This window comes from Quercus robur, chromosome 2, assembly GCF_932294415.1.
Source record: "Quercus robur chromosome 2, dhQueRobu3.1, whole genome shotgun sequence".
NCBI classification, from domain to species: Eukaryota; Viridiplantae; Streptophyta; class Magnoliopsida; order Fagales; family Fagaceae; genus Quercus; species Quercus robur.
In genome coordinates, this window is record NC_065535.1 from 65475948 (window position 1) to 65529888 (window position 53941).

General features: G+C 38.7%; 2 protein-coding genes and 1 long non-coding RNA gene across 6 annotated transcripts; all 3 read left to right on the top strand.

Annotated features, from left to right (window-relative positions):
• Positions 1-5795: 5795 nt before the first annotated feature.
• Positions 5796-9240, top strand: LOC126714521 (pentatricopeptide repeat-containing protein At3g26782, mitochondrial). Of its 2 annotated transcripts, XR_007651617.1 has the most exons (3): positions 5796-6975; positions 7152-8380; positions 8683-9240. XR_007651617.1 is itself a non-coding variant. In XM_050414706.1 (2 exons), exons 1-2 carry the CDS (start codon positions 6028-6030, stop codon positions 8193-8195), a joined length of 1992 nt encoding a protein of 663 aa, XP_050270663.1. In that variant the 5' UTR covers positions 5796-6027; the 3' UTR covers positions 8196-9240. The 2 variants fall into 2 exon arrangements, 1 of the variants encoding a protein (XP_050270663.1); XM_050414706.1 differs by having other exon boundaries at positions 7152-9240.
• A 12380-nt stretch (positions 9241-21620) lies between these two features.
• On the top strand, positions 21621-52765 carry LOC126714522 (mitochondrial phosphate carrier protein 3, mitochondrial-like). 3 transcript variants are annotated; one of them, XM_050414709.1, is made up of 6 exons: positions 21621-22119; positions 50462-50823; positions 50909-50952; positions 51822-52036; positions 52122-52246; positions 52334-52765. In XM_050414709.1, exons 1-6 carry the CDS (start codon positions 21805-21807, stop codon positions 52383-52385), a joined length of 1113 nt encoding a protein of 370 aa, XP_050270666.1. In that variant the 5' UTR covers positions 21621-21804; the 3' UTR covers positions 52386-52765. The 3 variants fall into 3 exon arrangements, with proteins under 3 accessions (XP_050270666.1, XP_050270665.1, XP_050270664.1); XM_050414708.1 differs by lacking the exons at positions 50462-50823; positions 50909-50952; positions 51822-52036; positions 52122-52246; positions 52334-52765 and adding exons at positions 23052-23413; positions 23501-23544; positions 24403-24617; positions 24703-24827; positions 24915-25346 and having other exon boundaries at positions 21630-22119; XM_050414707.1 differs by lacking the exon at positions 21621-22119 and adding an exon at positions 47033-47573.
• On the top strand, positions 29005-30166 carry LOC126714523 (uncharacterized). The gene is made up of 2 exons (XR_007651618.1): positions 29005-29369; positions 30042-30166. It is a non-coding gene; the product is annotated as an uncharacterized LOC126714523 (long non-coding RNA).
• Positions 52766-53941: the final 1176 nt, after the last annotated feature.

Genomic DNA, 53941 nt, shown 5'->3' on the forward strand with positions numbered 1-53941 from the left:
GCTTATTTTGTTGAAATTGAAAACTTTTGTTGAAAATACTGTAGATAAAGTTAAAAGTTAGTTGAAATAATATAGTAAAACTCATGAATAGTACCAAAAAGTGCAGTAGGTTAGTATGCATTTGACTCAGCTTAAAAAACCAATTTATTTGACTATTCATCTTATTTTTGTTATTATTTATGAGTACCATTGTACTTTTTGGTACTATTATAGATTTCATTGAACTATTTTAACTAACTTTTAATTTTATCTACAGTACTTTCAGCAAAAAGTTTTCAGTTTCAACAAAATAAGTAAATCCTAAACAGACTAAAGCATGTCTGATGTGAAGAATTTAGGGCATGTTTGGTACATGTGTTTAAACAATAGTTTTCAAATTTTTTGAAAATATGTGTGGATAAAGATGTGTGTAAAAATGCTTAAAATATTATTTAAAAACTGAAAACATATGTTTAAACAAATCTACCGAACAACCCTTATAAGCCATGGCACTGTCTCAGACAGTACTACTCTTGACTGTTAGATTTTAGCCGAGTCCACTTTCAGTCAAGCTGGTAAGATAATCTGAAGGTCAGCTCGGACATGAGTGTTTGGGATTCTCAGGGCTTTAGGATCTTGTTATTTGTTAAGACTCTGGTTTCTAGTTTTTGTTAAGAATCAGAAATTAACAGTAAACATCCATGATCCACCATCCCATTTTAAAGGGTATCTACTATCTTAAACTTGTCAAGTATAATTGCTGAAAACTAAAGTGGACAGAAAAAAAAAAAAAAAAAAAAAAAAAAAAAAAAAAAAAAAAACTGAAGAGGACAAAAAAAGACCCTATTCTTGTCGCTTTGTGGGTACTAGAAGAGCTATCCCAGATTCTTTTAGGTGAAGGTTTTTACAAAAGTGGCCCTGTAAATAGCTAGGTCACATGGGCTAGGGTAGGTGGCTGAAACATGCGGACCCCTTGGAGTAAAATTTCAAATCTAGATCATGTGAAAAAACCACTATTTTGTGCAGCATGATCCCCTGCATTGATTTATTCCTCCTTTCAAGTTTAAGGACACCACTTGTGTAACGTGGACACGTTGAGATTCAGATGTGTCTAAATTTTAACACGTCTAATGCACTAATGCAATTAGACACAAACTTAATCCATTTAAAAATTAAAACATGAAAGATTCAATTTGTCCTACATATAAAACCAGATGATAATCAGGCAAAAGTAAAACTATAGGTTACAATAAATAAAGTATAAAAACTTAAAAGACAGCATAAAATTAAACATGCCACTATCAATCCCGTGACACCCACCAAATAAACAATGGTAGAGACAGAGAACACTACCCCTTATCCCTACCATTTTACCTACATTCTTATCACTAAATCTATCTCCCAATTCAGCTAACTTTCTCAGCTATCCATGGCTACACTCACAAAGTCCTGTGCTGCTTTGTTTATGGTCATCTGCTTTGCTATTTTGCATGCTCCAAGTTCAACTAGTGAGCCTACAATTTCAGCTTCACCGGCTGTTTCACCATATGTAACACCACCCAATATGTCCTCATTTTTCCATTCCCCAAGTGCCCAACCGCCTCTAAGTTCTGCAGCTGCTCCTCATTCGAAGGCAATTACACCAGTGCCAAGCTCAGGCGAGTTTGTGGGAAGGAGCTCCTCCAATTCAGCAAGGTTGGACAATGGCATCACCATTTTTGGTGTTGGACTTGTTTGTTTGTTTGTGACAACACTATTGTCCGTTGCCTGAGCATATAATTTATGTATTTTGAGTGATAAAAAGCTAGCTTGCTTCTTTTTTACTTGTTCTTGCAGTAATTGGGGCTAATTTGGATGGGTTTTACTAGTTATAAATTCAGATATCCAAACATATATAATGTCAATACCGCTCTTCAAATCTGATTTCAGGTCATGTATAGTTTGTATGGAAAAAAATAAAGATTATATGCCTTGGATGGCTATCCCTTTTTTAATCATTATTGGATGGCTAGATCTCTTTATGTCTTTTTTTGTTTATTGATCGAAATACTCCCTTAGGATTGCGTCTGCTGTTGAATTTGGATAGCTATTTTAGGTCCCATTCCATCCAGTTTTGTTGAGGCAATTCTTACTTGTTTATCATCAACTGATCTAGCTCCTGAAATATATATATATATATATATATATATATATATGACAATCTACTAATTAAGCAAAAAGAATTGTATAACATTTTTTATCATTCCTTTTGTTGGAAATATTGCATAAAAATAATTTACTTTTGTGATTATGTAAACAAGAACAACAAACAAATTCTATAAATAAGAATAACAACAAATTGTATAAAAAATGACAGCAAACTGAAAATAAATGGGTAGTTAAATATAGTCACAGAGAATGATCTATTCAAATTTAATTAAGGCTATTGTTTGAAGCTATCCTTAAGACAAATTTCACCATTTGAATCTCTTGAACGTCTATCTCCCAGGATTTCAATAACACACCAAAAAGTCTAGCAATCTCACATACTGGATTTATATAGACTAATCATTGCAAATCTGATCAAAATTGGTGTTTAACATTACCTCCTTAAGATAGAGCCCAGTCGTGCCCAAGCCCAGCCCAAATTGGTGCAAGCGGCACACGTGTGGTAGAAGGCCCATTTGGGGAAGACCTCTCCCTTCTTCTAAAAGAGGCATTATGCTTCTTTGTTAGTTGTTGCCACTAGCCATGTACATGTAGAAAACAAAAAAAAAAACAAAAAAAATGCCTGAACTAATAAATTTGGTGCATTGTTGATTCTAGTTAGACTATATAGCAAAAACATGACTGTCATGAAGGATATTTTGTCCCAAACGAGGGTGGTAAAAGGCTGGCGATCTCCGTGAGAGTGATGATTATATAAGGAGAAAAGTTTCAAGGGATTAGAATGACCTGAATGTCATGAGATTCTTCCAAATCATAGAAGTGTTTACACCATTTCATGAAAAGTCACAACATTAGGAAGAGTTGTGTCTCTCTTAAGTGTTACAACCCTTTACTAAAAACAATGCAACCATATAGTGAAACGAATTAACCATCTTTTCATGGGTGGAATAAAACACTTGAAGATGCACTGTGTTATGATATGATCACCATTATTTACTTATATCTCCCACTTAGAACACACCATAATGCACAAATGGTTTGTTGCACTTGTTGATTACCATGGTTTCAATATTTGCCCCCATGTCAACTCTCGTATATGATAAAACATAGATCAATGTCAATGACTGACCTGCCTATACATGTACAAACTTTGTCATCCCCAAAACTAGCCACATGCTTAGTGTATAGTTTCCAATTCACTATCAAACCATTTGTTGATGATAATTTGACATTTTAGTGTAGAATCCTATCTCCTAAAAGCATGAAATGTATGCACCACCCGGATTCCTTTTTAAAGGGACAACTTTAAAATGAGATCATAGAATAGAATTAACAAAAAAGAGGTTTCTCTTTTAGAAGAGAACAGATGCCCCCAACTAGCAAGGTTGCCTTTAGATCCAAGACTTTCTTCTTCTCTTTTTTTAGCATAATGATTGGGCATCTTTGACATACTTTAGTTTCCCAATTCATTCCCTCTTGCATGTCAATAATATCCGTCGGGTGGTCCAGGCAAAAATTATTTCTAGACAGACTCATTGCAGCTATATTCATCTAACAAATAAGCACGTTGCAGAAAGATCAGGGAACAAGGACACCCAACCAAGCCTACCACCACATCTTATGTAAATTAGCTCCATTTTAATTGAGTGTCCGTTCGGTAAAGAACTTTTTTTTTTTGTCTTAATTTCTTTTCTAACAAAATTAGCTTTTTGTCACACATTTAGTATAAAAACTGTAGGGATGAATGGCCTAGATATAGGTATTGGGCTGTGGGCCGCACCCAAGGACGTCAAATAACCTGAGGACAAACTAGTACAAGTGAAGACAGATAGATATCGGGCCAGGGAAGAGATCAGGTCATGATGAGCGAAAGACATTGCTCGAGGAACAATACGTCCTCAGCCAGTAGGGTGGAGGCCTAGAGGCTAACCACCCATCAAGTACTGGGCAGCAAGCAATCGTGCTTGGAAGGATAAGCATCAAAAAGAGATGAGTCAATAGAGAATTGAGAAATATTTGGGAAGAAAGCGGATACCATCGCATGAATGCTCTGCACCTAACCCTCTAGCCGCATTAATGTGGAGGTGATACCTGAACACTAACTTTCAGCCTTACAGCTACCCACAAAGACTTCAGGAAGGTGTTGATGGGACAAGTATCAAAACTAGCAATTTGATCTACATGTGAAGGGCTGAGATGAAAGAAAGGGAAGGGAGTATAAAAGGGAGAAACCCCATTACAGAGAGAGAGAGATCAGAAAAACTAGAGAGAGAAATCATTGTGTACCCAAGAACTGTAATTTTTGTATAAGTCTAAGAGAGATATATAAGAACAAACCTTTCTCGGACTTGACTGAGGAGAACTTTTCTTGTTCAAACCTGTTTGTTTCATTCTTTCCAATAATAACTAACATATTGTGATCATTATCTACTTAAATCATTGAAAGTTTAGTTTTTAGCCCACTTTCTAACAAATTTATTGTTTTGGGCTCATTGAGCCATTGACCATCCATTTAGGCTATGGAGCAAATCATGTCGTTGCAAAAACTATATATATATTTCATATTTTATGAATAAACTACCCAACAAGCTTTTTTGCTAGGTACCAAAAAAGTGACGAGAAGAAAAATTGTGCTGAAAATAAAAGATGCGAAAATAATTAGGAGCATACAAAATTAAATCCCATATATATATATATATATATAAAGAATGTATAAGATATTTCTTTTGGGACAACAGATCTAGTCACACTCACTACAACATGGTAATATACAAAAACATTATTGCAATAGGAGGGGAAGCCATCTATAAAAGAAATTACCAAGAACTTTGTAACTTAGGTTGTGTTTGTTTTGGCTTCAAATCACTTCTGGAAATGCTTTTCTGTAAATGTGGGTGTTTGGTTGCACATGGAAAATAAATTTTCCGGAAATTATTTTCAGTTGGCCGGGTGTTTTGAAGGCTTTGACCCGGAAATGGTTTGAAGTGAAAATTTTCACTTCAAATCATTTCCGGACTCACGCGCAAAGATAGAGACAGAGACAGAGATCCTTCGACTTTGACTTCGCCGACTTCGCCGATCACAGCCTTCGACTTCGACTTCGCCGATCACGCCTTCGACTTCGCCGATCTACGAATCGACCTACGAAGCCACGAACCGATCTTTAACCCAGAGCCTTCGACCCACGAACCTTCGACTTCACCGGCGACCCAAAGCCTTCGCGCCACGAACCGATCTTCGAACCAAAGCCTTCGACCCAGAGCCACGAACCCACGAACCGATCTCTCTCTCTCTGTGATTTTGATTTTCTGTGTGATTTTGATCGACCCACGAACCCACGAGCCTTTGATCTCTGATTTTTTTGTTATTGTTGTGGTGAGATTTTGGTGGTTTTTCTGTTGTGTGGTGGTGGAAAATAGCATTTTCAAAATGTTACCAAATACATAAAAATATTTTCTAGAACAATTTTCATAATGCAACCAAACACTTGAAAATATTTTTCTTTCCCGAAAATAGTATTTCCGAAAAATAAATATTTTTTGAAAAATATTTTACATGAACCAAACACAGCCTTAAGTGTTACTAAAAGAAAGTTGATTTGAATATCTCTGCTTATTGTTAAAAATAAAAATAAAAATCATTAAACTAGATCTGAAATCCATTTGTCTGATGTCAACGACACAAAATCAACACGATCCAATAACTCCAGTATGTTTGGTCGGAGAAGTCAAAATTGGCTTTAGAAAACGATTTCTTAATGGAAAACGACATTATGTTTTGGTCGTTAATTAGTGATGCAAAATGCAAACTCTCAAACAGTCGCGAAGAATGTGTAAATGAGAAACCGAAATCCCTCCAAAATCCGAAGAACTGAAATTCATTCTTTGATAAAGGGAATGAATGAAGGTTTCGATTCCAAACTCTCGCTCACTTTTAGTCACTACGGTACTGTATTGCAAATTTTACAGACAACACTATTCAACTAACAACAACCTCACAACTTTGTTTAGCAAATACGTAGACAAAACCAATGTCTCTTCGTGGAACTCCGTCATCGCTGACTTGGCTCGGAGCGGTGACTGTGTCGAAGCTCTACGTGCCTTTTCTTGCATGAGAAAGCTCTCTCTTATACCAAACCGTTCCACTTTCCCATGCGCCATCAAATCCTGCTCTGCTTTGTTCGATCTTCGTTCAGGCAAGCAAGCCCACCAGCAAGCTTTGGTGTTTGGCTTAGAATCAGACCTCTTTGTGTCATCGTCTCTCATTGACATGTACTCTAAATGTGGGGAGTTGAGGGACGCAAGAGAACTGTTTGATGAAATTCCTCAGAGAAATGTGGTGTCTTGGACGTCCATGATCACTGGCTATGTCCAAAACGACGATGCCCACGAAGCGTTATCGCTTTTCAAAGAGTTGCTGGTTGAGGAGAGTGAGAATGAGGATGATGGGAAAGGTTTTATTGATTCGGTTGCCATGGTTTCAGTTCTCTCGGCGTGTTCTCGTGTATCTGGGAAGGGAATTACAGAGGGAGTTCATGGGTTTGTGGTAAAGAGGGGACTCGTGGGGGATTTGGGTGTTGGGAATACGTTGATGGATGCATATGCCAAGTCCGGCGAGCTGGGTGTGTCTAGGAAAATTTTTGATGGGATGGCTGAGAAGGATACAGTTTCTTGGAATTCGTTGATTGTCATGTATGCACAAAATGGATTTTCTACAGAAGCTTTGGAGGTTTTCAATGCAATGTTCAAGAATGGTGATCTCAGCTATACTGCCGTGGCTTTGTCGGCTGTGTTGTTGGCCTGTGCAAATTCAGGGGCTCTGCAAATGGGGAATTGTATACATGATCAGGTACTTCACATTATAGTAGTTTTGTTACAGTGATTGTGAAATTATTGCTAGCTTTTCAAATTTTGATTCTACCCCCTCTTTTCCATAAATGGCATGTTTTAATCATTACATATATACATGATTTTTTGTTAAGTGTAGATGTTTAATTTTGACATTAACTCATCTTATTATTTTAGGTTATAAAGATGGGCTTGGAGGAGAATGTGTTTGTGGGTACCTCTCTTATTGACATGTATAGCAAATGTGGGAGAGTTGAAATGGCGAGGAAAGCATTTGATCACATGAAGGAGAAGAATGTGAAGTCATGGACTGCCATGATTGCTGGTTATGGAATGCAAGGCCAAGCCACAGAAGCTTTGGAAGTCTTATATGAGATGATTAAGGTTGGGATCAAACCAAATTATATCACTTTTGTCTCAATTCTAACTGCTTGCAGTCATGCTGGTCTCGTAAAAGAAGGCTGGCATTGGTTTAACTCCATGAATCATGAATTTGGTGTGGAACCTGGGGTGGAGCATTATGCATGCATGGTTGATCTTCTGGGGCATACTGGTCATCTCAGTGAGGCTTATGATTTGATCAAGGGGATGAAGGTGAAGCCTGATTCTGTAGTCTGGGGGTCCCTTCTTGGGGCTTGTAGGATTCACAAAAATGTCGAGCTTGGTGAGATATCTGCTAGAAAGCTGTTTGAATTAGACCCAAGTAATTATGGGTACTATGTCTTGCTTTTAAACATATATGCTGATGCTGGAATGTGGGGAGATGTTGAGAGGATGAGAATACTTATGAAGAACGGTGGAATGGTCAAGCCACCTGGATTCAGTTTGGTTGAACTAAAAGGTAAGGTTCACATATTTTTGGTTGGAGATAGAGAGCATCCAGAACAAGAAAAGATTTACGAGTATTTGGAAAAACTAACCACAAAGCTGCAAGAATTTGGCTATATACCCAATATGACATCGGTTCTTCATGACATTAATGAGGAAGAGAAGGAAATGACTCTTCGAGTTCATAGTGAGAAGCTGGCAGTTGCTTTCGGAATCCTATATTCTGCTCCTGGTACAACAATCCAGGTGATTAAGAATCTTAGGGTTTGTGGAGACTGTCATACTGTAATTAAGTTGATTTCCAAGATAGTTAATCGAGAAATTGTGGTCAGAGATTCAAAGCGATTTCATCACTTTAGGAAGGGTTTGTGTTCATGTGGGGACTATTTGTGATATTTACGAGATTGGAAAGAAAGTTGAGAGTCTTGTGTGCAAGCCCGTATTTGACGTGATCAAGGAATGATTGAAGATGCTAGTTATTTAACTTGGGTGTCAATGAATGGTGTTTTTAAGTGTTAAGTTTGGAGAATGAAGGAGAATACACAACACAGATGTAATCAGAAATTTGCTATAATAAGGTTAGCATTTTCCTAGATGCTTAATCAGAAAGTTGCTATAACAAGGTTGACAAATTCCTTGCTCTTTTCTTTATATGAGCTCATTTCAAAGGGGTTGTTTCATATCTTTACCAATGAGTTTAGGTTTAGGCCAGATTCTATTTATGGCATTGAAGTAATTCACAAATGTAGATTTGCTGTACAAAGCATGATACAGCATGCCTTTTACACATACTACAAGCTACTCTTTTAACAGGAAAGCATCATGAACTATAAAGACCATGATGAGAATAAATAATTCACTTCTCTAATACATTTCACAGAGCCCACAGAGCTTTAGTACAATATCCTCAAGAAAGAAGAAAAGCTATTGGTCTTGTTGCTGATGGTAGAATTGGAAAATTCGGAGGAACTTCCTTGGAAGATCAGGTCAAGGCCTATCAGAATTGATATAGAAGATTGGTTCTCTTTGTGTGGGCCACAACAGTTGCTAGAATGGAGAATAAAAAGGAGTTCTACATAGCAAACCGATAGAATATTTAATAATGCAGAATGGCACTCCAAAGAACTTATTCTGTAATAGTACTCTCAGTCTTGATATTTGAAGTTGGCTGAGCTTCATGTAAGCTTTTGAGCATCTGAGACAACTCTAGAGGACCCTGTTCTTGCCCTGCAAGCCGTCAAGCTATTATTGGATCTCTTTACTAGCTTCTTCTTTTCATTATTTTTCTTTACAAACTCTGCCTGCTGCTGCATATTCTCCTCCATGAGCATTTGAACTTGAAACTTTAATTTGGACCACATGTGCCCCCAATCACGACTATCTATTGGGCAATCTCCAACATTAGCTTGACCTTATTCAAAATCATTCATCTTGTCAAGGAATACTGTGGTCATCATATCCATGTGATTGTTTCTTATTTCAAGTCCTATTTCAAAATTAACGTTGCACCGTTCAATTGGCACCTATTCATCTGCTAACTTGTAAGTCAAAGTAAGCACTACACTACCACATTCGACAGTAAGATCTTCAACAACAATTCATGATGAATCAAAAGCCCTTCTATTTACTACAACTCATTCATTGTTGTTAATGGTGCTTCAAATTTTTTTTGGGCTGAAAGAGGAAAATGGAGACCCTGGAGTAAGGACAGGATGTGATTTTACCCCAACGGATCATAGTTTTTTGTTTAAAAACAGTAAGATCTCTTGAACTCTTCAAGGAACTGTGAGTTTTTGTTTCTTCTTGTAATCAATCATATCTCTGGGAGCTGAAGGGTTGATATCCTCTTCCAAAAGGGTCATCCTGGTCTGCATTTTCTTCTCCAAGTCTGCAAAAACTAATTTTACAAAATTCAGTGAATCAAAAGCTCAGCACCTGCGAAAACATTATGTAAGCTAAATACGGGGAAACAAAAGCTGGAAATAGCTCTCAGCCATCTGTTTTTCTGACTCTGTTTTCTCTTGTTTGGGCTATTGGCTATATAGTTTGTAACATGAACAAATGCGCCGCAATTAATCCAATCTAGCAAAAACACCATTCGAAAGAACACCATACTTGCTTGTTTTTGTAAGGCCCCTTTTTGTTCCCCTGCCATGTGTTGAGTTCTGATTAGGGTATTCTTGGACTCAGGTTTGTTTTAGGGGGTCACGTCAGTGAGGGAAGGAATGAAATGCATCATTTATCTTGCCACGTCAGTGTAACAAAACGAGAGAGTGTGAGACAATTGTCAGTCAGACAAGTTAGAATATCTTTGTTGAAAACATCAGACTGGGCACTTTGAGCTACGAGGATTTCGCAGACCAAAGTTTGTTTAACAGAGAAAATGGAATTACAATTATATTTATGTTGCTAATTTAAAGGAAGATTTAGAAGTTGTTTGGATACAATATAACTCAATTTCCATCACCCACCATTCAAATGTCATGGGACCCATAAAAAAAAAAAAAAAAAAAGTATGTTTGGCTTGGTTTCTTAGTGTTGTTTCCATCACTTAAAATTCAAAAATTTTGAGTGAGAGTAATGGAAACCAGGAACAAAAAAATCATGTTTTTAAAAGTTGAAAACTGAGTTTCAATGGCAGAATAGTAAATATTGTGACTTCATGGGACCTACTTGCAATGAATTGTCAAATCAGTTTAAGTTCTTTGATATTATCGTTGGGATGGCTTCATTTTAGTTCATTTCTTCCCCCAAATTTTTCTCTAACACTTTACCCTTCATTTCCCTCTCTTCGCCTCCTCTCACATTTCGTCTACACTTCATTCCCAGCAGCATTTGAGATGATGAACCAACGCTGCTAAACTTGCTTGAGATGAACACTTCATGATCAAAGACAAACAACCGAGGCATGGTAGAATCTTCAACGGTGTCAGACTGGGCTCTATCATCGTCGGTTTTTCATACCGAGCTCTATTTTCATGATCTTCTCTCAGGTTCAAACATATATCTCTTTCTCCCTCTCCATTTTCCATGTCCATTGTTAGATTTGAGTAGTTTTTTTAATTTCTGTTTTATTATTTTTTGTTGGAATTATACTTTGGATGTTAAAATGGGTTTTCCCTATGGACTGATGTTGATGAGAATCCAAGTTTTTACTAGTAATTACTTGCTCCATGTGAAAATTGAAGGAAAATAAACTCAAATCGGTCCAACTTATATATATGTCCTTACATATCCTTTGTTTGACTCTATAGAATTGAAAAATTTTCAGCAGTTGTTTTCCTCTTTCAATTGACTAAAGTGGACCCTTTTAACTTCTAATGTAGAGGCTTAAGCTTTATTTCCCCTATCTGTTCTCATGCATTTAGCTGCTCTACTTTTGCCATTGCATCAGCTACTCTGGATCAGCTGCTTTGCTTATACACATGCCTTGGGTGTTCGGATAAGGAGATGTAAAGCTATGGGTTTGGATATATGTTAGTTTGCATGCTCCATAAAATTTTATAAAAAAATTTGTGTGCTTATGTTGTAGTTTGTGTGCTTCTGCTATACTGAGACGTGTTAGAAAAACTGCGAAAACTCAAAAGTGCTTGCTTTACATTACTGACAACATAGATTCCATGTAATTACTCTATGTCAGTGTGGTTCTTATAAATGTTTGTCCAAAGATTAACGACTTCATATAACTCCTTTTATAAGCATATGATACTGTTTGGCATATAATTCCTTTTATAAGCATATACGTTGTACAAACTGTTAATTACCACCAAGTATAATCCAATAATGTCTACTATTAATTTTCATTTTCTTAAAATATTATACTATTTGGCAGATTGTTCAAGCTTCTTGATCACATGATTAGCCCCCTACCCTTACCAACTAAGATTTCCAACACTTTATTTCAAGAATTTGCCATGATATAATTACTTCTATATAATCACACCCCCTTTAGCTTGTAGTCTCAGCTAAGGATGCGATGGTTTACACCTCACCATTTTATTCCACAGTATACTAGTAAAGGATCCATGTTGCCCTTTCATAAAACTATTAATCTATATATTAACATATGCAATTGTGTTGGGATATTTGTATTAGATGGCACATGAAACTCAGGATGCTGACGATAAAATGTGGCCTCCCCACATTGAACACATTTTTATTAACATTATGGTGGATGAACAAGTGAAGGGGAATATGGAACATGATATCTTTAAGACTACAACTTGGCAATCAATTATGAAAACCCTAAATAAGCAAACTGGGAAGAAATGAAAATTTTATGTTGGAAATTAATGAAACCATAAAAGTTTGGTTAGGGGATGGTAAATGAACCAAGTTGTTAATGAACTGCTCGAGCTCGGCTCAAGCAAAATTTGTTTATGTTCATTTGTTTAGAAAACAAGTCAAGTTCAAAATTTAGGCTCGATTATTAAACGAGTCAAGCTCAAACATAATAATATGTTCGTAAACATGAGAACTTGATTTAAATATAATATTGTATTTTTATATGTATACTTGTCTAAAAATATATTTAGACTTGAAATTAGATTGTATAAGTTTGTTAATAGGTTCATATGATATTAAATTATTATTTGTAACTTATTGATGATATAAACAATCTATTTGTAGTAAAAATGTATAGAATTGTGAAGAGATAAAACATTTTAGTCATGGTTTCACAATAGGGAAAAAAAAAAAAGTTAATCAAATAGCTTGTGAACAAGCTAAAGCTTCATCGAAAAGGAAATGAGTCAAGCTTGAACATAAAAATTTTGTTTGGTGATAAGCTTGAGCTTGGCTCATATTAAAAAAAATAAAATAAAATAAACAAACTTAAACTTTTAATACTCAACTTGACTTAGCTCGTTTATAGCCATAAGTTGGCCACTTATCCAAACCTTAAGGGTCCGTTTAGTTGGAGGAATGGAAAAGTGGGAGCATAAAAAATAGAGAGGGGATATAAAAGTGGGAATATAGAAGATATTTAGTTTTCTTCTATTTTATTTAGTTGGGAGATGAAAAACTTATTTGTTTGGTTGAAAAGAAAAAATAGGAGGATGGAAAAGTGAAGTTCGTATAAATTTACAAATATGTTCCCATTAAATAAAACAAAAAAGAAATACATTTTTTTTAGCAAAAAAATTGTGTATGTGCAAACAAAAAAGTAACACATTTTTTTAGCAAAAATAATTGTGTATGTGCAAGTGGACAAAAAAAAAGGGGGGAAAAAGCAATTGGACAAAGAAAAAAAAAAGGCATGAACATGATGTGCACTGTGCACATGGGCATTTTGGTCAGCCCAGGTGCACAGTTTTCTCCCCATTTTGGGGAGAAAACTTTCTAGTGGGTCCAAGGAAAAAACACTCGGGCTCCACTACACATTTCCCCTCTCCCCCTCCTAACCAAACACCCTCCATTTTTGGTCTACAAGCCACTCTTTCCATTTTTGGTCTAGTAATGGGTGACTTTGGTTGGGTGTAGAGTGGTGGATATTTGTCCAACAGTTTTATTTTAGGTTAAAATGTAAACTGCATCCCCTAAGTTTGATTGAAATTCATTTAAGTTTTTTAATTTTACTTTCGTTCAATTGACTCCTCTAAGTTTAATTTATTCAATTAAAGCTTTTTTTTTTTTTTTTTGTCTAATTACATTAAAAAAAAAAATTTGAGTTAAGTATGATGTAGGGGTAAAAGGCCCAGAAATGGATATTGGGCCATGGGTCGTGTCTGAGGATATTAAATCGTCCGAGGACAAGTAGACACTAACGGGGGCATACAGGTTAGTAGTTCGTGGAAGAAGTTTGGTCATGAGGGATTCAGAGTGTAGTTCGAGGAGAAATACCTCATTGGCTAAGTAGAGTAAAGGTCAAAGATCCAACCTTTCTACAAGAACAAGGCACCAAACGATCATACTGGTAAGGATAAGCATCAAAAGGGGATAAGACAAAGGAAAGCTGAGAAACATCTAAGAAGAAAGCTACTACCATCGCATTGAATGCTCTGCAGCTAACTCCCTGACCGCATTAATGTGGAGGTGATGCTTGAACAGTAACATTCAGCCTTACAGCTACTCACAAAGACTTCAAGAAGGTGCTGATGGGACAAGTATCAAAGTTAGCAATTTGATCTGCACGTGAAGGGCTGAGATGGAGTAAAGTAGGAGAATATAAAGAAGAAAGACCCCATTACAAGAGGATCATCAGATAATCTGTAGAAAAAGGACTGTACACTCAAGAACGGTAATGTTATTTAGGTCCAAGAGAAATATATAAAAACAACCTTCCTCTGACTTTGCCGAGGAGGATTTTCCTTGCACAAAACTGTTTATTTATAATTCCAGGCAACATTCAGCCTATGGTAATTGTTGTCCAACTCATTGAAGTTCAGTTTCTAACCCACTCTCTACAAATTCATTATTTTGGACTCTTTGGGCCTTTGTTCATTTTACTTGGGCTTTGGGGAGCAAAACGTGCCCTTACATATGCAATTAACTTATGAAAATAAATTTTTAAGAAAAAAAAATCTCACATAAAAAATCTTTAAAATCTTTAAAATTTTTTTATTAATTTTATGATTTTTTTTTCATGTGAGAAAAATATTTTTTTTAATAGCAAAATTTTAACAAAATTAGACAAAATGCCTAAATTCAATAATTTGAAATTTAAAAGACTCAATTGAATTAAAGTAAAGTTTGAGGACTGAAATGAATTTAAATCAAATTTAGAAAATGTAATTTACATTTTAGCATTTTTTATTTTAAATTTATTTTCTATTTATAGTACCATAGTTATATGTGAGTTCTAGTTAGTTTAACTGATAAAATCTCTAATGGTTGAATAAGATATTTGATATTTAATTTCCGTCTATACCAAAAACTGATTGATATATTGGTTTGATGATAAATGCATAAAATTCAAAAACATTGAGGCTTAGGTTGTTTGGCCTTCTTGGGAATAAGAGGAAATAATAAATCTATTATCAGAATTTATTTTTCTTCTTGAACTAGCTAAATGGTCTCGTTTCTCTATAATTAATAAAAATAAAATAAAAAAAAGAAGCTAAATGGTCTCGTAGTCAATTTTATTTTGGTTGTTTTGGTTTTGGTCGCCACTCTTAAATTTGTGTAGTTTTTTTTTTTTTTTTTTTTTTTTTTTCAATAAAGTCTTAAATTACTATTCAATTAAAAAAAATTCTTGAAGTTTCCTTATTTACCGAAAAGGAAAACTATTTTTTAAGGGAAAAAAAGGAAATTTGACAATGGAAGGGCTGAATGCGTAACGTAATTGGGAAGAGCAGGCTAGTCGACTTTCCCAAGATATGTGGAGGGATATTCCATTACCAGTCCACTGGGAAGACCAGGCTCTTTCTATTGTTCTCTTTTTGCCGTCTCCAATAGTCACACAAGACCTTGCCCTCCCAAGACAATTACGATTTCGCCCCGACCCACCAGATTGTCCATATAGGAGTGACAGCTTTACACCTAACTGTTAACATTGCTACTTCCTATTTCCTATTTGGTGCACAACTGTAAAATTAGGTAATGCCATGTGAGTTCCTTCTTATGCCAATTTTTTTTTGAGCTCTCAGTTGGATCTATGTTTCGGATCTTAAATTAAATGCCAACAATAAGATAATCTCACAATGGAATAAAATTATTGTTATGCTCTTTGATACCCCTCTAATCATATTCTCTCTTTTTTATTTGGTATGCTAAAGATTGTATTAACTTTCCAAAGCCTCATCCAGTCTTGGTGAAGCAGAAACCTCATGCTATTCATGAGTTCAAAAATAATTATGATGTAGATGTTTTCGAAGACGCTAACAAAGCTAGTATTGGGGTCGCCGTTCGTAATGATAAGGGTGAGGTCTTGGCTGCTGTGTTCGAAAAAATATCGATGCCTTTGTTTGTGGTTATGGTGGAAATTTTTGTAGCTAAAAGGGCTGTACAATTCACGGTAGAAATTGATATTACCCACTCTATCTTTGAAGGAAATTCAGCGATTGTGTACAAGGTTATCACTCAAGATACAAGCCCTCTCTCGGTCATTGGTCATCTTATTAAAGGCACTAAGTCTATAACTGGTTTGGTTGTTAACAATTCTTTATCTCATACTAGAAGGTGGGGTAATATAGTTGCTTTTGCTTTAGTTAGGAGAACTAGACTTTTTTTTCTTTTGTTAGTTTGGATGTAGTTTGTTCCTCCAAATGTTTTAAATTCCCTTATTTTTTACTTTGCAAGTTCTTAATATGAGCAGTGTTGTCCTTTTTCTTAAAAAAAAAACTCTTCTAGTTACAAGTGCACAAAACTACGCTTAAAAATCTATCAAGAGAAGTTAAAACTTAAAAGACTATTAGATAAAACTAGACATTTGTGTTGTGGTTTTGTGAAATTATCTTGAATTAGGCAAAAATTCTTCTATCTCTCCGTTTTCGATATAGAGGATATGAATTCAAATCTTCCACTCTCACTTGTTATAAAATCAAAAAAAAAAAAAAAAAAAAAAATCTGCTCTTATTATTCCTATTTTTAGGACCTTTCACTTTTCATTTCTTTTTTGATGTACTTTCACTTTTCAATTCTTACAAGCAGTCTAAGTTTAACACCTATCATTGACCATTGGCTAGGCAAGTATAAGTATAACGAAAAATATAAAGTTCATGCTAGAGATTATTCGTCAACTTAATGTAACGTAACCCATTATATAATTAGAGTCGTTAATTCTTCGTCGCAACTTGCAATCAAATTTTACTTTCTAATTCTTATATAAAAAAAAAAAAAAAAATTTACTTTCCAATTCCTCTATAGAAAAAAATATATATATTTCCAATTCTATTATCTAAAAAAAAAAACTTTCAAATTATAATGTTAAAAATAATATTTCTTGCATTATTTTAGTTTACATTATGTACATTATATTTTAAATTAACATGATTATATATTTAGAAAATATAACTGTGGGGACGTAGAACTTGTGACCTTGGCCCACTTTACATTAGGGCCTAAGGCCCGAGCCGAGGAGAGCATCGCTAAGGACATATGAAATTCCAAATTACCTTAAGACACAGCCGAGGAGGATTCCGTCCTCGGCATCCCGTAATACCCTAAAGGAAAAGACGAGCTCAGTACAGGAGCAGGGCAAGTGAAAAGCTGTCAATACTGCAATAAAGAACTCTGCGTCTGACAGGTCCATGCTCTTCACCATGCTCTTTAGCTTTTACAACTACCCCCCAACTACTATAGGTATGGGCCGATGGGACAAGTCTCAACCCTAAAAAGTAGAGCTTACACGTGGACACTAGAAAGAGGGTAAATGCTAGTATAAAAGGGGAAGAGAACCAAGGGAGGAGGGGGGGTCTCCCAGACCAAAAGATCCCAAAGAAGGAGAATAATAAGATCACCAAGCTCCTCGGATAAGGTCTAAAGACCAGAACCACTCAGGTCGCACCGGAAGAAGGCCTTGCTAGACATGCCCAGTTCATCCCCGTGTAAATTGCCATATAAACCACGACCGACCGTAGTCCGATGGTCAAGGCCTAACCTTTCAAGCCCACGCTCTACAAATTTTATTGTTTGAGCCTTTTAACATACGAATCCAATATCATTCTGGGGTCACTACAAATTGTGTCCTTACAATTGGCACCGTCTGTGGGAAGGATTGTGCATTGGCATAGACGCTGGATCGAACTCCTGTCAACCCAGGGCCTGCGAAAGCCCCTCCATTACATCCAGCGGTCTGATTTTGTTGCCCTAGTATAAAGTTCTACTAGGGACTATGCTTCGAAGCACTAGCGACAAGGACAGTTCTAGGGGCTTCTACCATCAGTTTGACGCCCAATGCCTTGGCTGAGGGGCTAATCCTCGGTACTAAAAGAAAAATTACAAGTTTTGGATAGAACCAAGGCCTTATATGGTCCTCGGACTCAAACTTATGGGGAAACCAACTACCTAAAAGAAAAATTACAAGTTTTAGACAGAACCAAGGCCTTGTATGGTCCTCGAACTCAAGCCTATGGGGAAACCAACTACTTGAAAGAAAAATTACAAGTTTTGGACAGAACCAAGACCTTGTATGGTCCTCGGACTCAAGCCTATGAGGAAACCAACTACCTAAATGAAAAATAATAGGTTTTGGACAGAACCAAGGCCTTGTATGGTCCTCGGACTCAAGCCTATGGGGAAACCAACTACCTAAAAGAAAAATAATAAGTTTTGGACAGAACCAAAGCCTTGTATGGTCCTCGGACTCAAGCCTATGGGGAAACCAACTACTTAAAAGAAAAATTACAAGTTTTGGACAGAACCAAAGCCTTGTATGGTCCTCGGACTCAAGCCTATGGGGAAACCAACTACCTAAAAGAAAAATTACAAGTTTTGGACAGAATCAAGGCCTTGTATGGTCCTCGGATTCAAGCCTATGAGGAAACCAACTACCTAAATGAAAAATAATAGGTTTTGGACAGAACCAAGGCCTTGTATGGTCCTCGGACTCAAGCCTATGGGGAAACCAACTACCTAAAAGAAAAATTACAAGTTTTGGACAGAACCAAGACCTTGTATGGTCCTCGGACTCAAGCCTATGGGAAAACCAACTACTTAAAAGAAAAATTGCAAGTTTTGGACAGAACCAAGGCCTTGTATGGTCCTCGGACTCAAGCCTATAAGGAAACCAACTACCTAAATGAAAAATAATAGGTTTTGGACAGAACCAAGGTCTTGTATGGTCCTCGGACTCAAGCCTATGGGCAAACTAACTACCTAAAAGAAAAATTACAAGTTTTGGACAGAACCAAGGCCTTGTATGGCCCTCAGACTCAAGCCTATGGGGAAACCAACTACTTAAAAGAAAAATTGCAAGTTTTGGACAGAACCAAGGCCTTGTATGGTCCTCGGACTCAAGCCTATGGGGAAACCAACTACCTAAATGAAAAATAATAGGTTTTGGACAGAACCAAGGCCTTGTATGGTCCTCAGACTCAAGCCTATGGGGAAACCAACTACCTAAAAGAAAAATTATAAGTTTTGAACACAGCTCGGGCAATGTAAGATCCTCGGACTCTGTCCCATGGAGAGGTTACCCATTAAAAATAGGGTTAAGTCCTAGACCGAATGGAAGTCCCGGTCTATCCTCAAATCTTCAATTCTAAGGGAACTAATGCAAATAAGTGTTTGGGCCCGATATGGCCATACCTCTGTCCTCGGATCAGATGCCAAAAAACGATTAAGGCCAGGTGTTATCAAGAACACGGTCAAAGTCCCCTACTGCTCGGCAAGCCTATCAGATGGTTTATTTTGGGTTACTCATTCTCGAATGACTGCCTTATGCGCACTACAGAGCATTCAGCCGTTATCTCGGTTAGTCTCGTATGTTTAAACTACTGTAGGTTGGTATTATTATGCTTGATAGTCTCAATAAGTTCAAAATAATAGCTTTTTGTTACAAGGTTTTATGCCCTAAGTATTGTTAAAAAAAAAAAAATACACGTATGAAATACATCCATTCACAAAGTAATTACCGCAGGAAAGAAAAAATATTTAGAATGAAACAAAATCATCTTTTATTAAGACAAATAAATAGTACAACGTACAATGAAGGGGCTTAAGTAAACCTATACCAAAAGCTAACTACATAAGCAAAAAGAAAAGATACAAGGAAGAGAAAAATCCTTCAAAACTCTGCCCTGGTAGAGATTATGTATGACAGGATGGCCCCGTAGGTGGAAGAGAAGAAGAAGCAGAGGAAGAAGAAGTAAAAACACCAGGGTGACCCCGGTGATGGGAAAGAAGAAGAAGCGGAGGTAGAAAGAGGCACCAGTGAAGGAAGAGAGGAGGAAGCAAGGATACTTAACCCCCGCATCAGCCCTGACTCCTAACACGAAGGTGCCATATTAGTAGCGCTCGAGATAGAGCGGATGGTGTTGACGACGAGAAATCCCACTGCTATCGCACCAAAAATCTGACGCGACTAGCATCTGCTTCGGATTTTAACTGAAAGAGGTGGAGGCATCGCCCCTACCTTGTGAAAGTGGAGAACTGTCTTGAGTCTCTGTCTCCCCTGTCCTGACCGCGCCATCTTAAGTCTCGGAAGGACCCAGTTCCTCTGGAGTGGGTGTGGTTCCTTCACCCCCACTCGTGCCTCAAACATGTCATTCTTTAAGGTTTTAGCTGCACTGGCAATAAAAATTTTGAGCACAGCTGAGGGATTAGGAGTTTGAAAGGATTGAAGGGTCTATACGTGAAGGGAATGACCTCTTACCCTGCTTCTTATATGGAGGGTAAGTTGGCGGCATTTAATCTACGCAGATTTCCAAGAAGTGCTGCAAACGAGATAGTTTCTACTCAACTCCCAACACCGTTTGAAACCATAAGATTTGTGTGGCCTCGTTAAGGGGACATATTAAAAACGCGCCTCGGGCACTGAAACGGCCAAGATACGGTGTGAGCAAATCTAAAAGGAATGTCTCATAATCCAGCGCACCCCCCAGGCAAGTGAAGAGACACTAACATTAATGAAGGGCAAAACTGGGCAAGCCATACCGTAGGCCCGACATCACCAAAACCCTCCTCCCCAACCAAAAGGTCGGGCAGCAGGATTTTGAGGGGCTATTATGGGGCCGTAGAACTTGTGACCCTGGCCCACTTTACATTAGGGCCCAATGCCTGAGCCGAGGAGAGCATTGCTAAGGACATATGAAAGTCCAAATTACCTTAAGACACAGCCGAGGAGGATTCCGTCCTCGGCATCCCGTAATACCCTAAAGGAAAAGACGAGCTCAGTACAGGAGCAGGGCAAGTGAAAAGCTGCCAATACTGCAATAAAGAACTCTGCGTCTAACAGGTCTATGCTCTTCACCATGCTCTTTAGCTTTTACAACTACCCCCCAACTACTATAGGTATGGGCCGATGGGACAAGTCTCAACCCTAGAAAGTGAAGCTTACACGTGGACACTAGAAAGAGGGTAAATGCTAGTATAAAAGGGGAAGAGAACCAAGGGAGGAGGGGGGGTCTCCCAGACCAAAAGATCCCAAAGAAGGAGAATAATAAGATCACCAAGCTCCTCGGATAAGGTCTAAAGACCGGAACCACTCAGGTCGCACCGGAAGAAGGCCTTAATAGACATGCCTAGTTCATCCCCGTGTAAATTGCCATATAAACCACGACCGACCGTAGTCCGATGGTTAAGACTTAGCCTTTTAAGCCCACGCTCTACAAATTTTATTGTTTGGACCTTTTAACGTACGAACCCAATATCATTCTAGGGTCACTACAAATTGTGTCCTTACAATAACCATTAAATTATTATTTTTTATTTTAACATACATATCAAATTTGCTTGAAATTGAATTTTAATTACTATTAGATAATCTATATTTTTTTATACATAATCTAAGACTACAAAATTTTGAAATTTAACATTTAATTGATGATATAATTATAAGTATTTGATTTTCTTGAAATTTTATGAAATATATAAAAAAGAAAATGTAATTTTATGATAGATTTATAAAAACTCACATGTAAAGAGAATTTTAAAAAAATGTAATCTAATTATCTAACCATGGATTAGTCAAAATTAACATTAAAAAAAAAAAAAAAGATACAAAGGAGAGTATAAATAGTTTTTTTTTTTTTTAATAATTCTAACAAAGGCCACTGTGTGTGGTTACTACTTACTACAGTACAGTCTACAATTGAGCCCTGAAGTGTCAGAATGGTAAATTGGCCCCGGATGGGAAGGTCAAATTTGTCCCACAGACGCATTACACATCTCGTATAACAAACACGTGGGGGGTTGGCGATTTTGGCCAATAAAAACCGAAAAAGTCACACCCACCGCATTGTAAATTGTTAACACATCACAGGAAGCACTTTTGCATTTGGCAAGCGAGAGTCTGGGAGAGATTCTCTCGCTTTCATTTCTAGCTTCCGACCTCGCCTCTCTCTTTCTCTCCCCATTACCACAAAACCCTTTGTCTCTCTCACACACTCTCTCTCTTTCTCCGATGGCTCTCTCTGACAAATCTTCGCGTCAGTCTCTGATCCCAAGCTTCCTCTACTCCTCTTCCTCCACCGTCTCCACCTCGCACAAATCCTTCGCTCTTGACAAGACCATGCTCGGTGCTGCTGCTCCAGCAAGCTCCAACAGCGGCGTCTCGTCTCCGGCCAGGAACTTCGTCGTTCCGGCGCCAAACGAGCCCGGCAAGATCGAGATGTACTCGCCGGCCTTCTACGCCGCCTGTACCGCCGGCGGTATTCTCAGCTGTGGTCTCACTCACACGGCCGTCACTCCTCTCGATCTCGTCAAGTGCAATATGCAGGTCCGATTCTTCTAGATCCCTCGCTCTCTTCCATTTCCAGTTTCTTTTTCTTCGATTTGATTCTACTTTACTTTACATTTCTTTACTCGGATTAGATCTCTGTGTGTATCAGTATTTATCTATGTGTGTTTACATTGAGCTGTTCTTCGTGTTAAAGCTTCTCTTCGTTTTTTTAGATCTGAGATTTCATTTTCAAGTTCTAATTTCTTTGTATAGATCACTACTGAGGTAGGGCTTTACTGATTTGTTGCTGAAATACCTTTATGGAAAATTTTTGATTTCCTTTATGGAAAAAATTTCAGATCTGTGATTAGATTTTCAGTTGAAAATTTCATGCTGTGAATTGTAACTGAGAGTTTGCGATTGGATATTTTGTTTTGTTTTGTTTTGTTTTATTTCTTAATTTAGTCCATATTTTTAGATCCTAAATTAATTATCGAAGATTTTATCTATGTTAATATTGTACTCTGTTATTTATAGTTACCAGGGTTACATTTCAAGACGATTTTCTTTGTGGAATGTATTAATATTCCAATTACTTTGGTTTTTGGTCCTAATAATGAACCTGGATATTTAGTTTCGACTTTGTTCAAATTGTGGTAAGAATAATATGTAGAACATGGTCCATGCTTTATTTGTTTTCTCAAATATCACCTAACATTAATGAAATCCATTGCCAATGACCTTTGGGTGTTGGGTGAGGATGAATTTGGGTTCGAAATTTTGAATCCCCTCAGATGCGAGAGTATGTACAGTTGTACTATCTCATCTCAGCTCCCTGAAATTTCAAAACCTTTCATGTACAGTGTTTATGATGCAGTTCGTTTTTAATATGTTAAATTAGCGTTTATGTTAATCTTTCAACAATCAAGGGTTGGTTGTGTAATATGATATGCACGGGATTCAATTAATGTTGATATTTTTGGTTTCAGATTGACCCTGCAAAGTACAAAAGCATCTCATCTGGTTTTGGAGTGTTGTATAAGGACCAGGGTGTCAGAGGCTTCTTCAGGGGTTGGGTGCCAACCTTGCTTGGTTACAGTGCTCAGGGTGCCTGCAAGTTTGGATTCTATGAATTCTTTAAGAAGTACTACTCTGACCTTGCTGGACCTGAGAATGCAGCCAAGTACAAGACCTTGATCTATCTTGCTGGTTCTGCATCTGCCGAGTTCATTGCTGACATTGCTCTTTGCCCATTTGAGGCAGTGAAGGTCCGGGTTCAAACACAGCCTGGTTTTGCTAGAGGTCTGTCAGATGGGCTTCCCAAATTTGTTAGATCTGAAGGATATGGAGGGTATGCAAATCAATGTGATTCTTTATATATATACATGACCTTTTATGCTGTCGAAGTATTTCTAACTGATTTGTCCAATCATTGCAGGTTGTACAAGGGACTGGTTCCTCTCTGGGGACGTCAGATTCCATGTAAGTTAGGGTAGGGGGAGAATTTGTGTGTTAATACTCTGTTTGTAACAAGCAAAATTCAATCCAGTGGTTTTGGGGCACCAAAAAATCATAAACAAATAAATAAAAGTAACGTAATTTCAAATGCCAGAACATACTAATATTGCACAGCAGGATTAATGGTTTAAGATGAATCTCTGTTGTACCATATGTGTTTTCATTTTTGATATGTAATTAATTTCTTTAAAGAAAATTGCATTATGGCAAATAGTATGTTCATTTTCTGTTTTTTAAGAGGCTGTCAAGATTGTAATCCACATAATAGTCCTGAACTTGTGATTATATTGCAAGTACCCATTGTTGACCTCGATAAACTAAGTTTCACTAGTTCTTATTCTTCAGTTATGAACATATCTTGTAGAAGCAAATGATGTCTATGCTCCCTTCATCCCATGAAATAGTCCACATTTCCATGGTTTTAAAAACTGGAACAGTCAAAGAACCGAAAATAGGTCTGGTTTGAAGCGCCAGTTTTCCCAGTTTTTACTGGGCCAGTTTTGTGTCTGGTTCCCGGTTCACCGGCCAGTTTGATCCGGTTTTTAAAACCATGCATATTTCCCTTTTAAAATGTTTGGATGATGTTCTGTGGCTTCATCTCTTGCGCTTTTTAATTAAATTGTTTACCTATAAAAGAAAAAATCTCTCTCTAAATTTGTTCAGCAGTACTATATCTATTAATTGACTTCAAACTTTGTAACTTTCTCCAGGTATTTGATTAAAGAATATTGCAAGTGCTCAGTTCCCTTTAAGTTATTGTTTATGCCTTCTTACCTTCATAAATTTTCACTCAGTTTTGAAAGATCATGTTCATTCTTGCAGATACAATGATGAAGTTTGCATCTTTTGAGACAATTGTGGAGAATATCTATAAGCATGCCATCCCCACACCGAAGAACGAGTGTAGCAAAACTCTGCAGCTTGGTGTGAGTTTTGCTGGTGGATATGTGGCTGGTGTATTCTGTGCCATTGTGTCTCATCCTGCTGACAATCTTGTCTCCTTCCTCAACAATGCCAAGGGGGCAACTGTTAGTGATGTGAGTGGTTCTCCTTAGCATGGTTCCCATTTGCCTTTCTACTCCTTTACAATCTCTTTGACCCTATGTGTTCTGGTTTGTGCAGGCTGTGAACAAGCTAGGTGTTATGGGTCTCTTTACCCGTGGGCTTCCTCTCCGTATTGTCATGATTGGAACTCTTACTGGAGCTCAGTGGGGAATCTATGATGCCTTCAAAGTTTTCGTGGGATTGTAAGTCCATCTTATAGCTGTTTTGAGTAAATATGAATTTTCATGTTATTTAGTTTAATTGCTAATGGGATTTGGTTTTATCTTCAGGCCAACAACTGGTGGTGTTGCTCCTGCTGCTACTGAGCTTGCAAAGGCATAGAATTTCAGATGATCATCACAAGTTTTTGTCGTTTTGTTGAACGTAGGAAAGACAATTATAGGGTTTCAATAAACAATAGGATTGTTGAAGTTACTTGGTGGATGGCTCTGAAGCCAGTGGGGAGTATTCTTTTGCATTTGGAACTGGCCAATTTTCCTAATTTGGCTTGTGGAAGGATGGTTTTGCTCTTATCCTTCTGATTACTTTTAAAACTATGTAGTTAGATCTATAATGAATTTGCAATATGATGTTAGGATCATGGTTCCCCCATAAGCTCTGGTCAAAGAATAATTGGCAGATGGGGTGATATACTGAGTTCTCTTATTTTACATCTCTTTGAATGCACTTGATATGAGCGGAAACATGTTTTCTTGTCTTTACTCATTTATTCAGTTCATTCTGGTTGATTTTCTCATTTGATTTTTCTTGTTTTTGATGCTTCTTTAATTGTGCACTTGGGATCTGTTGCAAATTCTTTGCAGTTGATGTGCTAGTTGCCCTAACTATGTCTCAAGGTCTTGCACCAGCATTGTTTCCAAAAGATCAGGGTACTTTCACCATTTTGGGTGTGAAAGCTAATAATCTTCTGTTTTAGCAGTGATTATTCAGAACTCATGGTGAGATTGACCATTCATGGTAAAGAAAGAAACTTTGTTCCTGAAGTACTGACATATTTTTGTTGTTTTAGAATTTTTGGGTTTGATTTTCTTGCAGCTCGATGGGAATTTCTGTTACCTCCAAAGATATGGTAGTGAAAATCTGTTTATTTTACAAATAGTCTCCTGGTGAGTCTAGTAGTTAGAATATCAGTGATTTACAATGAACCCTTCATTCCCCTTGATTATTGAATCCACAACCTTAGCTTTTAAAAGAGTTGTCATTCAAGTTTGAACTCATTAGAGCACTCTCACATTTGGCACACCAAACACCAAAAACCATCTCTCATCAGCTCTTCCAAATCTCAAAAAATTTGAGACATAGCTACAGTACTGTCTCAAATATGAGACGGTACGGACAGCCATGCCAAAACACTATTTGGCTTATTTAATTTGTTTTTTTTCTCTCTTCCCATTAGATGTCTCTCTCTATTATTTTAATGTGTAATAAATATTATTTTAATGTATAAAATTATAGTATAGAACATCTGATAAATGGTATGTTATAAAATGATGTGCTAAAATGATAAAGTAGGTTTTTAGTGTGTCAAAATGACATTTTTTATGAGAGAGTTGATGAGAATGCTTCCTAAACAATGTTGATAGATCCAAGAATAAAATTATGTCGGCAAATCAGGGGTTTGTTAAATTAAAAGGCACTAGTACTTTGCATCGAGTTCTAACTTATATGTTTATGTACGATGTGTAATATCTGGTTGATGCATAAGCGTAGAGAATGAATTAGAATTAGTCGAGAACTTCAAACTAATTTTTAAATATATCCCAAAAGTTTGACTCCAATAAATTATATATGATTTCATTACTAATTCTTCCTGACTTTTTTGGCAATAAAAAAAGAGAGCACGGAACGCGGTTTGCGTCAGGGATGATTCAGTTCTAATGGCTGTGGAGAATTTTATTAAATTGAGAGATGATTGGGTTCTATTTTAAATTAAATATTAAAAGAAAGAGTAATAAACAAAGGTCTCAATCCCAATACTAATGCCGGATAAAATTCAAAATCTTAAGATTCGCAAGTGAGTATTACAATTTTTGCCATAATTTGTTTACGTTGTGGGTGGTATTGTAGACTGCACAATTTGCTATGTGAATAAGTTGTAGCAAAAATTGTAATTCTAGCATTTTTCTAAGATTTGCATTTTTCCATTTCCCTGGCACTTCGTAAACAACAAGACAATGAGAGCACCAAAAGGAGAACCGAGAACCACCAAGCTGGCCAAAGAAAAAAATAAGGAAAAAAATAAATAGGACAGTGAAGGAAGAGTCAAAGAAAAGAAGCGGAAAATATTCATAAAAAAATAAGCAAAAAATGGATACGTTGGTCATGGAAGAATTGGGCTCATCCTAAATTTTGATCATACATTGTCGTCTGACTCTCAATAAATAACTACGAGTTTATAATCAATTTATTTTATGGAATTAGATGATGAGTGGCCATAATCTTAATTCTTAAAGATCAAGTGAAAGCTACACGCCCGGGGCAGAAACTCAAATGGCATTCCATTCCAGCATTCCTAGTGGTAGCAGCAGTTGTGGGTTTGATGCAGCTAGTGTATGAGAGTTACCTTATCATAGATTTAGAAAAGAAAAAAAAAATCTGAAATTTTTTTGAAGCCATGAGTCACGACTAGATTTCAAGAACTGAATTTTTCTTCGGAAGCCATGGGAGCTCAACCGAACGCCTCAAGCTCCGGCTGCCTGCCCTGCGCAAATTCTACTTCTTTCAGCTCTCTACCTACATCCACACTGCTCTCCCTAAACCAAATCGAGACCTATCTCACTGGTCTTTACCAAACCTTGCCAAGCTCCAGCACGCATTGTCACAGTCCATACTACATACGAAACAACTAAACGGTCAAGAGATGTGACGGTAATCACCCATCTAGAGTAGTTCTTTAAGCAAAACATTTCAAAGGCAAATGAATGTAGTACATTGCTCCAGGAGAAAAAAAAAAAATACAGTATTACATTAAATAAATGCATTGCATTTTCAAATCATTAATACAGCATTATTGTCAAGCTTTGTAAATGCCAATACTGAAATCTGATAATATAAGTCTCCTAATTCAAATTTCTGAACAAGCCTTCATCACAGCTTTCACCCCCATCTCATCAGACTCACTGGAACTCCCAAAACTGAACTATAATTGAATAATCAAAGAATTCTGTAACTAAATTTAATATACTCTACAGTATCACTGAACACTTGCATTGCTATTGCTGTCTAGAGGAAACCTTGGACTAGGACTTTGAAACAGACGAGGAACTCAGATTCAGCACTGATCATATGAGATTGATTGTGAAGGAGCATATGGATGGGCATCAGCATCACCTGCCAGACCAGCCACCCCTCCTCCGGCTTCATATTCAGTTTTCCAGTATGTGCTGCACACAAACATTAAAGGAAAAATCTCAGGAAATATTAATCAGATTAAACAACTACCACTAAGATATACAAATGAACAAAATTAACTGACTTCCAGGTATCAGTCTCATCCTATGTATTATAGTACAGGTGCATTTGGTGAGATCCCAGGTTCAGGGGGCACATAAAACCATGCACATCATAATTGAGCTGCCACATGTGCTCCCAATTTTTTGAACTTAAAAAGCATAAAGGACTTAACTGTTGGAAGTTCATATAGAAGTTTGGAGAATATGATAAAGTTCTTGCGAAGAGAGTTAAAAGTTTAGAGTCTGTCTTTATCAACAAAAAGCTCCTGAAGACTGAAGTAAAAAATTTTAAACCTCTTCACAGCCTTCATATTTTCCTTGACAATGCAGAGTAATGTACCCTCCTAGGTACAGCCGTACTGGTGTCCATCTCCAATAACATGATCTCATTAGTTAACTAAACAATGGATCTTGAGTTCATCTGCATCTACATCGAGGACAAATGACCCAGGCTAAGAAGACTACGTCAACATTAGTTGATTATTGAGGTTTACTCATTCTATGCCATAAAAGATACACAAAGGCTTATGGACTTGCCTGTTTACACTGTCACACAACCCTTCAAGGATTGAGCGTACTTTCTTCTCACTTTTTACTGACGGAGCTAAAACACATGCCTGAAATCATTTCAACAACCCATGCTCAGTCAAAATGCAAATGCTTGATTGGAAAACCATAAACAAACATAAGATTCAATATACCAAGAAAGACGGCGGCAGACCATATTTCAGAATGCTCTCTGCAAAAACACGTACAGCACAAAAGTGCATCCAGGAACTGACAACCTGCAGGAAGGAAATCTATTCAGTATAAAAGAAATTTAAGAAATATTGCTAAGAGCATCTCCAACAGCTAATGTAAAGCCAAATTTAGACCACCAAACAGCACTGTTCACGCTCCAGCAGCTGCTCCAAATGCACAGTTTCTCTAAATTTTTTTTTGAAGTTGCTACAGTAGTTCTCTTATTTTAGAGAACACTGTAGCAACTCTATTCCCTTATTATATATTAAAAAATTAAACAGTGGCATTTAATTTACAATTCTTTCTCTCTCCCAAACGTTTTTCCTTCTTCTCTATTGTCTGGTTTCTCTTCAGAAAGCTCCCTCTCTTCAAAAACGCCGCTCTCACGAAATCAACCCTCGCCGCTGCTCTCTCTCACAAAAATCTTGCACCGTGTCTTTCTCAAAAGAACTCGCACCGTGCCTTTCAATCGAAGTTCACTCAACCACCTGTGACGAAGAATAGAGTTCTGAAGCTCAACCTTGAATATCGGTAACCCAAAATTTTGATTTAATAGGGTTTTTGTCATTTTTGAATTTATTAGTTTATCATATGAGTTCTGAAGCTCACCCTTTTCTATTGTTCTTCACCACAATCTGGGTTTAGGTTTTGGGTTTTTGGTTCTTTTCTCTCTGTTTGTCTTTCACTCTGTTCTTGATCTTTTCTTTGTTTTTTTCTATTTAATTAATCTTATTAAAGTCAATAAATTAATCTCAACCTTGAATATCGGTACCCAAACCAAGAAAAACAAAAAAACCCAAACAAAAACATTGAGAATCTGAGTATCGGTACCCAAACTTTAATCTTATTATGTCTCTTTTTTTTTTTTTTTTGGTGTGGAAATATTGAGAATCTGAATCCTGGGTTTTTTTGTAGCTGAAATTGTGATGGCAATGATGTTTGATCGATGAATTCATATTGGGTTTTTCATGTTTGTCATTTTTGCTTGGTGGGTTTTTGATATCTATGTGGTTGGAATGGTTTTTGGAAAATGTTTTGTGGGAATTCTTGTTTTTGTTCTTTTTAAAGAGCGTTGTCATAATTTCCATATGATTCTATGAATTTTTGTTTCTGAATGTGATTTTCATTGATAATGCGTGAATGTGTGTTTCTGTGCACAAATTTTAGTCATAATGTATCATTGAGGTGCATTTGTAATTGCAGGTTAGAGTTTCTTATTTTTAAGTTGGAGGTATTGGACCATAAAGCTCGAGAAAGAGCAGGAGTTATTACACCTACTCTCGGTTCACCAATTCCTATACTTCTGCAACTGGATGCTACTATTAAGGTGAATTTTTTTTTTTTTTGATTGTGTATATTCTCACCAATATGAATGTTAGTTGATGCTCTGCATTACTTTGTGCATTAAATGGCTATGATTGGTACCATTTTTTTGGGTCTTGCTAAATGAGGTATTAGTTGCATAGGTATGTGTGTAGGAATATATAGAAAAAGTTCCCATTGCTGCTGTGTGTGTGTGTGTTGCTTGTGCTGCTGCTGTGTGTGTGTGTGTGTGTGTGTGTGTGTGTGTGTTGCTTGTGCTGCTGCTGTGTGTGTGTGTGTTGCTGCTGTGTGTGTGTGTGTGTGTTGTTGCTGCTGCTGTGTGTGTGTGCGCGCTGCTACTGCTGTATGTGTGTGTTGCTGTGTGTGTGCTGCTGTGTGTGTGTCCACAGGGGCTGTGTGTGCGTGAGTGTGTGTGCTGCCCATATACAGGGGCTGTGTGTGTGTGTGTGTGCGCTACCCATATACAGGGGCTGTGTGTGTGTGTGTTGCTACTCTGTGTGTGTGTGTGTGTGTGTCCCTTTAACAGGGGCTGTGTGTGTGTGTGTGTGTTGCTGTTGGAAATTTGAAAAGTATAGCTATTGGGAATGAATAGAGAAAGAATAAAAAAATATTAAAAAAAGAATAAAGAAAGGTTAAAGAAATAATGAAGAAATAATATTTAAATAAGATAGAGAATAGAATAGAGAATCTGTTGGAAAGTAGATTTGAAAAAGTAGGTAGTTAAATGTAAAAGTTATTGTAGATTCTCCAAATAGTACAAAAATTTGGAAAATCTGTTGGAGATGCTTTAAGGACTGTTTTCAAAGACACTAACGAAACTGGTATTGGGTGGTAGTTCGTAATGATAAGGCTAAGAGCATTCTTGTTAAGAATGCTAAATGCTATAAATGCTAAATTTTATCATCAAGTTTATAAAAAGCACCAAAAAGCAAGTTACAACAAATATGAAAGCTCACTGTAGCTCCAATCAAGATGAAAGCTCACTGTAGCTCAAATCTTAAAAAAAAATATTATTATTTTAATGCTTGTGGTGGAAAAGGTGGTTTGTGTAGTTGTTTTTTATTATTTTAATGAATAGTTTATATTATTTTAAACGAAATGGTAAAAAATAGAACCTTTAATGTTGGGTGTATTGTAAAATGAGTTATTAAAATTGATAAAATGACTTTTTGAAATGCTAAATGCTAAAATTTTTAAAAGTTCTGATGGGAATGCTCTAAGGTCTTTGCTACTATGTTTGAAAAAATAGATAAAGTGGAAATTGAGGCTGGGTTTGGATTTAGCTTTTGCGTTTTATGTTTGCGTTTTCAGTAGCTTTTTTTTTTTTTTTTTTTTTTTGAGCCAGTTTTATTGACTTTTCCATGGTGAACCGTGCATCTGTGCACTGTTCACATACCAACAAATTCCACTTTTCAATAACTTTTTCATTAAAAATGGGTCCCACGGCACTATTCGCACATTTAAAAATTATTTTGCTGCAGTGTTTTCAGTTTTTAGTTTTCAGTTTCAGCAAAATAAGTTCTATCCAAACAGACTCTGATAATACTAAGATGAGAGTAATAAATTAAGTGAGAGGGTTTGAAATGATAATAAAGAAGATATATATGCCACAATTGCGAGTTGAGTTGTTAAGAAGAGCAAAGTTATTGCAACTGTAATACCAAAAAAAGTATAACCGTCATCACTATCAAGAATAACTCACAATCACAATATTTTTCTTGATACCATTTTTTAAGGAAAATTGAAATTAGGAATTAGGAATTATTGAATGGGTTGAACGAGTTGCAAATTTAAATGATTAGCAATTTTTATGTTTATGTTTTATAATAGGCTTTTTGTTGAATAATTTGTTCACTTATTTTTTGGTCTTGTCTTGTTTTTGTTTGGTTCATATTTGTTGTTATTTAAGCCTTTAAAAAAAAAGGATTAAGGATTATGTTTGGGGGCAGAATTAATTTTGGAGTTATGTTACGTTCACAACATTTTTACAATAAATCTTAGGTAAAATGCTGTTATTGGTAAGTAAAAAAATAATATCAATATTGGACCTAAATTAGAATTAGTAACAGCTTATGTAACATCCTATAATTTTGATACTAATTTAATTCTTATACGTAAATTAAAAAGGATGCCCACAATTGAATGGATTTAATTCGTTTGGGCCTAAAATACTTAAAGTTTGATAATTAGTATGGTATAAGAGGTTCAAGTGAGGTGGCATAAATAAATATATGAGCCTTGATAAGCTTTTAAAAACTGTAGCCTTTTACCTCTTAAGATACACGTATATATATAAAAGGTTTTCTTTTGTTTTAGTTGCAATACATGGTTGAACAACTTATTTTTTTCTGCTTTGCGGTTGAACGTGAGACTGTAGTAGGTATGGTTTCCTTTAACTCTAAATTTTGGGAGTTGAATATTCAATGGCTAGACTTGTCCCACATTTGCAGGAAAGAACTGAGACTATAGTAGGTGTACGGCACCGAAATCCTAGGCCCACACAGGCCCTGGGCCCAGTCCCATACAGGCCCTAGGCCCAATCCCACACAGGCCCTGGGCCGAGTCCCATACCAGCCTTGGGCAAAGGTCCAGCAGAAAGGTCCAGTTGTCCTGCGCCCTTCTTGGAGCTTCCTTCATGTACGAACAAGCGTAGGGTATTGAATTCCGAGAGGTGATCGGACAAACGTTCCCGGTCAAATATACGAACTGTTCCCGAGAAATTGTGATATTCCTAGGGAACTGAGTTGCCGAACATAGTCGGTCAAGATGAAGCCAAGTTCCAAGATCATAAATGCTGCACCGCCCTTTCACCTAAACATCCACTTCAATCAGATAATATTGGACCTCCAGTAGCACTAACGGTGGCTGTAATCATAATCTCCCCACTAACCTTAGCTATAAATAGAAGAAAGTTGGGAGAAGGAGGGGTTCAGAAAAATTGAGAGAAAACAATCAAGAAGAGAGTATCAACTGAGTGTTACTTTGAGTCTCTCTGCCGAGAACGACCCATTGTAGGAAATCCTTAAGCCCACTACAAATAAATTGTGAGCCCAAGTGACCTAAGGCCCAGAAGTCTTGTACTTGGTTCCTACAATTGGCGCCCACTGTGGGGCTCTCCTACGAAGCTGTGGTTCGAGTGAGACTCAAGCAAGGGAGATGTCTGAGGAGCGTTCAGGGGGGCATGTTCTGAGCAATTCCGTAGGATCTTCTCGGGGATCGACGTGGAGGGAGAGAAGGCAGAAACGGCTGGAGGATAGGGAGCATCCAAAAGGAGAGGAAAGGTCCGGATTGGGAGAAGGATCGGCCCAGACACATTGGACGATTTCAGGCGTCTCAGCACATCGGCAATATGATGATAGAGACCGAGAGTTGGAGCGGTTACATAGATTGGTAATGGACTTGGAGCTGGAAGCAAGGGGTCGGCGCTACGAAAGGAACCACAACCCCCAACCCAGGAGAAACCGTGGCGAGGAGGGTTCCAGCCGATCTGTTACGCAACAATACCGAGACCGATCACGCTCTAAAGAGTCACATCGACACTCACGGGAGACGCGTCGTAGACGGGACCGTTCCCGATCGCATGGATATGATAACCAAGGATTAGAGTCGCCAGAGGAGCGGCGGCACCACAACGTCGCAATGGACGCCATGAGCAGAGCCTTGCGGATGGCAGCCCGGTCTCCATTCTCCGATGAGATTGAACGGGCAACCATGTCGAGCAGATTCACGCGACCACCATTCAATTCCTATGAGGGGAGGACAGACCCCGTGGAGCATGTCAGTCATTACATCCACATGATGTCTTTGCATGCGCACAACGATGCATTGATGTGTAAAGTATTCCCCTCTAGTCTCGGCTCTACCGTACTGAGATGGTTCAATGGGTTGCGGAAAGGTTCTATACACAGCTTCGCCGAGCTGATTCAGGAATTCGGCAGCAGGTTCGTAACATGCAGCCGAGTGCAACAGCCGGTCGACGCATTGCTTTCCATGAAAATGAGGGTCGGGGAAACCCTTCGGAGTTATGCCAGCCGATACTGGGAACTCTACAACGAGATTGGTGGAGGAAACGAGAAAATTGCGGCTAGCACCTTCAGGATGGGGCTCCCCGAAGATTCTGAATTGCGGGAGTCGCTGACAAGAAGACCCCCGGAGGATATGAGGCAACTGATGAGACGCATAGAGGAGTACAAATGCCTGGAGGATGACTGGCTGCAAAGCAGGGGGAAAGCTCCTTTTACGGGGAGATCTCGGCAAAGCATCTTGCCGCCAAAGCCGAAAAGGGACTTCAGAATGCAGGAACCAGAGGTGCAGATCGAAGGGGTTAATGTGGTGTTTAAAGAGCCCGTGCACAAAATCTTGGAACTGATAAGGAACGAGCCATTCTTTAGATGGCCGAACAAAATGGGGGGCGACCCATCTCGGAGGAACCAAAACCTATACTGCACCTATCACAGAGACAAGGGGCACACCACCGAGCAGTGTAGGGTATTAAAAGATCATCTCGGACAGTTAGTGAAGGCAGGGCACCTGAAAGAGTTTGTAGCAGATTCCATTGACCGGGAGCCCGAGCAGGGCGCCCAACAGAAAAGGCACCCCCTTCCACCACCCCTGGGGGTAATCGACGTCATTCATGCCGCACCGAGAAGAGCAGCAGCGGCAAAAAGGGTAATGACAGTGGCTTGCGCGGAGGGAGAATCATCCAAGAAGAAAAAGAAAGTTGGACGGCTGGCCATCTCGTTCGGAGAAGATGATTTGGAAGGGACGATCCAACCTCACGACGACGCTTTGGTGGTGACAGCCCGGATAGGCGGATTCTTGGTGAAGAGGGTGATGATTGATCAAGGTAGCGGGGCAGACGTCATGTACCCGGACCTCTTCGAAGGGCTCGGGTTAAAGGCCCAGGATTTGGCGAAGTATGACACGCCATTAGTCTCGTTTGACGGGAGAGTTGTGATTCCCGAGGGGCAAATCTCTCTCCCAGTGGACATGGAAGGCAAGGAAGTTATAGTTACATTCATAGTAGTCCGATCATTCGCACCTTACACCGCAATCCTGAGGAGGCCGTGGATTCACGCCATGGGGGCTGTTCCGTCCACCCTTCACGTGAAAGTAAAATTTCCTACTGAGTATGGAGTTGCAGAGGTAAGGGGGAATCAACAGGTGGCGAAGCAATGCCTTGTAGCCGCGGTCCGGTGGGAAAAGTAACAACTCGGTCAAGCTGAGCACGCCGAGAAAGAGACCGCATAGCAATTACAGAAACCCCGGGAAACTGGGGCGGACGTTGCCGAGGAGGTGCTGAAGGTAAGAATTCTCCCAGATAGTGACAAATATTTCCAGATAGGTACAAGCATGAATGACTGGGAAAGGGTAGAGATGTTGTTGTTCCTGCTGCAGAACATAGATGTCTTCGCATGGAACCCGTATGAAGTGCCCGGCGTAGACCCCGAGTTCATTGTTCACAAACTCAACGTGGACCCATCATTTCCCCCGAAGAAGCAGAAGCCGAGAAGAGCATCAAAGGAACACGTCGATGCAGTAAACCTGGAGGTCCAGCGACTGAAGGAAGCCGGGGTCATAAAAGAAATATTCTTCCCGAGATGGCTAGCAAACACTGTCGTAGTGAAGAAGAAGAGCGGTAAATAGAGAGTTTGTGTGGACTTCACAGATTTGAACAGAGCGTGTCCCAAGGACCCATTCCCGATGCCCAAGATTGATCAGCTAGTGGATGCCACGTACGGGCACCCGAGAATGAGCTTCCTGGACGCCTTCCAAGGCTACCACCAGATTGCCTTGGCGCCCGAGGACCGAGAAAAGACAGCATTTATATCCCCGAACGCAAACTATCACTACGAGGTCATGCCGTTTGGATTGAAGAATGCCGGGGCCACCTACCAGCGTATGATGACAAGGATGTTCCGAGAAAAAATTGGATGCACGGTTGAAGTTTATATCGACGACATGGTGGTAAAAAGCAGAAAAGAGTCGTTGCATACTGAAGACCTTCGGGGAGTATTCGAGATACTACGACGGCACAAGCTGCGCCTGAATGCCGAAAAGTGCACTTTCGGAGTGGGGGCTGGCAAGTTCCTGGGTTATCTGATCTCCACTCGGGGAATAGAGGCTAACCCCGACCAAATAGAGGCCGTCAATCGCCTCAAACCACCGAGCAATCCTAAGGAAGTGCAAGTGCTCACTGGAATGTTGGCCGCCCTGAACCGATTCATCTCCAAGTTTGCCGATCGCTGCCGGCCATTCTATCAACTTCTGAAGAAGTGGAAGGGGTTTCAATGGGACGAGAGCTGCGATGAAGCTTTTCGAGAACTAAAGGAATATTTGGCAAAGGCGCCGAGGTTGACGGCCCCGGAGCCCGGGGAGGATCTGTTTATGTACCTTGCAGTTACCGATCATGCCGTAAGTGCTGTGTTACTAAGGGACCGGGGAGTGCAAATGCCGGTGTATTACGTGAGCAAAACCTTGGTCGATGCCGAGACAAGGTACCTGCCTCTTGAAAAGTTGGTTTTGGCCCTGGTGCACGCCACGAGGAAGTTACCACACTACTTCCAGGCACACACAGTGTTCGTCCTCACCGAGTATCCATTGCAATCACTGTTGAAGAGATCCGACTTCACAGGACAGATTGCTAAATGGGGGACTCGGTTGGGATCGTTTGACATAAGATACCGACCTAGAAGCTCGGTGAAGGGACAGGTTCTCGCCGATTTCATCGCAGAATTTACACCCAAGAATGAAGGCAAGGTAATCTGTAGTGCGGAGATTCGCCCGTGGAGGTTATTTGTGGACGGCGCATCAAATGCTATGGGGGCCGGGGCTAGTATTGTCATAATCACCCCTGAAGGTATGCGACTGGAACACTCCTTCAAATTGGGGTTCAAAGCCTCGAACAACGAAGCCGAATATGAAGCCCTACTGGCCGGGTTGAGGGCAGTATTGCATCTGGGCGCAAAGGACGTGGAGATCTACTCGGACTCTCGGCTGGTTGTTTATCAGATCACTGGGGACTTCGAGGCTCGGGACCCCCGAATGAAAGCTTATCTAAGTACGGCAAAGCAAATTATCGGTCAGTTTGGAACGGTAAAGATATCCCAGGTAGCCCGGTCACAAAACAAGCATGCTGACTCTCTTGCCACGTTAGCCTCATCGGCTACCGAGGACACGCCGAGGCTTATCACGATAGAACTTATAAGGGAGCCAAGCATCTGTGTGAAGACCGCTCTCGACCAGGCCGGAGTAGAGGTTGCGCAGGTGGCGGTAGCCGGACCATGCTGGATGAACCCGATCATAGACTTCCTTTCCGAAGATAAAGTTCCAGAGGATGAGGCCAAGGCCAACAAGATTCGACGAATGGCTCCCAGGTACTGGTTGTCTTCGGACCGAAAGTTGTACAGAAGGTCCTTCACGGGCCCTTACCTCTTGTGCCTGCATCCTGAAAGAGTCAAGGAGCTTCTGACCGAGCTGCATGAAGGAGTGTGCGGCGGGCATGCTGGGGGACGATCTTTAGCACACAGAGCAATGACACAGGGGTTTTGGTGGCCACAGATGCAGAAGGATGCCGCCGAATACGTTCGGAGTTGCGAACAATGTCAAAAGCACGCCCCAATGATCCATCAGCCGGCAGGACGTCTAAATCCTGTCAGCAGCCCGTGGCCATTTGCACAATGGGGGCTTGACATCCTCGGGCCATTCCCCCGAGCAACGGGGAACCACCGATTTTTACTGGTGGCTGTAGATTACTTCACAAAGTGGGCTGAAGCTGAAGCCTTGGCCAATATCCGGGATACTGACGTGAAAAAATTTGTATGGAAAAATATAGTTACAAGGTTTGGGGTGCCGAATTCGCTAGTGACAGACAATGGGCTACAGTTCGACAGCAACGCTTTTCGAACCTTTTGCAGCGAGCTCGGCATCAAGAACAAGTATTCAACCCCGACATACCCACAAAGCAACGGCCAAGCTGAAGCAATAAATAAGACTATTTTGAACGGGCTCAAGAGAAGGTTGGATGGAGCGAAAGGAAGATGGGCAGAAGAACTACCCAGTGTTTTATGGGCCTACCGAACGACCCCCAGGAGATCCACGGGGGAAACCCCGTTTTCTCTGGCATACGGAGCAGAAGCAGTGATACCAACCGAGGTGAGTTTATGCAGTGCACGGGTCGCCGGGTTTGACCCCGTGCAGAACGCCAACCTGATGATGGAGCATTTGGATTGGCTAGAAGAATGCAGGGAGGCCGCGACCGTACGTCTTGCCGAGTATCAGCAGAAGCTGGCCCAAAGGTACAACCGAAATGTAAAGGCCAAGGAATTCCGTGCCAGGGAACTAGTGTTAAGAAGGGTAGTGGGGAACATGCGGGACATGGCTGCAGGGAAGCTTGCTCAGAATTGGGAGGGACCATACAGAGTCACAGCCATCGCAGGTGCAGGGGCCTACTACTTGGAAGACCTGGACGAGAGACCGCTCCCCCGACCATGGAACGCCAATAACCTGAAGAAATTCTACGCATAATCGTCGGTGTAAGCCAGAACTTGTATTCTATTAAGATTAAGAGCATGATGAACTTTTTTGTCTATGCTGTTTTTGACTCTGTAACCGCACACCAAGAGAATCGCCAATAAATCTCTAAGGACAGAAATCTGACCCTCGGCTCGATCAATATCGCCGAGCAGGTGAAAACCTTACAAACAAATCCTAAGGACAGAAACCTGACCCTCGGCTCGACCAAAATCGCCGAGCAGGTGGAAACCTTACAAACAAATCTTAAGGACAGAAACCTGACCCTCGGCTCGACCAAAATCGCCGAGCAGGTGGAAACCTTACAAACAAATCTTAAGGACAGAAGCCTGACCCTCGACTCGACCAAAATCGCCGAGCAGGTGAAAACCTTACAAATAAATCCTAAGGACAGAAACCTGACCCTCGGCTCGACCAAAATCGCCGAGCAGGTGAAAACCTTACAAATAAATCCTAAGGGCAGAAACCTGACCCTCGGTTCGACCAAAATCGCCGAGCAGGTGGGAACCTTACAAATAAATCTATAAGGACAGAAACTTGATTCTCGGTTAAAATCAAATATCCGGACAAGTGGAAACTTTACAAACAAATACTCTAAGGACGAAAACACAATTCTCGGTTAAAGCAAAACCTGATAAAAACCTAACCCTTTTACAAATACTAAGTCCAATAGCGCTCTCAAATTACCCACAGCGCCGCACAACAGGTTTTCGGGGGTACCATTCTATTAAGCGGCCATAGCACTGGTATAATTCAAGCAAAACACAAATAGATATAAATTCATTCAACACATTGAAACGGAAAAAGAAAACGGACTACTAATTAAACAAATAAAGGCAATTGTTTAGCCACCACACCCCGGTGACGTGGGCAAATAAAACCAATAAATTAAAGCAATTGTTCAATCACCACATCCCGGTGACGTGGGCAAATAAAACCAATAAATTAAAGTAATTGTTCAATCACCACATCCCGGTGACATAGGCAAATAAAACCAATAAAATAAAAATAAGCTAGTAAATAAAAGTAAAATCAGCTGGGAGGTTGGGTCGGCGGTGGCACTTCCTGCTGGACGGTCAGGGGAAAAGGCTGGCCCTCACCGAGAAGCTCCTGCACAGTCGGGATGCTCGTGGCCTCCATTTCCTCGGGCTCGGCGTGAGAATCGATTTGCTCAACCAGCTCCCTCATACTGGCCGTCTCCTCCTCGTCAAAAGCAGCCGGGGCGTCCTGGACGGCAGGTACAGGGTTCGGAAATGGAATTTGGCCAGGGTCTCTCAGCGGCGAATCTTCAGGAACTCCCATTGCCTGAAGAGCGGCAAACCACCCGGCCTCGAAGCCCATATTCCGAGCCCGAGCCACCACCGGCTCTGCGGAATTCTCGGCATCGGCAAAACCTACGTCATACCACTTTTGTTCCGCGGCCGCCAAGCCTGCCCTGAGATCGGCTATCTCCTCGGCATTGGAAGTGTTAAGGCTGATGGCTTCGGCTAATTTGACTTCCGTCTCATTTTGCTTGGTCAGGAGCTCTGCATACCTTTTTTCGGCCAATGCCCTGAACTTCTCCGCAGCAGCAGCCTTCTTCTCAGCAGCCTCAGCAATTTTCAGCTTTTCCTTAGCCGTTTTCACTGCTGACTCCCGCGCCCCCTTCTCGCGCTCGTTTTCCTCATCAAGCTCCCGTGCCCGGGCAGCCACAATGTGAGCCAGTTGAGCGGCCTAGCAAGCACGGAGGTTAGCAAAGAAACAAAAGGAAATCTATATGGAGTAGATAGACAAAAGAATTACCGCAATGGCGTGCCACTCTAACCGGCACCCCACAGACTCCTCGGACCCATCCTCGAAAGCGTGCACGTCCTCGGGAAGTTGGAGAGCTTCAGCCAAAGTTTGGGCAATACGGCCGGCCTCGCCCTTATCCCACATCCGAACAGAGGCGGTTGAGGGCAATGGCTTGCCGTCCAGAAGAAACTTTGGCTCCCACGCTGGAGCCACTTGGGAGGAGGACGCGCCCCCCGTGCCAGCTTCGGTTGGCGGCTTGCGGATAATGATTCCACCTGTTGGTCGGGGAGGAGTCTGGACTGCGGCATCCCCCGGGCCCGTGGAAGGTTGCTCGGTTACTTTCTGCTTCTTACGGGCCCGTTCGGACTGTGAAGGGGAGGAGGCTGAGACGCTTGACCCCGACCCTGAGTAGGCGGGGGCTGGTTGGGCTGCCGGGCACCAGGCACGAACCGGTTGAGGGTCATGACTCTCCTTGCCACCATTCTTGCACCGGGTTGGATCGCTTCAGCTAGCAAGGCAGCCGCTTCTATCACTTGTTGTTGAGGCTCGGCGGGTGGATTCTCGGGATGGGGTTGCTCTTGGGCTTGGTCCCCTTGCTGTATGGCTTCGTGAGCTCTCTCCCTAAGGCGCTGAGATACCCGTTCCGCGGACTCATCTTGCAGGGGAGCTAGTTCGTCCGCGGCAGTGAACCGCCGACCAAATTCCCTCGCTTCCCCGGTTGTAAGCTTCGGCGGCAAAAAATTTACGTACCGGACGTCTATGTATGATAGCAGGGGGCTGTCAACTATCAGCGCCTGCTTGAAAGGCTGCCAAGTAGAATAAACCGGCTCCACTCCGAGGATCAAGTGTGAGGCCCGGAGTTGTCCGTCCTAATGCACGTATATCTCGGAACGGATGACGAAGTTTAAATCCCTGGTGTGGACGGCTCTGAGGTCCTGAACAAACACTTTGCCGTCTGCAAAAGAACAGGTGACGCATTAGCCTTTAACAATAAAAAATTCGTACTCCAATAAGAAGAAAAGAAGAGGCGGTGGAAAGCAATTATATGAAGGGGATGGTACGAACCCACTTCACGCCGTGTAAGGGGGCAAGGGATCTCCCCGGCAAACCAATTGCCGCGCACCCTGACGAATTCCCCGGCGGAGTTCCTGTTCGAATCGGGTAGGCACGATATCAGCCGTACCCGAGCATCCCTTGTCTTTAGGTAATAATTGGTGGATTTGCTCCCACAGAGGCTGTACATTTGGTTAATATCATGGTGGTCTAACTGTAAGTTAAAGGTGTGGTTCAACTTACTGACACAACTAACTACCCGGTAAAAATTGGGGGGAAGCTGGTCAGGGCACAACCCATAGTAAGTGAGTGTGCTTATCAAGAGGGGATCTACGGGGAACCTGACCCCACCTTCTAAAATGGACATCAAAGGAAAGAAGGCTGTACCCTGCCCTCGGTGGAGTTCCATATCACTCTCATGGCAGTAAGCCACGTCCACGTCATCGGGAATACTAAATTTACTCCTAAAGGTGGCCAAAGCAGCCGGGGATTCTAGAAGGTAAGAGTAACCCATCTATAAAGCCTAAAACTACAAAAGTGAGTTCAAAGAAACAAAGCTGAAGGAACAGGAAGGGGAAGAAAGACTTACTTTGGGTTTTAAGGAGGAAAAGAACACTGAGCAAGCAAGCGCACAGAAATGTGGTCGGCAGAGAGTAAGCACTAAAGATCAGAGGCGAAGGAAAAATGGAATGGTGTTCAGAGAGGGACTATTTATAAAGCCAAAAAGAAGTGGGGGGGAGAAGAAACGTTTATTCAAGCAATAAATGGGCACAATTTACGAGCGACCCAGCGACTGCCAAACGTAACCGATTCGCGCGCCGCTTCGGTCCACGAATCGTCAGGCAATAATGACGACTGCGCCTGGCGCCTCGAGACGACGCGTCTTTTGAGAATATTAGTAAAAAGTAACAGTCATAAGTCCCAGACAAGAAGGTTCCCGAGGTCAAGAGGCCCAAACAGCTCCTTGATTCTTCTCGGCGACCGAGTATGAATCAAGGAGGGGCTATTGTATGGCACCGAAATCCTAGGCCCACACAGGCCCTGGGCCCAGTCCCATACAGGCCCTGGGCCCAATCCCACACAGGCCCTGGGCCGAGTCCCATACCAGCCTTGGGCAAAGGTCCAGCAGAAAGGTCCAGTTGTCCTGCGCCCTTCTTGGAGCTTCCTTCATGTACGAACAAGCGTAGGGTATTGAATTCCGAGAGGTGATCGGACAAACGTTCCCGGTCAAATATACGAACTGTTCCCGGGAAATTGTGATATTCCCAGGGAACTGAGTTGCCGAACATAGTCGGTCAAGATGGAGCCAAGTTCCAAGATCATAAATGCTGCACCGCCCTTTCACCTAAACATCCACTTCAATCAGATAATATTGGACCTCCAGTAGCACTAACGGTGGCTGTAATCATAATCTCCCCACTAACCTTAGCTATAAATAGAAGAAAGTTGGGAGAAGAAGAGGTTCAGAAAAATTGAGAGAAAACAGTCAAGGAGAGAGTATCAACTGAGTGTTACTTTGAGTCTCTCTGCTGAGAACGACCCATTGTAGGAAATCCTTAAGCCCACTACAAATAAATTGTGAGTCCAAGTGACCTAAGGCCCAGAAGTCTTGTACTTGGTTCCTACAGTAGGTATGGTTTCCTTTAACTCTAAATATAGGGAGTTGAATATTCAATGGCTAGACTTGTTCCACATTTGCAGGAAAGAATTGTGCTTGAAATTACTTTAGTTGCTAATAGGATAATAGGCATCACTTTATAAAACCTACTATCAATATATTAAAAGAAAAAGGACTTCTAGGCATATGTTTGACCTGTCAATTTCCATCTATTCTTGTATTAACGGAGAAGATGACTTATAATTGTTATTAGGGTCCGGTTAATGTGTGCCCTTAGGGCACACTTTAATCATTCATTTTGGGAAAAATTTTATGAGAAATTGAAAAAACTATCAAAACAGTGAATTACTTTTTCATTTTTCCATAAAAAGTTTTATAAAATGGATTATTAATATATGTTCTAAGGGTGCACATTAGTAAATCCCTTGTTATTATATTGGAGTAAGAATGATGCATATAGCCTTTTTGTTTTCCCCTATTTTCATCGTCAGATATAGTCTTTGACCTTTCAGCTACTAGTAGGTTGAGATGCCTTCTTAAAACAAGAAATTTCCAACAAAGAAAATATCTAGATATTTCTTATACCCTTTCCAATGACATCAAAATAATGCTTTCATTGTCTTTCTATATTAGCAAAGAAAATGTCCACTAACTAGGAATGAAATTGGGTAGTAGTGAGGGAAAAGAAATTTGAGCAAAACTAGGCCCTACATATAGTTTGAATTATAATGTAGTCTCAGTACCGCAATCAAAGTGACATAGAGAATCTAACATCTCCGTAGGCTTTAATATTGATAGATTAAACTATTTAAGTGTGAAAACTGATTTTAAGTGGGAAATTCGTGTATTGATGAACCTATTTTTGGTGTTGCTACGTTCTAATTCTATTGATTTAATGTGACTCAAGGGTGGTTGATTTCATATTTTTGCAAATAAGAGATAAGTGGTGTTTACTAATTTTAAGGGTTTTCTCAAAATAGTGTTGATTATCAAACTATTCTCGAATCAAGAAATATGTTGATATTCTATATATATATATATATATATATTTATTTATTTTATAAATACTTGATGCGCACATTGACTATTCGTTTTATGAAAAAGTTGTGGGACAACCTTAATTTATTTAAACTTGTATGTATGAATATATCTTTATATTTTTTAGAATTATGAATGGATTATTTTTGTGAGGATATTGAATATGTTTTGAAAACCTATGGCAATTCGTGATTAAAAGCTCAATATTATATTTAGTCCTTAGCAAGAGACAATCATATTGCAGCTAGTCTTTAGCAAGGGACGATCTCAGGAAAGGGGACAGTGCACATTTGATAGCTCCTTAGTAAGGGAGTATACTATTGAAGATCCAAAAAGGAAGCTCCTTAGCAAAAGAGTGCACATTTAGGTTCCGAAGGAGTTATCCTTAAGAAAAGGGATGAAAATGAGGTTCTAGTCCTAAAAGAGGACAAACACAACCCTGTCAACGGGGCGTAAACATTGACCACAAAAAAATCCTAGGAAATTATTTATATGATGGTATTGATATATGTATTATGATAGCTCACAATATAAAGATATTATATATATATATATATATATATATGAAGTATTTGATGATAAAATATTGATGAGTTACAAGTTATGAATTTGTTGTAAGAATTATTTATTTGAAAGGTTTGTTCCCATATCCCAATGTTAGTAAATTCCACTTATTGAGTTATCTCACCCCCTTTTATTTCCCTTTACAGATACATTAGAGGGATTATTGGAGTAGAGATTCTTGAAAGACAACTGTTATGAATTATTTTGTAGAACTAAGGATTTTATTATTATTTTTATGGCATTAAATATTATACTGGAAAATTATTTTGAGGATGTTTTATCTTTGGTAGATTAGAGCTCTAAAATTTGTGATGAGATTTTAGGTTACTGGTTGCTTTTATTTAATATTTTTTATGAATTACTTAGATTGAATAGGCTTTTATTGTTTATGATTTTGGGCCGTTATAGCTTACCTATTGGATTTGTTGTGAAATTATTATGAAAATATTGTGAATGTAGTATTACTCTTATTTTTGTTAAATCCAAATTTTTGTAATTCTAAAGGCAGAATGTTTAACATTTTTATTAAGGTGCTCATAATCAGTTAATTTAACATATAATTTTTTTTTACAAATATATATATATACAAATTTTTGCAAGTCCGAGTAGTTCTATGAGTAGCCTGACTTGCATATGGAGCTGCCGCTGAGCTACAAGTACCCAAAACTATATTTAAAAATATATCAAGAGAAGTGAAAAGGCTTTTAGGTAAAAATATACATTTGTGCTGTGGTTTTGTGAAGTTATCCTAAGTTCGGTAAAAATTATTCTCTCTCTCGACCTTGATATATAGAATATGAGTTCAAATTTTCCACTCCCACTTAAACAAAAAAAAAAAAAAAAAAAAATAATAATAATAATAATAAACAAATCTGCTCGTACTATCCCCATATTTAGGACCTTTTACTTTTCAATTCTCTTTTGATGGACTATTACTTTTCAATCCTCTATTTATGACCTATTACTTTTCAATTCTTACAATATAAAAACATATATATTTCATGATCAACTCAATTCTTACGACCTTCTAAGAAAAAACTCAATTCTTACAAGCAATCTAAGTTTAACAACTATGCTATCATTGACCATTTGCTAGGCATGTATATATATAACGAAAAATATAAAGTTCATGCCAGAGATTATTCCTTATTCGTCAACTTAGGGTCTGTTTAGGATCCACTTATTTTGTTGAAATTGAAAACTTTTTACTAAAAGTACTATAAATAAAGGTAAAAGTTAGTTGAAATAGTATAATGACATCATAAATAATAGCAAAAATAAACTGAATAGTAAAATAAGTTAGCAAAATTAATCATGCCAAATGAACACTTAATGTAACATGAGTTATGTAACCCATTATATGATTATCAAAAAAAAGTTATGATTATTAAAAAAATTTGATTGCAAGTTGCGACTATATGACTTTGACTATATGATTATCAAAGTTGTTCTACTTTCCAATTCTATTGTCCAAAGAATAAACTTTCAAATTATGATGATAAAAATAATATTTCTTGCACTATGTTAATTTACATCCTGTACATCATATTTTAGTTTAACAAAACTATATATTTTGAAAATCAAATTGTTAGATGGTATGTTTTTTGTGTTCTTAATATATATGCCAAATTTGATTCAAATTGGATATTAATTATTATTTGATTTATAAAAGTATTTTTTATGCATAATTTAAGACTAAAAAATTCTAAAATTTAAATTTTTAATTGTTAAATTTTACAAATCAACAATTAAATTAAATTTTTTTTATTATACCTTTTATACTTGAAAAATATTTAAAAAACGTAATTTGTAAGTGGATTAGTCAAAATTATCATTAAAAAAGAGATATAAAGAGAGTTAAGGACGGAGTTAGGACGTGGAGTTAGAGGCAAAAGTATAAAAAAAAAAAAAAATTGAAACTCCAAATAAACAGTCATATAATAAACCATCAACAAAGAAAAATACATAAAATTATTATTTTTTAAGATATTACAATTTAATTATTTATGAAAACGGAATCATCTTAATATATTATATGTGTGAGGTCTATTAGACACTAACTAATAGACAAAAACACTAAAACACAAAACTACACAAAATATCACAAAACATCATGCTATTGCCAAAAGGCAAAACTACCCCAAAAAAAATTACAAAACAACAATGGCAATAAGAGTTTTTTTTTTTTTTTTGAGAAAGAATGGCAATAAGAGTAGATTGTTACGTGCGGTGTTGGATTGATCAGACAACTTTTTCATTTATAAAAGAATATAAATTATGAGCAAAAGAAAAAAATAGGTGATTTTCAATCCTTTATTGACCTATCAAGTCAATTCTTACAGTTTCTCAAAAAAAAAAAAAACTCAATTCTTACAAGTCTCTCTTACTCTTTCTCCGATGGCTCTCTCTGATGGCTATTACTTTTCAATTCTTACAATATAAAACATATATATGTATGTATGTATGTATCATGATCAACTCAATTCTTACAAATCTCTCTTACTCTTTCTCCGATGGCTCTCTCTGACAAATCTTCGCGTCAGTCTCTGATCCCAAGCTTCCTCTACTCCTCTTCCTCCACTCTCTCCACCTCACACAAATCCTTTGGTCTTGACAGAACCATGCTCGGTGCTGCTGCGCCAGCAGCACCAAGCTCCAACAACGGCGTCTCGTCTCCGACCAGGAACTTCGTCGTTCCGGCACCGAGCGAGCCTGGCAAGATCGAGATGTACTCGCCGGCCTTCTTCGCCGCCTGTGGCGTCAGCGGTGGTCTCAGCACTGGTCCCACTCACATGGCCGTCACTCCTCTCGATCTCGTCAAGTGCAATATGCAGGTCCGATTCTTCTACATCCCTCACTCTCTTCCATTTCCAGCTTCTTTTTCTTCGATTTCTTTGCCCTCGTTTGGAGGAGGGAATGGTTTTTTTTTTGAGAAGAAATATCTCGCAATATTATTAAAAAAGATTTAAGTAACGGCAAAATATCCGGAAGAACATACTCCGTTCAAACCGATAATGGAAATAAGATCTCGCTCTCCCTGAAAGCATGGACCTGCTTCGACGCCAGGACCAAGTCCTAAGGGGCGGCTATGTCCATCTTTGACTTTATTGGTTTATTATTAAGGATCGTTTAAAATTTTCTAAATAGCCTCGTTGTTTGATTTGAGTAAAATGGATTAATTGTGATTAATTTTTTTTAGTTTTATTATTGGTAATTTTTGTTTTAGATTAGTTTTTTTAATTTATATATTTTGTTTTAGATTTTATCTATTTTTTTTTTTATTGTCTTAAAAAAGGTGAAAAATGTTAAAATAATAAATTTTTTTTAAATTAATAATGTGATGAACAATTATTAATAAATAAAAATGATACAAATGTATGAATTAATAAAAATTTACTTATAACACTATTCTCAAAATAATTGATGACATTATAAAAAAAAAAAGAAAAAGAAAAAGAAATAAGGTGTAATTTTATTAAATAAAATTACTAAAATTAGTTCGTATTAATATATTAATATTTTTTTATTAAAAAAAAAACTAGGTGGGGGCATTGCCCCTATGCCATGTTCAGCTCCGTCTATGGAGAGAAGGAATAGGCCCTTAGCGAACCCGCAATATACTTAAATTTCGCAGTGGGCGAGAGATGACCTCCCCCTTCAGAAAAAGCTTTGAAAACCGCTTCTGAAAAGATTGCCTGATCGAAGCCAAGCTCCGATGCGAATTGGGCTAAACTCTCCACCCCTTCCACGGATGAGGGCATTGTAATTTTCTCTGAAAGCCCGGCCCGGCCAACACTGTCCGCTTGCTATCTCTGATCGACTACGCCCAGTCCAGCTTCCAGTGACTCTTCAAACATTGCTCCCTCATAGTTTTCTTTCACAACATCTCTAGCTGGTGGATTCCAAGTAGTTCGTGATGGCTTCTGCGGTTTAGGCCCGACTCTGGAATTCTGAGAGCAGAGCTGAAGCAGCTTCGAACACCTTCCGAGTTGGGAGGCTCTGTTCATTACATCGGAGCTTGTTCCTTCTGAACCAAATTGACCACGCCACCACTGCAAATAGTTCCAGTTTCCTCTTCTGCAGATTTTTCTTTGTTGGGAGTGCCTCGGAACAAGCACGCCGCATGAAGGTTTTCACCTTGCATGGCGTATCCATCTTCCATATTTGATTCTAGAATTTCTTCGATGCTTCATTACCTGAACTGGTTGCCCTCTCTCTCTATCATCCAACTCACTGAGAACTTGATACCCCGTTTTGACAGAGTAACGTCCCTATTTTTCTCTTGGTCACACTAGCATATCCTCCTGCACAGTCGTACATAATGGAAGAGCTAAAATCTTCTAGGCCACCGAAAGGATAAAACAGAGTTCCAACTAGTGATGAATTCCAGATCAGACAAAGGAGCATCCTCTGGGAGTACACCACCCGGAGAAACTATCTTGGATGCTAAGTTCCCAGGCAATTAACCAACAATCTTTGTAGATGCGGACATTTTTTTCATCTCCAATCCTTCACCTCATCCCATTCTCAAACACCTTACGAGCCTTTAGAATACTCTGCCAGGCATAAGATCCGGGTTGATAGGGAATGGAATTAGATTTAATGAATTTTTTACTAAAACTCTCAAAATACTCCTATATATTCAATCCCTTATTTTAAAATAAAGATCTAAAACTAATATTGTCATAAAATGATTATATTCATTTTCCTTTATGTTACTTCTAAATAAAGTTACTTACATTTCATTCATTTTTATTTATTTCTATTTTCTTTATTTTAAAGGATTCAAATAAGGACACTTGATTCCATTTCATTCATTTTCCTTGCTTAAATACATTCCATACATTTCTATTCCCTTAAGATAATTCCATTCCATTTTATTCCCTCATGAACTCCCAAATGAAGCTTTAGTGTTTTACCTAACATTTCTCTACTTAGATTAGATTTGTGTGTATCAATATTTATCTTTGAGTGTTTACATCGTGTTAAAGCTTTTCTCCATTTTCATAGATTTGAGATTTCATTTTCATGTTCTAATTTCTTTGGATAGACCACTACTGAGGTAGGGCATTATTGATTTGTTTTCCGAAATTCCTTTCATGGAAAATTTTTGATTTCCTTATGGAAAAATTTTCAGATCTGTGAATAGAGTTTGCAATTGGATTTTTTTTTTCTCAATTTAGTTCATATTCTTAGCTCCTAAATTAATTATCTAAGATTTTATCTATGTTGATATTGTACTCAGTAACTCAGTTATTTATAGTTAACAGTGTTAGATTTCAAGACGATTTTCTTTGTGGAATGTATTAATATTCCAATTACTTTGTTTCTTGGTCCTAATAATGAACCTCGATGGGTCATATCATATCATGTGCTCTTCTTAAAGAATAAACCTTAGTATTAGCTGTAAGTTGATATTTCGTTTCGACTTCGTTTGAATTGTGGTAAGAATAATATGTAGAACATGGGCCATACTTTATTTGTTTCCTCAAATATCACCTAACATGAATGAAATCCATTGCCAATGACCTTTGGGTGTTGGGTGAGGCTGAATTCGGGGTTCAAAATTTTCCATCCCCTCAGATGCGAGAGTATGTTTAGTCTTACTAATGGGATAATTTGACATAGCGTTTATGTTAATCTTTCAACAATCAAGAGGTGGTTGTCTAATATGATGTGCACAGGAATGGGATTCAATTAACATTGAAATTTTTGGTTTCAGATTGACCCTGCAAAGTACAAAAGCATCTCATCTGGTTTTGGAGTGTTGTATAAGGACCAGGGTTTCAAAGGCTTCTTCAGGGGTTGGGTACCAACCTTGCTTGGTTACAGTGCTCAGGGTGCCTGCAAGTATGGATTCTATGAGTTCTTTAAGTACTACTACTCTGACCTTGCTGGACCTGAGAATGCAGCCAAGTACAAGACCTTGATCTATCTTGCTGGTTCTGCATCTGCTGAGGTCATTGCTGATGTTGCACTTTGCCCTTTCGAGGCAGTGAAGGTCCGGGTTCAAACACAGCCTGGTTTTGCTAGAGGTCTATCAGATGGGCTTCCTAAATTTGTTAAATCTGAAGGCTATGGAGGGTATGCAAATCAATGTGATTCTTTAAATATATACGACCTTTTATGCTATTGAAGTATTTCTAACTGATTTTTCCAATCATTGCAGGCTATACAAGGGACTGGTTCCTCTCTGGGGACGTCAGATTCCATGTAAGTTGGGGTGGGGGGAGAATTCGAGTGTTAATACTCTGTTACTAACAAAAAAAAATGCAATCCAGTGGTTTTGGAGCACCAAAAAACAATATACAAATAAATAAAAGTAACATAATTTCAAATGCTAGAACATACCCCTCAAAATTGCACAACAAGATTAATGTTTTAAGATGAATCTCTATTGTACCATATTTGTTTTCATTTTTATTAGTAATAAATTTCTTCAAAGAAAATTGCATTATGGTGAATACTATGTTCATTTTCTGTTTTTCAAGAGGCTGTCAAGAATGTAATCCACATTAATAGTCCTGAACATGTGATTATATTGTGAGTACCTGTTTTCACCTCCATTTAAGTTACATTAGTTCTCATTCTTCAATTTTGAACATCTATTGTAGAGGCAAAATGAAGTCTATGCTCCCTTCATCCCATGAAATAGTCCACATTTCCATGGTTTTAAAAATTGGAACGGTCAAAGAACTGAAAATGGGTCCGGTTATCTGTTTTTACCAGTTGAATAGCCAGGTTTATCGGACTGGTTCCATGTTCGGTTCCTGGTTCAACTGGCCAATCCGGTCCGGTTTTTAAAACAATGCACATTTCCCTTTTCTAATGTTTGGATGATGTCCTTTGGCTTCATCTCTTGCGATTTTTAATGAAATTGTTTACCTATAAAAGAAAAATCTCTCTCTAAATTTGTTCAATGGTGCTATATCTATTAATTGACTTCAAACACGTACTGTAACTTTCTCCAGGATTTGATAAAAGAATATAGCAAGTGCTCAGTTCCCTTTAAGTTATTGTTTATGCCTTCTTATCTTCATAAATTTTCACTCAGTTTTGAAAGATCATGTTCATTCTTGCAGACACAATGATGAAGTTTGCATCTTTTGAGACAATTGTGGAGATTATCTATAAGCATGTCATCCCCACACCGAAGGACCAGTGTAGCAATACTCTACAGCTTGGTGTGAGTTTTGCTGGTGGATATGTGGCTGGTGTATTCTGTGCCCTTGTGTCTCACCCTGCTGACAATCTTGTTTCTTTCCTGAACAATGCCAAGGGGGCAACTGTTAGTGATGTGAGTGGTTCTCCTTAGCATGGTTCCCATTTGCCTTTCTACTTCTTTACAATCTCTTTGACCCTACGTGTTTTGGTTTGTTCAGGCCGTGAATAAGCTAGGTGTTATGGGTCTCTTTACCCGTGGGCTTCCTCTCCGTATTGTCATGATTGGAACTCTTACAGGAGCTCAGTGGGGACTCTATGATTCCTGCAAAGTTCTTATGGGATTGTAAGTCCATCTTATAGCTGTTTTGAGTAAATATGATTTTTCATGTTATTGAGTTTAATTGCTAATGGGATTTGGTTTTATCTTCAGGCCTACAACTGGTGGTATTGCTCCTCCTGCTACTGAGCTTGCAGAGGCTTAGAATTTCAGATGATCAGCACAACTTTTTTTCATTTTGTTGAACGTAGGAAAGATAATTATTGGGTTTAAATAAACAATAGGATTGTTGAAGTTGCTTGGTGGATGGCTCCAAATCTAGGCCAGGGGCGTAGCCAAGATTTTTTACATAGGGGGTTGATTTTCGACAACGATGATTATCATCGTTGTATGAATAGTCTATATTTTTAAGTTGATATGGACCTTCTTTGAGATAAGCTCGTCGGACTTCATCTTGTTTTGTTGATAGGAAATTCACATATTTGTTTACGTGATCCTAGATCACGATCTATCTCTTCAGATTGAATTCTTGAACATTTGGAGGGGTGTTCATTAGGCATTGAAGTATCAACATTTATTTCTACAGCCACAAGTGTTCTAAATTCTGAATTGCTAACATCTTTTTTCTGAAAGAATGTATCAATTGTTTTTCGTTTGCTCATAATTCTTTTAGCTTTAAGAATATGACTTAAAAATTAACTTGAAAAGAACTTAAAAAATAAAATCTTAATTAGAAAATTTTACTTAATTATATGGATGTTATTCATACTCAAGAAAAAAACAAAATTTTCACTATAATTTAAACAGTCAACGACATCATTCCTATTATTAAAATTTTCCTGTATTAATTTTTTTTTTTTTAATTAAGAATAACCCCTCAAACAAAAGCAAAAATGAAACAAACAAAAGCAAAAATTAAACACACAAGTACACAACATATACCAAACAATTTAACAACACTCAATGCCACATGATATCTAACTAATCAAAAATAGGTAATTAAAAAAAAAAAAAAATTTACCTTAGAAACTTTTTCTTTACAAAGTGCAAAGATGGGTGTGGGTCGTGTGGGTGTGGCAATGCCTAGTAGATCTTCCCTTCAAGACTCATGACAAACAACCTTTCCATGCCTTCAATCATATATTTCTCTAAAAATCTATGAAAAATTAAAGAGCATGTGAATATTTAAGTGTAGATAGTTGAGAAAAAAGAAAAAAAGAAAAAAAAAGAGGACACTAAAAAGAGATGAAGGTGTAGTGTTGAAGAAAGAAAAGAAAATTGAAAACTCACTGGTCTAAGTTCTAAATCCTAAAATCTAAAAATGAAACATATGCCTGAATGATTTATTTTAAGAAAACAAGAAGAAAGAAAATAATGGTCAGTTTTTTTTTTTTTTTTTTCTCGAAGTCTAAGAGGAGGGCTGAGTTGAGGGTTATGTTTTGTTTGGGGGTTGCTGGTACCAGTGGACAGTGGCGTGCACACAGAAGACCAAAAGAGAATAAAAAGAATAACAAAAGAAAGGGTTACAATTTTGAGATTGAGAATGGGTGATAAAGTGTTATTTTGTTTAGTGCCTTTGGGTATTTAAATATAAGTGGGTCATGTTTTGTTTTATTCGAGGATAAAAGAGGCCTATAATTGAAACTAGAGCATGCTGGGAGTGAATTGAACAGAAATGGGGGGCCGAATGTACATCATTTTTGTGTTGGGGGGGGGGGGGGGATTTCAATATACAGGGGTGGACTTTTTTTTTTTTGTGTG

What these genes read in the sequence shown, in the direction of transcription:
- LOC126714521 (XM_050414706.1), top strand. Translation starts at nt 6,028, where the DNA reads ATGAAGGTTTCGATTCCAAACTCTCGCTCACTTTTAGTCACTACGGTA. An exon ending in GGAATTGTATACATGATCAG is followed by an intron (nt 6,976 to 7,151) that starts GTACTTCACATT and finishes TTATTATTTTAG; the next exon opens with GTTATAAAGATGGGCTTGGA.
- LOC126714522 (XM_050414707.1), top strand. Translation starts at nt 47,253, where the DNA reads ATGGCTCTCTCTGACAAATCTTCGCGTCAGTCTCTGATCCCAAGCTTC. An exon ending in TCGTCAAGTGCAATATGCAG is followed by an intron (nt 47,574 to 50,461) that starts GTCCGATTCTTC and finishes TTTTGGTTTCAG; the next exon opens with ATTGACCCTGCAAAGTACAA. An exon ending in AGGGGGCAACTGTTAGTGAT is followed by an intron (nt 52,037 to 52,121) that starts GTGAGTGGTTCT and finishes TGGTTTGTTCAG; the next exon opens with GCCGTGAATAAGCTAGGTGT.